A 72,089-nucleotide genomic window follows, 5' to 3' on the forward strand; every position below is an offset into this window, starting at 1 on the left:
GTGAGAAGGCAGCCCCCGTTTTCAGAATCAAACCCAAAGTCCTTTCCATGACCTCAAGGCATCCTGAACTTCAGGCACACATCCCCCATCTTTCATCTGTTTTTACAAGGGCCAGAATTCAATAGATGCACATATATGCCTAAAGAACAAATAAGAATTAATCAACAATTTAATTATATCTATATATCCAAATGGTCTTGGTTGCTTGCTTGAATCAAGTTAACAAGAGGAGTGTCGATTGCACTGTTTGGAAAACAACCTAAACTAACATATCATGCTGTATTTACCCGGCACCTTATGTAACAAGAACATTAAAAGAATAACAAGACCCAGGAGAAAATGCAAGACGGAAGATATTTATCCAGATTCTCTGAGAATGCCCAGAAAAAAAGGCAGCTTTAAAAACACATTTGGTCAGTAATAAAGGAGATTCAAGGATGGCTGAATTTTTTTCCACCAACTTACGTGATTTTAATTTAGATCTTTAATGGAAGAATTCAACATAGGTTCCCAGTATGGATCGGAGAGAAGAAAATATTGGAGTTTTAAAAAAAATTGAAAATCATGTATTACTTTCTTTCCAGACGGTAATTTCTGTGTAGTAATTATTTACAAAATCGGATGTGAATTTGCTTGTGTCCATCCACTCTTGATGCTGGTTAGTGGACCAAGTTATGCTGCAGTCAGTAATAAGCAACACCAAAATCTCAGGGGTTTTACATGAGTTTATTTCTTGTTCCTGCAAAGCTCGAAGTCTGGGCAGCTTTCTGGGGAAGCTGCCCTCCAGGTGGTAGCTACTTCCATGGCATTTCCACTTCAATAGATGCTTCTCTGTGAAGGGAGAAAGAACATGGAGAATCACACACTGACTCTTAAATGCTTTCACCCAGGAGTGTCAGATGACCCTTCTACCCTCAACCCATTGGCCAGAACTAGTCACATGGCTTTATCAACCATGGAAGGCTGGGAAATGTAGTCTTTTCTCTGTCCGGGAAGAGGGGAAGGATGGGAAGTAGTGATTATCACAGTGGGATACTCCCAAGAGGGGGAAAAAAGGCAACAGAATTCTTGCAAACCAATGAGGAGGAAGCAGAGAGGAATAGGGATGCAGATGAGTGGAAAGGAGACACACTCAGGTGCAACACAGTCCAGTTGTTCTCAAAATGCACTTGTGTACCAAGGCCTGCTCGTGACACTGTTCACTGAACTGTGGTAAAAGAGGAAAAACAAAGAACATGTCATTATAAAGCTGAATTGACAACACGATCCCTCATTATTGCTAAGATTGACGATAATAAATGGCCTTCCTACATTTTTTTTTTTGTTTTAAAATGTCATTTCTTTTATGACTTGATAGTAATCATAGTAATTGCTTATCTAATGTCCTAACTTGGCAAAATAAAAGGTTGGCAGCCGCCCGTAACTTTCCCCATTTTTTAAAGTTACTGTGTCAGTCTGTAAAATGAAATTCTGGGAGCCACTGACCTAGTTAATGGCTTTGCCTAGAGCCTGCTTTAGCTGTGTAAGGAAATTTACTTTTTTGAGCACCCACTCTGCACTGTTTAGCACGTTTCAAAAGAAGGTATCATTATCCCAAATTTATAGATAAGGCAAAAGAGACTCAGAATAAGTGGTTCCTGGTTATAATTTCTCAGTTCTTCCAGTTTTCAGCCCTCTAGTAAGTCCCTCCTTCCATATTACTCCTTGTGGTTCTGCTTCTCCAACTTCTCCCCCATGATATATAGGGGAATCCTCAGCTCAGGTTCTATTCCTGGTGAATCCGACTTAAGACAAATTGTTTAATAAATGATGCACCATGTGACTTACCAAGGCCACACTGTTAATTAAAGCAAGGCTGGACCTCAGTCCAGATGTACATGACTGAAGTCCATGTTCCTTCCCCAGAGCCCACTGCCACTTTAGATACTGAGCTACCCCAAAGCAGCGAATTGAGAGGAACTTCTGGGTCACGTTCACCAAGTGCATGTTGGCAGAAATTCCTCCAGATATAGAATAATGATATTTAATGCTAAGTCCATTAATGAAGCACACGTCGCCTGCACACTGGCACCAAGAAGGAATTACGATTGTGGAGAATCACACGGTAGGGTATCTGAGAGCAAAAACTGACTAATTCTCAGCACAGGTGCTCTTGTGGAATATTGATAGCTCTTCTGAAGACAAAATAGAGTATCTTTGGCTCTTTCTACACCAGCAGGTGTTTCTCACTCCCGGAGCCCAAAATGTATGTGCCTTCTAAGACTGTAAAAATAGGCACCTCTCACATTTCTCTATAGGAACACTTAGAAACAAACAACATTTGGAAAACTGCATACATCTTATATGAATTCGTTTCCACTTTTACAAGGGGCTTGCTAAGTCTGATATATGAGCATAGATATTGGTGCTAATGCACTTAAAATTCACTGTTCCTGAGAAAGGCAGAAAGAGGCAGAAGAACTGTGAATAAGCATTGCTTTTCTTTCGAGATTTCTTCACTAAACCGATTTGTAAATATCTAAAGTGCTTTTTTTTGTTCTTAAAACCCTAAATCTTATGAATTCAGATTAAAATATCAAACTTTAATTTGGATATTGGGAAAGCCTCAAATAAAACTTAATTTTTCTGATTGAATAAATATTACTAACAAAATGAGGCCATTTTTATACCAAATATTTTCCATCGATATAAATTTCTTTTTTTTTTTTAGAGAGGGAGGGAGAGAGAGTCCATCTATATAAATTTCTAATAATCTCTCTTATATCTATACTTTCTTCTCAGTAGATGAAAGTAAGTAGTTGTATAGATCATGAATTGTTTTAAAGCTACTTTTATACCAGGACTTCAAAAAACACACAGAATGTACTTTCTTTTAAGTGCTCTGCAACTAGGACCTAAAATACATTGTCATAAACTATCACAGATCTTATTATCCATCAGAAATATTTAGGTGGAATAGTTAATTAAATGAGGCAAAGATTTGGTTCCTTAAAATTATGGTTCACATTTGAGGCTATAAAAAGGTACTAAAGCATAAGGAAAGAGAACATTACCCAAGACTTGGAGGAAATACAGAACTTAACAATGATCTTCTAAAAGAAACAAACAAAATTTTTAAAAAATACTCACTGGTAAATAGCAACTAATTTTTATCAATTGATAGACAGATAGATAAACAAATAGGAAGAAAATGAAGATTCCTCTATGAAACACAAGTAGGAAGCCACAAGAGTTGAAGGCAAAAATGTGTTAAAAAAAAAAAAAAAAAGCCAAATAAAATTTTAAAAGAATTCAAGGAAATCTAACCCTAATAGGATAATTAAAATCCACATTGGAGACAGTTGGAGATAGTTTAAAACAGAAAGAATATTGTAGAAAATTGTGTTATAGAGAACTTGGAAAACCCTCAAGAATATAGAGAAGGGGGAAAAAAGCAATGAAAATCAATTTTTTGAAAGATAGAAGTACAAAATCAGTAACCATAAGACAAAATATCAGATATAAGACTAAACATGCCAATATACACAATGGAATATTACTTCGCCATTAAAAAGGATGAACTATTGCCATGTGTGACAATATGGATGGACCTAGAGGGTATTATGCTAAGTGAAGTAAGTCAGAGAAAGACAAATACCATATGATTTCACTTACATGTAGAATCTAAAAACAAATGAAAAAACAAACAAACAAAAAGGAGAATCAGACCTGTAAATACAGAAAGCAAACTGATGGTTGCCAGAGGGAAGGGGGGTTGGAGGATAGGCAAAATTGGTGAAGGGGAGTTGGAGGCTTCCAATTATGGCATGAGTAATTCATGGGAATGAAAGGTATAGCATAGGAAATATAGTCAACGGTATTGTAATAGTATTGAATGGTAATAGATGGTAACTACACTTGTGGTGACCATAGCATACTGTATAAACTTGTTGAATCACTATGTTGTACACTGAAAACTAATGTAACGCTGTATTCACAGTACTCAAATTAAAAAAAAAAAAAAAAAAAAAGACCAGACATGCTGATTGTGCCAATAAATATGAATGGGTTACATTTCCCTGTCAAATGGTTAGGAATTTCAAATAAGGTCTTAAAAAATAAATCTCTATTTTGATTAAGATATATATACCAAAAAGCAAGCTTAAAATAATAGAGGAAGATCTATCAGACAAATGCAAATCAAAAACGAAGCATGAATGAGAGGTAAAGTAGGTGAAAATTCAGTGTATACGCACATATGCATGGATAGGGTGTGCAGGAGGCATCTTTTACTGGCTCACACAGCTGATTGTACACATCTCTTCCCACCTCAACATTTGGCAACATCACAGTGCTTATTTTGCAGAGAATTGGTTTACCAGCACACCACTGTATGTACTTCTTTCCTTCACTCCACTTCTCAGTGTTTCCCAGCATTATGGATATGATTTGTCATCGTAGATCTTGGTTATCATCATTAAAGTACTTTTTTAAATTATTATTATTAACATATAATATATTATTTGTTTCAGGGGTACAGGTCTGTGATTCATCAGTGTTATACAACACACAGTGCTTAGCACAACACATAACCTCCCCAATGTCCATCAGCACTCACCACAGCACATAACCTCCCCAATGTCCATCACCCAGCCACCCCATCCCTCCCACCGCCCTCCACTCCAGCAACCCTCTGTTTGTTTCCTGAGATTGAGTCTCTTATGGTTTGTCTACCTCTCTGGTTTCATCTTGTTTCATTTTTTCCTCTTTTCCCCTATGATCCTCTGCCTTGTTTTTGCTGTGACGGTTAACTTTATGTGTCAACTTCATAGGGCCATGAGGTACCCAGATATTTGGTCAAACATTATTGTGGGTGTTTCTGCAAGGGTGACTTTGGACAAGATTAACATCTTAATCAATAGAGTAAAACAGATTGTCTTCCATAATGTCAGGGGGACTAATCCAATCAATTGAAGGCTTAAATAGAAGCCTTCAATAGAAAAAGAATGACCTTCCCATGAGTAAGAGAAAAGTCTCCAACAGACTGCCTTTGGACCTCATCTACATTATCGACTCTACTTGATCTCTAGGCTGCCAGCCTTTGGACTGAAATTGTACGATAGGCTTTCCTCCATCTTTCTTGGATCTATAAACATACACACATGCACACACACACGCATGCACACACCTTATTGGTTTCATTTCTCTAGAGATCCCTGATTAATATATTTATACATTACATGCTTCTCTTTATTTTTTTTAAAGATTTTATTTATCTATTTGACAGAGAGAGACACAGTGAAGAGGGAACACAAGCAGGGGGAGTGGGAGAGGGAGAAGCAGGCTTCCCACTGAGCAGAGAGCCCGATGCCGGACTCTATCCCAGGACCCTGGGATCATGACCTGAGCTGAAGGCAGACACTTAACAACTGAGCCACCCAGGCACCCCACATGCTTCTCTTGAAAGATTTTTAAAAATATTTGCTTTGCTTTATAGCTATATTAGCAAGATTAATTTAGATTTAGTGCAAGCAGTTATTTTATACCATGAATTCCACATTCTTAATTTCCATAATTTGATTCATTTCTTAGTTGTCTGGAGTATGATGGCAAATACTTTCAGGAAGAGTATGTTAAAGTATACTTCTTGATCGTGTCTGAGATTGTCTCTTGCATTTCCACATGAACAAGAGAGGAGCCATATCATTGTCTTTGATCACTGGTTTTGCAGATAAGAAAAATCTTAGCTGTATTTTTTTTTCTTAGTAAGTAGTCTTTTTTTCCTGTCTGAATGCCCATCATATTCTTTTTCTTCTCCTCAAAATTCAAACATTTCATCAGAGAAGTCTGTTTGATTTGAAGATGAACTTTTTAGCACATGGTTCTGCCTTTTGGAATTGGGGTACACCTTACAGTCACTGACCATATGGTGGTACTGTTGTGATTCTACAAACTCCTTCTACTGATACCTCTGAAAAAATCAAGCATAAAACCCTCTTAGCCTTGATGCTGTGTGGGTTATACTCTTCGCTAGTCTATTTTCATGAGTTTGTTTTGGTCTGTGCTCAGTAAACCATAAATTTAGCATGTAAGTCCTTACTTATTCAGCTAAAAAAAAAAAGGCATCTCTATTATTCATTTGAATTATTCCTTCTCTATATGCTGTTTGTTCTTTCTGAAATTCTTCTCATTCTTCTCCCTCTGTTTTACATTTCTTTTATCTTTCCCTTAAGTCCGTGTTCAAGTCTTTGTCCTCTTCCTTTGAGTTTTGGGAGACATTTTTAAGCATGTCTCCCATGGCACTGGTTGCATTTTCTGCAATAAACAACCCATAAATAGACAATTGGGTCCATTGCAGATTTTAATTTACCCATTGTGTTATTTTCTCTCCATACAATCCTTTGGATCTCCACCTATTTCCTCTGTAAGACCACCCACAAATGTAATGTTTCCAAATGTAATGCTCCGAAGAATTGTTACAATATAATTTAGAAAAATTCTAAAATTTGAGTATTTTCCCATCTCTTGCAACACCTCTAGTTCACAAGGTGATTTTTGTTCTGATTGCTGAGTTTGATCCCACTCTTTTTAAATCAGCTACACTTTCATATGTCACTTGGTTTCTTGTGTGCTCGCACATCTGCAGTGATGAGCAGTGACATCAAAGCCATTGTGTCTGGGTCCTAGTGGTGTGTCTGTCAGGCTCAGAGCTTGAGTTAAAACATGATTCACTCCCCTCCTCATTCAATTTTGGGCAGGCTTTCTCCCACTTTTTTCCTCTCCTCACCCTGAAAGGGAAACTCCTCCCAAAGAATTAAACTGTTTAATCTTGCTCTATTAGAGAGGAAACCAGTTCCTTTACTGGCTTTGTCTACTCTGTCCCTAACATGTATCATCTCTCTTCCTCCTGCAATGCATGTTTCCCCTCTCTCCTCCAACCAGCTACTTTGCCAGAGTCCAATCAACCGATCTGATTCAGCTGTGTTTCTTTTTAAAGAATCTGTTACACGGATACACGCCTATTCCTTAGACCTTCATCAGTCATTATTCCTACCAAGACAAAATATACCCCAGGGGGATGTTTTGTTTTTCCTGAAATGATGTGAGATAATTAAGATGCTATTAACTAGTCTTGAATCATTTTGGAGTCTTTTAAATTCATTATCTAACAAGATTAGGAACTCGCTCTGATGTTATGGGAAGGTAATTTATTTCTTTCATCAAAATAAACAAGCAATTGCTCACATCCCAAAAAGATGGTAAACACCATCTATATTTGTGGAGTTATGTTCGAGAATAGCACATGAAAAGATGACAAAGCCTATATGATCTATTACTGATTCCATCAAGGTGGAAATCTGTACTTATGCAAGTCAATTGGAACAAAAATAATAAAGCATACTAATTGTTACATGCACACAAATCATGATTAAGTTTTTGCAGTTATATTCACACATACTCTATGTGCTACATATTGGCAAAGCACGAACTCATTGATCTATATGTTATATAGATCAATACAATACACACACATACATAAAATCTAAAATGCATCCGTATTTTAACTGGGTTGAATCTATACATTTATTCTTCAGTTCTTTCCCTTGGATTTATTGCTAACTCAGAATAAATTCACCCAAAAAGTTAATATTCAATTTCCATTTATTTCATTACAGTCTTCTTTCTTTGGGACCATAGTAATTTCCTGGGGAAAGAAATGAAAGTTTCATCCAAATATATTTTCTTTATTTAATTTTAATAATATAATTTAATATGTAACTGGTGTTTGAAATAAAATGTGTGGTGAATAAAAAGTTTGGGAGAGAAATGTGTATTTTATCAGAGTGCTGACAATTTGATTTAAAATACAGTTCTTTAAAGCTGTAGCTCACCCTCAAAAAATTATCTACACACTGTCTTTTGGACATCTATGGTTACCAAATTGCTCTGCTCTTGCAGACATCCACTTCATTCAGAAATATCCTTCCCCTAATATTTGCTGAGCTCTGACTATGTGTCGGGTAACTCAGCTAATACTCAAAACATTTCCACGATTTACCTTTCATTTCTGTACTCTCGTTTTACAAGTGAAAAGTCTGAGGCTCAAGAAACTTGCCTACAGCCATAAAGTTGGTAAGATGCAGAAGTAAGGACTCCAAGGCATGGCTCTCTGGTTTTAGAGCCCATGCTTTTGCCAGTGAAACTCTTTGGAATGGAACTTCTCTGGGCTACGGTGTTTACACCCCATAGACGCACATCCATGGACTTTCAAAAAGTGCTGCTAGCTAATTAACTAAAATAACTGTGGAAATCAAGAATGGATTAATACTAGGAAATCTAAAATTCAACGTATTTCTTCAATAGATCAAAGGGAAAAAATCATGATCATATCAACAGATGCTGAAAAATATTTGATAAAATCTAACATCCATTCCAGATTTGAAATGAACCCCTAAGAAGGAGAAATGATATGTATGAAAACTGCCCCCAGACCAGCAGAAGCATATTAAAGTGGAAATGATCAGTTCCACCAGAGCCAGAGGAAAGGCATGACCAGTATTAGACTTTCTTCTGCAGCAACCTCCCAGCCAAGTCCCAGAGCTCTGGAAGCCAGACTTTGTGTCCCCGGGTAGAACACTGGTGGATTCTTCTCCCAAGAAACAAACGTGACCAAGAGAAAATATCTAGAGAACATGAAGCATGGAGGTCCCTCGATGAAGCCAGTTAGTCTCCCAGCCCCGCCCGTGCACACTGATAGCCAAGAAACCAATGCGGGGCTCGGCCAACCATCAAATATGTCCATTCCAATTGCACCTGGCTAGCCCCAGGAAGAAGTGGCACTCTTCAGTTGAAAGCAAGTCTTAGAGGCTAGGACAAGAACTGTTTTCCCTCAAAGTTTCCAGCAGACGGGGGAATTAATGTTTCCATTTTGAATGGAATGTGGGCCGCAGGGCTCTATCTGGGTGGCACAGCATAGCATCCACTACACTGACGGACCTTCACATTCTTCGATGAAACTCATGGTTTAAAAAAAAAAAAATCAAGGATTCATCGGAAAGTGGCACAGGAGAGGAAAAGAAGAAAGAATGCTATTTACTTTCTTTTTTCCAGATTGAGTAAAGAACCAACCTTGTGATGTATTTGTCTTAAAGAGTAATTCCCATGAATAAGCTATTTCACAACCTTTCTTCCACTGAAATGATAGGTAAACTATCAAACTATTTCCTCCTTCTGTCGTTCCAAGCACTTGTCTTGACTTCGAAACATAATTCCTGACTCTAAATGTCAATGCTGTATAACCTATCTCCCTGTGCAGGTAAAACCGGGCAATGATTAGATCTACATTAAATAATAATAAATTCCACTTTTGAAATAAATCAACTTTGAATTTCCTGAAACTTTTTTTTTTTTTTAACTGAGAAAGCACCTTCACCCCAAGGCATTTCTTAGGAAAATATAAAAAGCAAACTCCAAATTAAGAAGAGGTCAGGACATGTATCATATGATCTCACTGATATGAGGAATTCTTAGTCTCAGGAAACAAACTGAGGGTTGCTGGAGTGGTGGGGGGTGGGAGGGATGGGGTGCCTGGGTGATAGACATTGGGGAGGGTATGTGCTATGGTGAGTGCTGTGAATTGTGTAAGACTGTTGAATCACAGACCTGTACCTCTGAAACAAATAATACATTGTATGTTAAAAAGAAAAGAAGAAGAAGAAGATAGTAGGAAGGGAAAAATGAAGGGGGGGAAATCGGAGGGGGAGACGAACCATGAGAGACTATGGACTCTGAGAAACAAACTGAGGGTTCTAGAGGGGAGGGGGGCGGGGGGATAGGTTAGCCTGGTGATGGGCATTAAGGAGGGCACGTATTGAATGGAGCACTGGGTGTTATACGCAAACAATGAATCATGGAACACTACATCAAAAACTAATGATGTAATGTATGGTGATTAACATAACATAATAAAATAAAATTAAAAAAAAAAAGAAGAGGTCAGGAAAAGACCAGGCTATGAAAAAATATTTTGATAGGTTATAATTTAATTTCATTTATTTAATGAATTAATGCTCTTATCCCCAAAATGCAGCACAATGTATATTTGATGTCTTATTTTTTATTGAATTCAATTTTTATTAATGTTAATTTTATTTAACTTTTAATACATTTTTGAACCAAGGTGTTCAAAATAACAAATATAAGATAAACAATGAACAACATCTCCCTCTCCTCCTTGTTCCCATCTGTCTAATTTCCTCCAATAAAAAAACCAACAGTCTTAGCTTCTTATATATCTTGCCAGATTTTCTTTATGTATATTCAAGCATAAATATATATTGACAAAAATATCTTACACATCATTCTGTACTTTGCTTTTTTTCACTTAACAAAATCAATTGCTTTTGATTAATGAGAAACCATAGGGCTTTGGGGGACAGATTGCAACAAAATATTAGGATTTTTTGGTAATCATAATATTCTTGCATGTATGCTTGGGATGATAACTAGCTATTACTTATAATTTGTAGATTTAATTCTGTATACATGCTCCACCCCAATGACAAGTTCCTACAGGAAAATGACATGGTTTATTTCTTTTTAAGATTGTCATAGGTCACTACAAGCAATGTGATCCAAAAATCAGACCCAAATTTATTGTCTTCCACCTGTTTCTTCCTCTGACTGCTTCTATGAGACTAGGTAGAACCATATTTGGAGAAAACACCAAAAGTCTATGTGTAAGTCTCCTTGTGACAAGATGCCAGGGAAATGCACCCGCCCCCCATCACTACCCCTACTTTCCCTTCCTCACAAGAAACACTAACTCCAAATCAAGCAAATGGATTACAACAGTGTCAGCAGTGTCTAGTGACAAAGACAAACGGCTCTTTTTTTTTTTAAGATTTTATTTATTTATTTGAGAGAGAGAAAGAGTGAGAACATAAGCAGGGGGAGGGGCAGAGGGAGAAGCAGACTCCCCGCTGATCAGGGAGCCGGATGCGGAACTCGATCCCAGGACCAGGGATCATGACCTGAGCTGAAGACAGATAATTAACTGACTGAGCCACCCAGGAACCCCATAAATGAACAGCTCTTAGAACCTTGTCATTCACAAGGTCAGAGCTCTTTGTCAAGGCTATCTTCAGGGCTTGTGTAGTCACTAGGATCCCATGCTCAGAAGGGCTCCAGGCTTGGCTGAATGTTCTGCTATTGCCATCTTGAAATTCCCATTACTTTTTTAACAGGATGCCCTGAATTTTCCTTTGCACTGGATCCCACAAATTATGTGGCTAGTCCTCTGTCCCTTGTCAGAATACATTCTGAGAGGGAGGATGCAGTAAGAGAAAAGGAATGTCTCTAAAAATAAGGAAAACACACACAGTTCACAAAGCTTGCCTGACTTAAGTATTTTTTTTCCCCAGGGGAGAGCCTCCTCTGGGCTCCTCGTAAATCCGTACAAAAGGTTAATTGCCTAATCCATAAGAACCACTATCATTTTCAGATGTCCTTGCAAAGAGGGGCAGGTAATTGGTTTTCACGTTCAGATTCATTCTTACTTTTTTTTTCCTTTTCCTTTAATGATGAATGGTTTGTCAAACAGTAAAAATATTTTTATTTTAATTACACAGTCATCAAAAGACCTTATTTCCAAGAGGAGAGATTAGTTTAATGATTAAATTCCCTCTGCCTCTATGAGTAATAATTAGTTAACCAAATACAAGTCTTCTCTCAGTGGACTTATGATACAGTATTAGTACACAGGTGACTTCATTTTCAGAGAATTAATGTAAGTGATCCACACCAGTGGGTCTCCCATGGACCTCAGATCCCCAGCAAAATTCTACAAGTATTGCAACGGCTTCCTCCATCCTGTGTGTACCATCCCTTGCCTTCAGACAGAATCATAACAGACCTCTCAAGGTCATACACTAAAAATTTTCAAATGCTTCTAGATACTGTCGGGATTAATAAACTACAAATCTATTTGAAACTGTTGCTGAATTCATAGTAGCTTTTTAAAAGTATTGTTGCAACCAACAGACACAAAACTCCTGCTGTCATCATGAGGGATTGATCCAAGAGCGTTTTGAGTTTATGTTAAAGGGATGCATATGCATGGAAAGGATGGGGACCATATGAGCCACATGTTCAAGTCTAAATGACTCAGGATGGCATTCATGGGCTGCCAGGGGCAGGCATCTAAGGAGGCAGTTGGGGGAGGGGTATCCACAGGTTTAGAAGTCAGGTAGACTGTGCTCCTTGCTCCAACTTAGTTGGGGGCCTTGGACAAGCTACTTACCCTCTCTATGTCTTATTCTCTTCACTGGCCAAGGAAGGAAAATAATAGTACCTACCTTATTATGTTAGTGGACACCACCTCATAATGCCCCAGGACACCTTGATCTCCAAGGAGGATCATGGCGGTAGAGGGAGCCCCCATCCCCGTATAGGGGGAGGAAAGAGTTGAACAGAGCAAGCTAGAGCCAGGACAGTGGTTAGCAATGTGCCCTGCAGATGCATGGAAAAATCTAGCCGTAGTGTCTGCACATTGCAAACCTATGATAGATACGCCTTGGGTATCGTTACCATGGTTAGGTCACTTGCCCATCTGTCTCTAGCTGAGTGGTTTTCCTAACCCACATGATCATTAAAAGCACAATCCAGCTCAGCGTTTCTCAGTCATTTTGTTCATTACCTTTTAAGACATTATTTCCTCTAATTCTTCCTAATTGCCTTCCTCATGAAATTTTAATACAGCAGATGTATTGCAATTCTGTGTGTTATGATTAATTTCATGTGTCAACTTGGCTGGGCCATGAGTAGCAAACCCCACCCTCGGGTACAGACTTGGAAAGGAGCTGTAGGCTCCTTATGGGGGGTTCTTGGCCAAGCAAGACTGTGACATGTGGCCTCGGGGGACCCATTCTCTCAGTTCTGCCCTTCCAGAACGTGGGCTGGACACCTTCCCTGAGAGCCAGTCCCAGGACTTTGGGCCCCACCTAGAAACCTCCTTGCTTGTTCTTCACTCCTAACACCCCCATCTTCCTTCAAGTTCTTGACCTGCACCCTCTTTATCCCTCCATGTAAAACTTCTGAAATTCTCTTTTCCTTTCATAATCATCTTTAACCATTTTAAAACTGGACCCCAAAAGTTAGCAACTACGGATTACTTTCCCCTTATCAGAGGGCAGGGGTGATCCAGGCATCAAACGCTCCTTGGCATTAAGAGGGAATGTTTGGTGTTAATCCTTAGGGGTACATGTACTTCAGGTCCTAGGATGGGTTGGATTGTTTTAAAAGAGTTGTCATGAAGTTTCTAAATTAAAATTGGTTGAATACTGGGGCGCCTGGGTGGCTCAGTCGGTTAAGCGTCTGCTTTCGGCTCAGGTCATGATCCCAGGGACCTGGGATTGAGCCCCGCATCGGGCTCCCTGCTTCCTCCTCTCCCACTCCCCCTGCTTGTGTTCCCTCTCTCTCTCTCTCTGTCAAATAAATAAATAAAATCTTTAAAAATAATAATAAAAGAAAAATAAAAATAAAAAAACAAAAAAATAAAATTGGTTGAATATTCATGTCCTGCTATATTCTTCATCTCAATTAATCTCTCTAACAATCACATGAGGTAGGTCCTATTACCAGCCCTATGTTTTTTAAAGATCTATTCGTTTGTGAGAGAGAGAGTGAGAGAGCAAGAGAGAGCGGGGCTCCATCTCACAACCCCGAGATCATGACCAAGCCAAAACCATGAGTCAGTCGCTCAACTGACTTCACCCCCCAAGCACCCCTATCAGCCCCATTTTAAAGATGAGGCAACTCAGGCACAGAGAGGTTAAGTAACTTGCATGAGGTCACACAGCTAGTAGGTACCTAAGCTCAGTTTCCAACCTTTAAACCACCACAAGCTAACTCTGAGAGACTCAAAGGTATTCTGGCCCTAGGACAGGAGTTAAGCCCAGGAAGCGTTCGCTCTTTACCCATCTTCTGTATTTAGTAGGCATTCCACATAGGTATGTGAAAGACTGAGGTTGCTAAGAGAAATTGCAGGACAAGTCAAGCTAAAGGTTAACCAAGGCATGCTGGGTTCTATCTCGAGTCAGAGGAGAAAATGATGCTTGATCTCATTCACAGCCCAATGCCAAAGGCCAAAGGCCAACCACCTGCCCTGTGTTCTCGTGGGCAAAAAACTGAAACTTACAAAGTGACCTAGAGGGGAGGTGGCTGTGGGGATCAGAACCATCTAGAAAATAAGGAAAGTTTTGCAGAATTATTATGACAGAGGCACAGGAAAAGAGGAAGAAGAAGAAGAAGAATCCCATCACCTTAAGTTGAAAACTTTTTCCAGGGAAAAAACTAAAATGTCGAGACAGAATCTGTGAGAATTTCTAAGTCCATGTCCCCAGAAACCAAATTTTGGCATTAAGCGTTGCCCACCACACACATATTAAATCTAGAATTCACAAGTTAATAATTGTTAGTGCTGATGAAGTATTTATATAGCACCTGGGAATTGGTATTGGTTTTGGTTTTATTATAAAAGCAATATAAGCTCATGGTAAGAAAAACCAACAGAATAGCAAGGAATAAAATAAAATATAAAGGTCTTACTCTGAGGCCAATCACTCATTTCAACTCCCCAGAAGCAACTGCTTTTGTTAAGAGATTCAGTTCCAGAGCTCTCCCATGACTGCATGGGAAAGTATTGTTTGTTTGCTAATGTTTTTAGACAAAGGGGACTGTGCTCTATATTAATGTCGTGTAACTGCTTTCTTCAGTATATAATCACATGTATTGGGTAGCTTGCCACATGATATCCCACTTATTAGAGATGCATGCATGCTTTAATTAGTCTCCTACTATTGGACATGTAGCTGAAATATCTGAGAAATAATGATAGTCCCCAAAATGATTTGACATATAAACATCTTTGTACAGAAGCTCCCGCTAGAATATAAGTTCTATGGTGACGAAGATGTCGCCTGCTTGGTTCACTGATGAACCCCTAGCATTGGGTACATTGCCTGACATACGGCAGGTGCCCTATAAATGTTTGAGTGAATACATCTTCGTGTGTATATCTATACAGGTAATTACATTTTACATATATGTTGACCAATCACCCTCCACAATTACTGCTTCCCTATATACTCCCATCTAAGTTCTCTTCTGTTTGGTTTTGGTCTCCTGGGGACATCTTAAAGCTCAGTGTAGTAGAAATAATGAATGATTGTCTATGTTTCCCATTGTTGCTGTACCTAGTTAACATGAATTTAGTGGCTTAAAATGACACCAGTTCATTATCTTGCAGTTCTGGGGGTCAGAAGTCCAAAGTGGGTTGTCGAGGCTGCGTGTTCCTTCTGAAGCTTTTAGGGTAGAATTCATTTTCTTGCCTTTTAAGGTTTGCGTTCCTTGGCTCTTGGTCCCTCCTACATCACTCCAACCTCTGCTTCCATTGCCACATCTCTTTCTCTGATTCTGACCCTCCTGTCTCCGTCCTTCCTTTATATGGACCCTTGTAATTGACACGGGGCCCACCTGGATGACCCAAGATAATCTCCCCATCTTGAAATCACATCTGCAAAGTCCCATTTGCCACTGAAGATAACATATTCACAGGTCCCAGGGATTACGACATGGATATCTTTGGGGAGCCATTATTCTGCCTACCACAGCTTGGGAATCAGGTTTCAACTTCATTGTCACTTCAACACGCACACCCTAAAGTTGTGTTGTGTTCCCACTTACCACGTCCCGAGCTAAACCTAAGCAATATACCAACTCGCTCAGTGGCCTTGCCCAAGTTATATAACCTCCCTGAGGCTCCATTCTCCCACTCTCAGAATTGGAGAGATTAATACTTGTTTCCTAGGAAATGCTGCATGTAGAATATTGCAGGCAAACCTTTCCATTCAACCAGCATTCAGGAATTATTGCATGCTGTTTTAATCTCGACAAAATGTAAGTAAAATCCTGGTTAAGCAGAAACGGCATAGATCTTCTTGCAAACTGCTGATGCGAATGTAAATTGGTACAGGCTTTCTAGAGGGTAACGTAGCACTGCGAATGTAATGAAAAGCCTTATGTTTGTTCTCTTTATCCCACTAATTACCCATTCTAAGTGTATCTTAGGGGCATGGTTGAATTTACGTACTAAAATATTCGGTGAAAATTATTTATAATGGGGTGGAGGGCTGGAAACAAACTAAATGTCCACAAATAAGGGCTTAGATGAATAAGCGTGGTACCTCCTCATGACAGAAATCTCATCAGCTGTGTGAAAGGATTTTGTAGAATACTAAATACCATGTTCGGAGGTTTGTCAAATGTTAGTGACAAAGTTGGAACCCTGCCTTATTTATGGCCTCAAATCAATAGAAGAACTGTGTGGTGAGAGAGTGTACATATAAAGAAAACAAAAAAAGATTGAAGGTATCCAGCTCATGATGTTACAGTGGCTATTTCTAGGTCACGGAATAACGAGTGATTTTCATTTTCTAACAAGGAAGGCTGGGGGGCAAAGGGATTTTCCACACAGAACAATTCTTCTGGTTGGGTTATCAGACGGTCCTTGTATAGAACAAAAACTTCCGAAGGTGTCCCTCTAGTGGAAGAAAGGATGCGGCTGCTGCGGGGACACCTGGCTGCGACTTTTTATTCAAGACCTTTCGAGAGAAACAAGAGCCTGAAAGTAGTAAACTATTCTGGATATTCCCCAAAAAAAATGTTAACAGGGAGGCAGAGGCCAATTGCAAAAGGAAGAATCAAACCTCACCGTAGGAAACAGGGGCTATTAATTCTCGGCGCGCTTGGAAGACTGACAATTAGCATTTTCATTGCCAAGGTCGGGGAACTACGCTCCTTGGGTTTAGTTCTCCTCTCCTTGCTTTTGGGTAGCTTTGGGTGCTCGTTGTAGATCCAGGCCGCCCAACTCTCAGACCGAAGGGACAAAGCAAGGGGGGTTCACTAAAGCCTCGGGGCTGGAGCCTGAGGCTTGGAGATGACACCTGTCAGGAGCGCTGGCACCTCCTCCGGACTCTGCGAATCTTCGGCCCCACTCGGCTCCTCTTCGGCTAAGTTCGGCCGGCGCTCCTCCCGGCTGCAACTCTCCTCTTTGGGCTGAACTCCGCGGGCTCTCACCCTGTCGGGCGCGGCTCCCTTCGGCTTCCTTCGACCGAAGCTCGTCTGGGGCTCGGCTCTCCTCGGCGGAGCTCGGCCCAGGCTCGCCTCCGGCTCGGCTCTCCTCGGCTGAGCGCGGCCTACGCTCGGCTCGCGCTCGGCTCTTTACGGCTTCCTTCGACCGACGCTCGTCTGGGGCTCGGCTCTCTTCGGCCGAGCTCGGCCGCGGCCCCGGAAGGGCGCTCATGGAGCCGGGACTGCCGGCTCGGCGGACAGCTATGGCGCCGCTGCTGGAGTATGAGCGGCAGCTGGTGCTGGAACTACTGGACGCGGACGGGCTGGTAGTGTGCGCCCGCGGGCTGGGCGCGGACCGGCTCCTCTACCACTTCCTCCGGCTGCACTGCCACCCGGCGTGCCTGGTGCTGGTGCTCAACACTCAGCCGGCCGAGGAGGTGCGGCCGGCCGCGCGGGGGGCAGAGGGGACCCCGAGAGCGTTGGGGGCCTCCTGAACGGATGCAGGCCCTGGCGCTTCTGAGAGCGGAGACGGCCCCTGGCGCCGGGGGGAGGGCGTTGAACGGGGGTCTCTGAGGCAGATGCGGGTCCGTGCCACAGCTCGAGGACACAGAGGGTAGGCAGGGTCCCGAGGAGGCTGGAGGTTCCTGACACGGACGGGAGGGCTTTGAATAAGGGTCTGCGTAAGGCAGTTGCAGGTGTCTGCCACGGGTGCAAGGACACTGAGACGGATGGAGGGGCTCTGAGAGGAGCAGGGGAGTCATTTGAGGAGAATGGGGGCGGAGAGAAGGATTGGAGGTCCCTGAAGAGGACAGGGATGTCTAGAGAAGGATACAGACAGGAACGGTGAGGGAGTCCCCAAGCTGGGTATCACGGGGCTTGTTGGGGTCGGAGGAGTGGGATCAGTGATGGGGATGGAGGAATCTCACAGGGTAATTGCGGGGTGTGAAAGGAGATGCTGGGGCTGGGGAGAGCCCTGTAGGGAAGGGGAGGACTGGGGGGGTTCACCGGAGCTGGGGGGAGAGGGGCATTGGGTCAGAAGGGACGGGAGCTGGAAGCTGACGATGTTGGGGAAGGGCACCTGCGGTTAAGGAATGGAGGACACTGAAGACCGAAGGGGGATACACCTCTGCTAAGACAGGGGGCTCGGTATTGAGAGGTGGCACAATCTGTTCCGACGAGTCTGATGAGCCCCTTGCTAGAGCAGGTGGCCAGGAGGAAGATGTCCGCAGAGAATGAGCACAGACTCCTTGAGGGTGGAGATCTGTCTGATTTGTCTAGGTATCCCCAGTACCCCACATAGAGCCTAGCACAAGGCAGGGCCCCCAGCAGAGGAAGTGTTCAACTGAAGATACAAAGGGCCAAGTTGCCGTTGACATGAAATCCCCTCTGGGGTGGATCGGGACAGAAGTAGCAGTCTAAAATACCACCCGGGAAAAGGATTCCTTGTGATGTCCTCACATAGTTCGCTTGCCTGCAAACCTGGCTTTGGCGGGACGTATTTTGTAGCTAGCAGAAGTCTTTTAACCGAGGGTTTAAAGCTCCTTTTTTGTTGTTAAAATGCTAATAACAACTCAAGTGCAATGATTCCTTAGTGCAAACCCCAAAACAAAACAAAAATAAAAGCCTGGTTAAATATAGATGATCGGTGGATCAACGTAAAGTAGTAACTTGGTTTGTACATTCCTCAAGTGTATTGTCTCTCGTTTTAAATTCAAAGACCTGCAACCTAATAAAAACTGCCCTGTATTCAACAGCCTACTAATCAAATTTGGTTTGATTTAGGAGTACTTTATCAATCAGCTGAAGATTGAAGGAGTCGAACACCTCCCTCGCCGGGTAACAAATGAAATCACAAGTAACAGTCGCTATGAGGTCTACACACAAGGAGGTGTGATATTTGCAACAAGTCGAATACTTGTGGTCGACTTCTTGACTGATAGAATACCTTCAGATTTAATTACCGGTAAGAATTTGAAACCTTATGATTTGTATATAAATTGGCACTCTTTTGTGTCTGTCCCCTCTGCTAAACTGAACTAGAACCTCCTTGTGAGCAGCACTGGATGTTTTTGCTCTACATTGTGCTTCCAGTTGTTAGCACAATACCAGACACATTTTAGATGCTTAAAAAATATTTGTGGCCCGAATAAGTAACTAAATTAGTAAGTAAAGTAAGAATGACTCTTCCTTGTTTCCTAAACTCATATCTGGTAAATACTTGGTAGTTGGCTGGCCTTTTAGAACCTAATCAGACTCGAAATGTTTACAAATATTCTTTGTATATTTCCTAAAATATTTGGTTTTCTCTCTAAAGAGTTTTTTCCCCCCATGATTTGAAATTAAACCAAGCAGTTGCTTAATTATTTTGAGAAGTATGGTTTAGTTTTAGTTAGAATTAATATAGAAAAGGAATTATTTTTCATTATTATTCGTCCTTTTGGAAACCTTTTCTGATTTTTCCCAAAGGTAACCTGAGGGCCCTAACTCGCTGCTCTCAGATTACCCTTTGCTTCTCCCCAGTCATAGCAGTAAAGAACACTACATTATCTTTGCCTGTTTGTTTGTCTGTCTCACTCATGAGATAACAAGCTTCATCAGTATAAGGGACAACTTGTTCATCCCAGGCTAAGTAACTAGTACAGATATTTGTTGGATAAAATGATGCATGAATATGCTGTGACCTTCAGTGAACTTCTGGAGGGCAGAGAGACTGTGATATTCATAATCATACTTCCCATTATGGCCCTGAATATAGAAGACCCTCAAGAAATATTTAATGAATAAATGTATGAACGAATGCTTTTTGTGGTTCATGGTAAACTAATTGAAGAACAGTGTTGTTATAGTTTTGTAACATTTATAATTGTCATCAGACAGGCCCAGGCGGTGAGGTCTGACTCACCTGGCTTTGAATGATGATGCCACCACTTACAAGCAAGTTACTTAATTTTAATAAGGCTCAAGTCTTCTTTTCTTTTTCTCATTTCTTTAAATTGAGAAAATAGCACTTCCCAGAGTTATCATAAGGATTAAATGAGTGAAAATAAATTGTTCAAGATAGTGCCTGGGACATACTAAACAGTAAATAATAGCAAAAAAAAAAAAAAAAAAAGTATTGGCTTTTCATCACCAGAAATTCTGATACATCATAAAGTCTTTTACTGGTTGCTGCTTTCTTCTCAGCTTGGTTTTATATTTATTTAAGTGGATAAAATGGGGAGGGAAATGTACTGGAACCACCACTAGATGTCAGTATTGCTCTGACTTTTAGTAGCCGTTTAACCCAATTAGGCAGAGAGCAATAATGAATCAAAGAAACATCCAGATTATAGCTTATAGGTAATTAGGTAGCTCCTAATTAAAAGCACAAAATTCTGTATCCATTTCTGATCATGTCCCAACCAGTAATGAAGCCGGAGCTGCTGCTGCCGCTTGGCTGAATGGAATGCAGATGAATGCCAGAAGAGAATCCCTTCAGATTCTGCACCCTGGAGGGATTGGCCCCCAGAGGCTCCCCATGGCACTTTCACCACGGCTCTCACAGACCAAACAGCAGTCCTTGAAGCATGTAACCCTCCAGAAGGTTCTGAATGCCCTCTGCCCTAATTTTTGCCCCCTCTCACTACCTATGAAATTCACTACCACACCCCACGCAAGGGTCCTCGCCAACCACAACTCCTCAGCAGTGAGAGAAGTGTGTACATAGTTACCCTGATGGTACTTTCAAAAGACAGGACAGGAGGCTTTCATTGCTAAAACAGCTCTGACACCTCCAAATAGAACTGAGGACACACTTCCCATGACAAACTTAAAAAAAAGAAAAAAGTTACATGTTAGATTTGTGCACACAGTGCTATAATTCAGTTTTATGTTCATTCAACAAACATTAAATTTACTAAGGGTCCCTTGTTTGGCAGGAATGTGGTAGGTGCTGATGGTAGAAAGATCAATGAGACTGTGTGGTGAGCTCCTGAGTTAAGCTGCTCCTAGGTTTGAGCCCACCTCACCGCGCGCCAAAGGTGTGATCTTGGGCAAATTGCTTAATTTGTATGACTCAGTTTGCTCATCTGTAAATGGAAGCCTGTAACAGTGCCTTCCTCCTGGGATAGTGTGAGGGTGAAATGAGATCATGTATGTAAAATTCTCCACATTGTGCTCAGTACATGGTAAAGCATTCTCTGATTACTGCTTGTTGTTGTGATGTCCCTGTCTTCAAGCAGTTTAGTGGAGGAGACAGAAAGAAGTAATCACAGTACAGTATGAGATACAAATTGTCATGGGAGCATAAAAATGAAATGTAACTAGGCTTTTGTGAGACTGCAGTTGCCCCCAGAAATACAGCCTGCTTGTGTTTTCTTTTTTTTTCTTAAGATTTTATTTATTTATTTGAGAGAGAGAGAGGGAGAGAGAGCATGAGTGGGAGGGAGGCGCAGAGGGAGAGGGAGAAGCAGGCTCCCCGCTGAGCAGGGTGCCTGATGCAGAACTCCATCCCAGGACCCCAAGATCATGACCTGAGCTGAAGGCAGATGCTTAACCGACTGAGCTACCCATGCACCCCTGCTTATGTCATCATGTTGCTAGTTTTTAAAATGGTGGGGGGGGGGGGGAGGGAGTCCTCAGGTGGTGTCACTTAGGAAGAACCAGGCTTTGTCCTCAGACCCCCCTGATTTGGAACCTTTAGTCTCCCATTGTTTGTTGGATGACCTTGATCAACTTATTTCCCTCTCCTGGTCTCATAATAATACCTACCTCATAAAATTCTCATGAGGATTAAATGAATAACAATCCAGTAAAGTACCTAACCCCTGCACCTGGGATAGAATAGTTCTCTTCCTCCTCCTCCTGGGTTTTCTAAAGAATGACAGTCTTTTGGAACACAACATTTCCTTAAATTGAGGTTCATCTTTCCTTTGGAAGTCCCCTTTTATTACTTTAACCTTATGTGATATTTCAGTCTAGGCCAGCAAGTGTAGCCCAGGAAAGTACTTGGAAAAGTCCAACGACTAGGTCCAGAATCCTTGCTCAGTAGTAAGTTTGTTACGTGTATGTATTGCAGTTGTTGAAAATCCTTTGTCTACAAATTCCTAAATAACACTATTAATTTCTACTGTATCTGAAAAACAATTTGCTTAGCTAGAATAAATGGTAGCTCCATCCACCTCAATCCAAAATTTAAGCACCAAAACAGTAGAATCTGAATTGGGCTCACTGAACTAGTAGAAGAAGGGGTCACAAATCACTCCCAGACCCTAGGAGTGATGTGAATTGGTACAAAAACATGTAAGCACATTTATGACAAATTTATATATAAGCTAATGGCTTGATGTAGGTCTAAGAGACTGAGACTCATCATAGAATAATTGAGTTTTTGATTCAGAAATGACATGTGCAGTCTTGTGTCATCTGTGTTCCTAATTCATCACTAATCGCACTGCATCAAAATGGCACATGTACGTATAATGTCATGTGGATTTATTATATATACATATGAAAGATCATCTGGTCCAGTATTCTCATTTTATAAATAAGGAAATGCAATAATTGTCCTTGTTTTTGTGATCTCAGAGGTGTCAATCACACCACCCCAAAACACGGAGGTAGTAAATACATTCATTAAAGGTTTTTATTTTAATGGACTAATTTACCTCTCAGTTGAATATACTCTGATTCCAAAAATTGAATTACTCTAATAGGTGATGCAGATGTGGCCCAGACTTCTGAATTACTGCTTTTATGTAGACCACATCTGGTTCACCTATAAAAAGAGAATCCGTGAGCCACTTCGCTTTCAGAGATTCTTCCACCATGCCAGACACGCCCCACGCCAAGGCCTTTGCTCTTACTGTCCCTCAGCCGGAACTCTCCTGGCGCACGTGGTGACAAGGCTCACCTCCTCATTTCCGTCTAGCCGTGGCTCAGGTAGGTTCTCAGTGAGGCCACCCTACCTAAAGTTGCCAACCACCACCCCTTGCACATGCTCCCTCTCCTCCCCTGATTCATTTTTTTTCCTGCCTAGCACTTATTACTCTATAGCCTACTAAACAGTGCACGTGTTTATATTGTGTATCATAAGGACCATGAGGACAGGGATTTACGTATTGTGTGTTCACTGCCGCAGCCCCCACCGAGAGCAGTGCCTGCCCATGCCCAAGTAGGTACTCAGGAGAGACATGGTGAATAAGCAAATGAAAATGAGCGTGAATGTCTATGACTATTCTGCCATCTAAATTATAAAATTTCCTCTCAGGCATCTTGGTGTACAGAGCTCACAGGATAATCGAGTCTTGTCAAGAAGCCTTCATCTTGCGTCTGTTTCGCCAGAAAAACAAGCGTGGCTTTATTAAAGCTTTCACAGACAACGCTGTCGCCTTTGATACTGGTTTTTGTCACGTGGAAAGAGTGATGAGGAATCTTTTTGTAGGGAAGCTCTATCTGTGGCCAAGGTAAACAGCACTACGCGACAAATTTCTGTGAGAGAATCTGCCATAACTTAAGTGTGCACATTAACATGACATAAAATGTACTGTAATTGCACCTGATACGTGATTACCAGGTTCATAACAAGTGCGTCAAATAGAAATAGATGGTCTCCACACCCGTGGTTCTTTTACAAGGAGAGAGATTTGATGGTTATTTTTCTGGTAGCCCATCAAATCCGTCCAAGGGCAGCCACTTTATTCCTTCTTGTGTGTTTAGCGAGACCCCCAGGGAATCTAGAGACTCACATGTACAACAGCTTTAGGTGAACTGTAGATTTATTGGCTAAGACTCCCACTTCACTTTGAAAATCACCCGTCGGGGAATAAAGCACAAAGATTTTTGAAGAATTGATGTAAATGTCTAGGAAAAACCATAAGGTTCCAGTGTTCCAACACCTTGCACCTAGGCTAATATGTATTTTGGTTTCTTGATTATACCTTATTGAAGGGATCGGCATACTTTTTCTGTGAAGGGCCAGATGGTAACTATTTTGGGCTTTGCAGGCCACGCGATCCGACACGATGATCCAGCTCAGCTGTTAGAGCAGCAAAGCAGCCGTAGATGGTCCGTACACAGTGGGCGTGGCTGTGTTCCCCTAAAACTCCTGCTGAAACCAGGCACTGGGTTCAGCCCAGACAATAGTTTTGCTGACCCCTGCCTTATTTGAATGATAACGTCCATGCGTTGAGGTTAAAAGTATTCCTGAAAGCATTGTTTTTGCTTTCTATTTTGTGTCTTAATTGCATTTACAAAACCAAACCAAAACAAACAAACAAAAAAAACAACTACAAGAGTATTAAACTGAGACCAGAAATACACAGCTCTTGAAATTCGAGAAAATCTTTGGAAACTATTTGTCTCTATAGGTTCCACGCGGCAGTGAACTCGTTTTTAGAGCAGCACAAACCTGAAGTTGTGGAAATTCACGTTTCTATGACGCCCGCCATGCTTGCTATACAAACCGCCATACTGGACATTTTAAATGCTTGTCTGAAGGAGCTCAAGTGCCATAACCCGTCCCTTGAAGTGGAAGATTTGTCTTTAGAAAATGCTATTGGGAAACCCTTTGACAAGGTACTCCGTCTCTTTTCCTTTTAAGCACAGTTTGTGATGTTATAATTTTAAAGACTCCAAGTTATTTTAGTAATTGCAGTGTCCTTAATAGGAATTTGCTGTTATTTTAGAATTAACTTGGAGCTGATTTAAGGATAGCTTCTTTGGTTTTCTGGAAAGTAATCATTTGTAGTAAAATACATGGACCAACATATAAGCACACCTCTGATTTTTGCAGTTATGCAGTGATTATCTCGTATTTTAAGTATAATTAAGAGAAGGATTAAATAACCTTTTTTGCTCTGAAATGACAGCATTTGGATATCTACAGGTAGAAGAGTTTTTACATAAGAATGCTTCATGATTTATGAGCTTTTGTTTGGAATAAAAATAATTGGGATGAGTTTTCATTACTGAGGAATGTGAACCTTGCTCTCTTAAAATTACATTTTGAATTGAGAAAATGGTAAGACTAGGACTTTAGTTCAAGGAACTTTTATTCTAACTGATTTTGTTTGTTTTTTTGCAGTGAAAGAACATGTGCACATGCGTGAGGAGGGGGAGGGACATAGGGAGAGGGAGAGAGAGAATCTCAAGCACACTCCACGCTGAGTGTGGAGCACAATGCAGGACTCAATCTCATGACCCTGAGATCATGACCTGAGCTGAAATCAAGAGTGGGGCACTTGGGGCGCCTGGGTGGCTCAGTCGTTAAGTGTCTGCCTTCGGCTCAGGTCATGATCCCAGTGTCCTGGGATCAAGCCCCACATCGGGCTCCCTGCTCAGCGGGAAGCCTGCTTCTCCCTCTCCCACTCCCCCTGCTTGCATTCCTGCTCTTATTGTCTCTCTCTCTGTCAAATAAATAAATAAAATCTTTAAAAAAAAAGAGTCAGACGCTTAACTGAGCCACCCAGGCACCCCTCTAACTGATTTATTTTTATCGTAGATGAGTATTAATACAGGTCCATAAATGTTGAAGATTGAATTGTAGATCCAGAAAATGCTGACTTTTAAAAATTTCTGGACAGCTTTTTTTTTTTTTTTTTTCATATTTTGGTGGAACAAATTCCTGTCTTAAACTCTGAATCAATCTGTCACTGGAAATAATGCATAGTGATTATCAAGAAAGAAAAATTTAACTCCTCATTTCTCTGATTCTTCGAAAAAGTCATTTTATTGTGAAATAATTATACATGAAACTAATTTCATGTGTTTTGTTCCTCTGTTCTTAATGTTTGGTACATGATCAAACAACAACAACAACAACAAAAAACCATCAAAAATAAACCTTCACTTTCTTTTAATAGAATGTATATGTCATTAGAAAAAAACAAAATATAGCCTAATATGTTTTGTACTAAGTTTCTGTTTATCATTCCCTGGCTAGTAAAAGTCAAAGTATTATTTTGGATATTCTTTTAGCAACCAAAGGTAAATGCAGACATAACTTTGCATCTTGTTAGAAAATTTAACTTTTGTAGGTGATTTTACCAAACAGGTATGCAGTTATATGTTCCAGTTTGTCTAGGACAGTTACAGTATCTACCTGTTGTCCTGGAATAATTATTAATAATATAATTTCATTTTCACAAGAGTCCCAGTTTGGACAATAAATTATACGGCCATCCAAATAATTATTCCTGCTGAGTATTAATTTTCTTAGATAAGATGCCACGTAGTGATACTGCTTCCATATCAAGCTATAAGTATTACCCTTTTTAGTTACAAAATCAGTTTGTAAAGGATGTGTGTGTGTGTATAATATAGCTGTGGGTATGTAGATACCTATATAGTATATACAAAAAGCTATTCTGTGCTTTAAGCAACTTTTTTTTTTTTAAGATTTTACTTATTTTATTTGAGAGAGAGAGAGAGCAGGGGAAGGAGCAGTGGGGAAGGGAGAGGGAGAGAATCTCCAACAGACTCTGCACTGAGCGCAGAGCCCAATACGGGTCTTGATCTCATGACCCTGAGATCATGACCTGAGCCAAAACCAAGAATTGGATGCTTAACTGACTGAGCCACCCAGGTGCTCCTACTTTTTAGGGTCTTAAAAAAATTCAAATTTAGTCCATTGATAATTTAACAAGTATTTTCCCATCCATGAATCACATTAAAAAACAAAACAAAAAACCCTAAGTAAATCTTTTACACCACCAAATTAAGAGACATTGTTATTTAATTTGATACCATGTAGTTTCCCTGATATATGCCCTCTGTTCCCTGTCCAACTGGATCCCACATTTTTATCTATCTAGGATAGGGTCACAGCCAAACTTGGCAGAAATTGGTATGTCTAAGCTACGTGCTTTGATCCTTCATAAAAACAAATGATTGGGGGGCACCTGAGTTGCTCAATCGTTAAGTGTCTGCTTTCGGCTCAGGTCATGATCCCAGGGTCCTGGGATCGAGTCCCACATCAGGCTTCCCTGCTCATCGGTAAGCCTGTTCTCCCTCTCCCACTCCCCCTGCTTGTGTTCCCTCTCTGGCTGTGTCTCTCTCTGTCAAATAAATAAATAAAATCTTAAAAAAAAAAAAAAAGACTGGTTATCTGATGTTTATCAGGCCTTTTCTCCTAATAATGTAAATATGGATAAATATAAATTGACTCTCTGTTCACAAAGATTCTAGGGATAAGACACTGCTTTATATTTGAAAATTTAAACATTGTTATTAGAATCTTATGAACTGAAATTTTCTATCCGCTTTCTTGGGAGATGATGTTGGGGGTTTTTTTGTGTGTGTATGGTAAAATATATATAACATAAAATTTACCACCCTAACCATTTTTAGGTATACGGGGATAATGTTCATTGAAAGTATAATTTGTATTAATAATAGCTTTATTGAACATATTTTTAGGAATACTAAATTTTATTCTTGTTTTAGACAATCCGCCATTATCTGGATCCTTTGTGGCACCAGCTTGGAGCCAAGACTAAGTCCTTGGTTCAGGACTTGAAGATATTACGAACTTTGCTGCAATATCTCTCTCAGTATGATTGTATCACATTCCTTAATCTTCTGGAATCTCTGAGAGCAACAGAGAAGGCTTTTGGTCAGAATTCAGGTGGGAGATAAAAATACTAATATTATTATGGGAGCTGATTTGAATAAAGTGTTGGATTTTGTTGGGGAATCAGATGTAGGGAGTGCTATATTCAACTATGTGGTATACTAAGATTTCAAATTACATTTTATGTTCATAGCACAAGGATATAGGTTTTATTGATAGCTAATGTTTCCGCCTACTTAACTTCTGTTCTGTATAATAATAAATATTCATATCCATTCCAGGCGATTTTATTTCTAGAAAAGACTCTGTATATTACAGGCAGTCCCCAACTTAGAAATAGGTTGTGTTCTGGAAGTTTAGTTGTTAAGAACTTCAAATTCATTTTCTCCAAAGAAATGGCAAGGCAGTTTAGGGTTTCATCAGCCAGAGTGCTGAATACTGAGGAGGTTTGTAGGGAAACATACATATACAACTGGCCACCATCTTGTTTGTCTACCAACCACATCTGCCCCCACTATCGTGGCCTCTGTCACTGGCTAAACCACTGATTTTCAAAGTGTAGTCCATGGGCCCCTGAGGCCCAGATTTAATACAATTAATAATTTTTACCTCTTCCCCAGGGACATTCTTAAGTAATAAACTACAAATGCATGACAATGAAGAATACACTGACCGCTGGTACACTTTGGTTCCACTGCCTTGATTACACTCGGGTACCAGCACTGTTACCCAGCAATGCTTTTGCACCATCACTGGAAATGTCAACACAGTGGGGGGAAAATCAAATAATGAGTTAATATTCTTATGAGAATAGTTTTGAGGTCCAGACTCCCTGAAAACATCTCGGTGACCCCCAGACATCAGTAGGCCACACTTTGAAAACCACTGGTCTAACCAAACAGTGATGGAGGCCACAGTAAGGGGGAAGATGTGGTTCAGAGGAGAACAAGATGGTGGACAGTTGTCCTTATAGGGCATGTGACCATCAGAGACTCTTTAAAATTCATCCTAAATTGAAGGCTTTTTTTTTTTTTTTTTTTTAACTTTCCCTATTAGGTTGGCTGTTTCTTGACTCTAGCACCTCAATGTTTATAAATGCTCGAGCAAGGGTTTACCATCTTCCAGATGCCAAAATGAACAAAAAAGGCAAAATGTCTGAAAAAACGGAGATGAAAGAAGAGCAAGGTATCTTGTAGGCTTGATCTTTAACTGTGTCCTTTATTTAAGTATTTGGTGTGGAAATTCTTATCAAGTCTATATATTAATCCTAAATATCCTTCAGCCATGTGAAAAACATGTGCCTGTATGTTAAATATATGTTACATGCAATGCATGTTAAAAAGTATCCAGCTGGCAAGTCTTAGAATCCATTGTCAGGGGATTCCAAATAATAGGTGCCAAGTGTCAGTCAGGAGTATTATCACCGCTACATAAGAGCTACGGATTGATTTTTTTTTTTTTAACTTCAGAATAATAACTACTTTTGGCACCTTAAAGTCTTAACAGAATGTCTGACATTCCTTTTAGCTTTAAATATATATATACTAGAATGAGGCAAGTATGGATTTTATTCCAACCCTTATCTAGTAGATATAATAAATATCATTGGTTTTTTAAGGCATGGGATAGGGTTGATGCTGACCTCTGCCTAATTCAAAGGTCTAGTTCAGAACTTAAATATGTTAGTGATGTGTTTGAGTACTAACAGAAACATTTGATTGCTGTCTACTTGTATCCCATCTTCAGGATTGTGAAAGTCATGGGGATTTTAGAAATAATAAATACTATTACTCTGTACTGATTCTTACATTTTAAATAGCAGCTTATATCTAGCATCACAATTGACAACAACACAGACTCTTCTCTAATTCGTGACCGTGCATGTGACTTGTTCTCAGGGCACTGTGAAACCTCTATTAACATTGGTCTGGAGTGTGTTTCATTTAGACCTTAATAAATAGACCTTTTTCAAGAAAGAAGATTCTATCTGGCCTCCGGAAAGAGGCTCAAAGGAAGGGGCTTTTGGAATGATGCTTGTGTCATCTGTTGTTTTAAAAGGCTGTGAAATACTTTATGGATAAATGTTATCACGTAGAATGAGGTTATCCTTTTATTTCTGTACAGAAACAAAAAAGGAATTGGTCCTAGAAAGCAACCCAAAGTGGGAAGCATTAACCGAAGTACTGAAAGAAATTGAGGCAGAAAATAAAGAGAGCGAAGCCCTTGGTGGTCCAGGTAGGAGAAAAGAGATGGTGACATTTGCTTTCAAAGTGGAGCAAATGAGTCTTCTTTGTTCTTTAAAAATAACTTACTATGATTTTATTTATAAAATGTAAAAGAATAAATGCCAGAGGAACACTGAAATCCTAGTGGCAGCCTCCTTTTCTATTCATTCGATGTGATTTTCTCCAGGTTGAATCCTTGTATATTCATGAAAGCAGGTTTTTTTGCTGGTTGCCTTCTCAGGACTTCTATTTAAAGAGGCAGCTTATCTCCACCTACATGTTCACCAGGATTTCAATCTGGAATCCCCAAGGAGAAAGCTAATGGGCTTGCTTTATTCTCAGCAAGCATCTTTCCAGAAAAGTCTTCACTGTTGTATGGAGCAACATTGACCTAGCCCCCCACCACCACCAAAAAATTCCAGATTTCAGGGCTGCTGTCTTCAAACACGAGTATACTAGTAGATTAGCATGGTAGACCAAACCTGAACTACATTTAAAAAAATAAAACCCATTATAAAATAAAACTAGATTAAAAAAAAATCTATTGAGACTTTGAGCTCCTACAAATCAGTAAACGCAAGCGCATAATTCTTATCTTAGTAAATGTGCTGGTGATGTTATCCGAGAACCTACAGTACTGTGATTAAAGACCCAAAGTCATGCATGCTCACTTAGAAAAATTGAAAAGTATGAAGCAAAAAGAGAAGGGGAAAAAAATGTCCAGGAGTCACACTGGCATATTTGCTTCCAGGGTTTCTTTTATGTATTTTCTGTCTCACATTGTTAAGGTCACAGTGCAGATATAATTTCTGGATATATAATTAGCGAGTCAAATGATAATGTTCTTGAGACATTTGACTTGTACAAAATTTTTCTGAATTTTCACTTCTTTTAGCAGCGTAAAAGCTCGTCACTTTTGTTTTTTAGATTTATTTAATTTATTTATTAGAGAGATAGAGCAGGTGAGGGCAGGAGCAGAGGATGAGGGGGAGAGATCCCAAGCAGACTCCATGCTGAGTGCGGAGCCCAACATGAGGTCCTATCCCACGACCCTGAGACCATGACCTGAGCCGAAATCAAGAGTTGGACACAACCAGCTGAGCCACTCAGGCGCCCCAGAGCTCCTCTCTTTTTCACCTAGCTGACAATGACTGGAGATTCTATATATATTCGTTTGTATGTATACCTATATATGTGTAATGGTTTTATCAATTTGTTTGGAGAAAAATGTTACTCATTTGAAATTTGGTGCTAGGTAAGCTCACTGTTTTCTTAAATGTTTTTCCTCTTTTGTGAATTGTCTTTTTTTTCTTTGCCAATTTAGACTATGTCCACAGTTGGTATTGGCTTTTTATATATTAAAGATATCGTCATTTATGATAGTTGTTTTGTAAAGTGTTTTTTTGTCTTTAGCTTTCTTAATGCACAGTTTTTTAGATTATAGATACGAGTCTTCTCTGAGATTTCTTCCATTCCTTTTAAGCCTAGAAAATCATCTCCATCCAGAGAGATGGAGAATAGTCACCTTTTTTTTTATGATTTAATATTTAACGTTTGACTCTGTAATCCATTTGGAATTTATTTTGGCATATAAAATCCTCTGGAAAATTATTAATTAAAAAGAGCTTCCATAAAGCCTCCATTACACTGTGGCTACGCTTTCGTAAGACTAAATGTTTCTGGCTCCAACTTTACTCAAAAGATTTAACTAATCCTGTCAGAGAGGGAAAGCATTTGATAAGCATCTGAGACCCTTTAAACAAATTGTGAATACTGTACCCTTAGCGCTGGGGGTAAGATGTGTCTTCTTTGTGGAGGGGAAGAGGCGAGGGGGCAGGCAGAGAGCAGGGGGACACGTGAGGTCACAGTAACATAACGCTGTTTCATAATTTTAGGTCAAGTACTTATTTGTGCAAGCGATGACCGAACATGTTCCCAGCTGAGAGAGTACATCACTATGGGAGCGGAGGCCTTCTTGCTGAGGCTCTACAGGAAAACCTTTGAGAAGGATAGCAAAGCCGAAGAAGTGTGGATGAAATTTAGACGTGAGGACAGTCCAAAGAGAATCGCAAAATCTAACAAAAGGCCTAAAGGCCCCCCAAACAAACAAAGGGCTGCCACCAAAGAAAGGACTCTGAAAAAGAAAAAGCGAAGGTTAACCTTAACTCAGATGATGGGAAAGTCTGAAGAACCTGAAGAGGCAGGAGATGTCAAGGAAGGCTATCCTAGAGACACAGGCAGTAGCCCAGAAAGCTCCTTAGAAGAAATTAAGCACGAGGAATTTGACTTAAACTTGTCCTCTGATGCCGCATATGGAATCCTGAAAGACCCACTCACCATCCTCCATCCGCTCCTGGGCTGTAGTGACCCCTATGCTCTGACGAGGGTGCTCCATGAAGTGGAACCAAGATACGTGGTTCTGTACGATGCGGAACTGACGTTCGTTCGCCAGCTTGAAATTTACAGGGCGAGCAGGCCCGGGAAGCCTCTGAGGCAAGTTATAAAGAATATGAGCTGTTTCTTCTCTCTTTTTTTTTTTGTGGGTGTGTATATATCTACATATAGAGAGAGAGAGAGATTTTTTTTTTAGCTGAAGTACAGTTGACATACATTAAATTAGTTTCAGGTGTACAACGTCATGATTCAACCATTCTATACATTACAAAATGCTTACCATGATAAGTATATTACAATATTATTGATTATATTCCCTGTGTTGTTCTTTTCATCCCCGTGGCTTATTTATTTTTTTAAGTTGTACCTCTTAGTCCCTTTCACCCATTTTGCTCATTCTCCCTACTCCCACCCCCCTTTGACAACCATCCTTGTGTTCTCTATTTGAGTCTGTTTCTCTCTTGTTGTTGTTTTTTTGTTCATTTTGTTTTTTTTAGATTCCACATATAAGTGAAATCATATGGTATTTATTTGTCAATCTCCATCTGGCTTATCTCACTTAGCTTACTACCCTCTCAGTCCATCCATGTTGTGGCCAATGGCAAGATTTCACTCTTTTTTATGGCTCAGTAATACTCCATTGAGCTGCTTCTTTTAAATGCTTCAATTTCACAGTTCTTTAGGCTTTAACACAGACACTTTACCAGTTGCACATGGATTTTCTTTAACATTCTGTTGTTAATGATGTAGGTTAAATTTATGAATCCTTCTTTGGCATCCTGGTCAACCTGGGAAGTTTGCATAGGAAGGATGTCAGATGTTGTAGTAGAACAACAAATCTAGGGAACTATCTGTGTTCTGGTTATTTGCTGTTCTGTTGTTCTATACTGTATCCTTTCTGCATTGGTTGTAGCTTATGGGGTGCTATATCTGAACAAGTCTAGGAAATGTATAATATCCTAACTTGTACCAAAATGTACTATAACTATGACTCAGCTAAATGGCTTTGATCTTCTAAAATGTTGTTCTTATAAATTTCAAGAAGTGACTCTAAATTACATCCACATAAAATGAGAAGGTATTTGGGGAATTATTGTACCAAGTTTTCTTGAGTTTCAAGAAATAGCAGATAAAAAATCTACAGAAATATCAGATGAGAAAATGATGCCTCTCAAAGAATATAGTGTTCTGGGTCTCCAATTATCTGAGGGAAATAAACAGCAAAATTAATATCCTGAACTCAGTCTGAACCAAAAACAGAGCCAAAAGAAACCTTCCTAGCAGTTTAATGCAGCCTTCCAGAGCAGAGATGAATGGAGCAGGTGGGTCAGAAATAACACAGAATGAAGAGATTAAACGAAGCTGGTCAAAGAATTATAGGCTGGTAAATTTTTCAGACTTTGCTACTGATCAGCTTTGTAGATCACTTGTGTGCTCCCAAGTTCTTTGTTGCCTGAGAATGGAATAGTGTGATATTTGGAAACAAAATGTCAGAGCCAGAAGGGACCTTGGAGTTCAATTGCTCCCTGCGTTGGTGGGAAACTGGGTCCCAGTAATAACGAATGACTTGCCCTTGGCCACATAGCACTTGTGGGGGAGAGCTGAGGTCTCTGGATTCATTGTCCAATGGTTTTTTTTCTCGGTCCACACTTCAAAGAAATATATCCGCGGAGCATAAAGTCCAGAAGAAATGTCGAAGGCTAAAAAAGGAAAAACCTCTGATAGAAGGTGAGGAAGAGAGTCAGAGGAGGTGCTTAATTCAGGCTTTGAGCAACAAATAAGAAAGAAAAGCAGTTCTTCCTAGGAGAAAGTAATATACCAAATTATTTTCTCGAGCCCGATATCATCCATGTGTCTTCTGCATCTGTGTTTCTATAACATGTGTGATGACTTGGTTCTGTGAAGACACTGATAAAAAAGAGCCGAGAAAGAGATAAAGGTCATATAGATTTCATTTGTTTATTTCTCACTAACGTGAACTTTCACAAGCTGCGTTTTATAACTACTATCCAACTTTGCAAATGATTGTTTGGCAGAGGTGTAAAGAAAAAATTGAAAAAAGAGAAGCTGCTGAGATTTCGTGTTTTCTGATTTGTTTATAGTTATGAAGCAAGGATTATTCTGTCCCTCTAGTTATATTTCATTGTTTACCTAAACTCTGTTCCTCCTTTCGGTGAAGGGGAAAAACGTGATAATGAGACTTTTATCAGGTGGAGTTTAGGCAGCTTAATTTTAGGCACGTGATTAATGGAGCCTTTTATTCTTGGTCAAATATTTATTATTTGAGCAGTTTAGATTGCTGATTTCAAATGCTACGCTCTTCCTTTCAGGGATTAAAAATTACGTTTTTACAGCCTAAAAGAGTTCTGTTTTAACTGGCAGGGTCTACTTTCTTATATATGGAGGTTCAACCGAGGAACAGCGCTATCTCACTGCTTTGCGGAAAGAAAAGGAAGCTTTTGAGAAACTCATAAGGTAAAAGATAGAGGCCTTTTAAGATCTAGAGGCTTCTCTGGGTGGGGGCATATCTGATTGCCCTCAGGAAAGATGGAGGGGGGAAGAAGTTGGGAGCATCACCTCAAGATAAACCTGTGGTCTGATTCATCCCTGGGGTATGTGCACATTTCTTGTCTCCTCCCTCTCTTTTCCACCCATCTCCAGTTGCCTTTCAGTGGTTTAACAGAATATTGGAAACGTGGCGAGAGCTGCTTTTCTGCTTGTAAAGACATGTAACATAAAACACCAAAAATACAGCTCAACCACTGCTTTTCTAAGATACATGTTCTTAGATCTCCCCCCCAGCCCCCACCCCCACACACAAGCTTTCTCCCTTCCCTTGGAATTATGATTTATTTTCTTCTGGTGAAATTTCCATTGTCTGTGGGTGGGTGACCGCCTTACCATTTGCTGGGAAATGCTTTTACAACCGAGTCAGTTCAGATCACCAGCAGTAGAATCACTCTGGGAAAATATTTTTTTGAAGGTGTGATGTTTATCTGAACATACGTGTACTGTTTTGGATGAGTGTCTGGTAATGTTCCAAATCCAAATAGAAAATGCTTTCCAGTGTAACATCCGGAAAATGTTCTAAGTGATATGTGCACAGACTAGATGGCCACCTTTTACCCACCACAGGTGTTGGAGAAATCTGATAACCTTGTACCAGGGGTGTTGTCAAGGAGATGGCAGCTTGGTGAGGGAAGATGGGTCACATGATCTCTAAGGAGCCTCAAAAGACAGGGCAGGGGCTAGATGGGGCATCCTTGAGCTGAGCCAGAGAAAAGGGTAGACCAGAGGAGACCATGGCTTGGACTGACCAATCTTCCAAGCCACAGATATTGGTAATGCATCAGTGGCAATGAGAGGGCAGAAATCATTTTTAGTGGCTGTTAGCATGCCAGGGCTCTACACAGAATTTCAAAATGAACAACCTTCCTCCAACATGGACTATGGGCTCTCAGTGTACACCTAAAATCTCCCCGTACCCCGGTCCATCCAGGGCATGCATTCCCAGGTGCCTCCTGAATCAGGGCCACTGAGTCACTGTGGAACGGCTCAGCATGTTACATGGGCAGGACCCCCCCCCCCCCCCCCCCACCATATCCTTTGTGAGTACCACGTGCCTTGGCCACAGATTCTTCCAGCTTCTGGTCAGTCCTTTCAGCCTATGAAAATGTTTTCTGTTAACATGCTCTATGGGATGGTTTATATGGTATATGTGTGTATGTATGGGGTTTTCTTAATTTTAAGATTTTACTTATTTATTAGAGAGCATGAGCGGGGGGGCGGGGGTAGGGCAGGAGAGAGAGAAGCAGACTCCCCAGTGAGCAGGGAGCCCGATGTGGGGCTTGATCCCAGGACCTTGGGATCATGACCTGAACCAAAGGCAGACGCTTAACCAAACTGCTTAAAATAAATAAAATATTTCAGAAAATGTGATAACCAACCAGGTGTTAAACAGCTGGCCTCTTCTTGTCCAAAGCTTTTAGTGCTTCTCTGTGTCTTCTAGACCATCACTCCCCCAAGACTCAAAACAGTCAACAGATGTTTACTGGGCATCTCTGAGGCACCAAGCCCTGTGCTGATAGTAAAATGCTGTAGTCACAGTGGTGCTGGAGGTCCCTCCCCTCCTCGGGCTCATCCCCTAGTGGAAAAGACGAACATTAGGTGATGATGAATACTACACTAACTAGACATGTACAGAGTCTGGCTGCAAAGGTGAAGGAATTGGGTGCGCTAGCGCAGGTCAGACCTGGCCCGGGGCGGGGACCCGGGTGCCTTCACAGAAGAAGTGACAGGTAAGCAATGCATGAGGAGTGTGCTACGTCGACAGGGCGGGAAGGGGCTTCTGTGTGTGAAAGCCCCAGGGTACCAGAAGCCCTGCTGAGGATTCTAACGTGCCTTTAGAGACGGTGAGATAGCACTGAGGCGTTCTCAGTAGGAAGTCTATTTTTAGAGGCTCTCGCTGGCCTCCTAACGGAGGAATGGATGGAGCAGGGAAACGAGTCCGGAGAAAAGGTGGTAGCCAAGATTAGGTTGACAGGGAGAAGGGAACAGATTGAAGAAAGATGCAGGAGATGGAATCACAGAATTGGTGCTGGGGCACCTGGGTCGCTCAGTTGGTTAAGCATCTGCCTTCGGCTGGGGTCGTGATCCCAGGGTCCTGGAATCGGGTCCCGTGTCAGGCTCCCTGCTCAGTGGGGAGTCTGCTTCTCCCTCTCCCTCTGCCTGCCGCTCCCCCTGCTTGTGCTCTCTCTCTGTCAAATAAATAAATAAATTCTAAAAAAAAAAAAAAAAAAAAGAATTGGTGCTATAGGATGTGGGTCAGTATCTCCTAACCAGTCCTTCACTCTTTACAAAACATCCTCTGCCTGAGTCTTCATGAGTTAACCGTCCCCGAGTTACAGATGAGTACAGAGAGCCAAGATCATTCAGATTAGGTTACTGGTGTTCATGCTGAGGGTCCCTAAGACCACCTGCCAGCTCAGTGATTCACCAGAAGGGCCCACAGGAGCCAGAAAAACTGGTATCCTCACAGTTTGGGTATATGACAGCAAAAGGACACAGATTAAAATCAGAGAAGGATAAGAAGCCATGGAGCCAAGTCCAGGAAAGCCCAAGCATAAGCTCCCAGGTGTCCTCTCCCTGTGGAGTCACACGGTGTGCTTCATCCTCCCAGCCGCAGCGTGTGCAGCACATGGCGAGCGTTACCCACAGGGAAGCTTACCCAAGCCTTGGGGTCCAGCGTTTTTATTGGGGGTCAGTCACGTAGACACAAGAGTACCCACATGACAGACTCCATCCCCCCCAGAGCAAAAACAGGTATTCACCATAAATCAAGTTGTGCACATAAATCATCTCATCAGACTGGTGCCATGTGGCCTCAGGCCTCAGGCATAGAAAACCCTCTTATAAGGGAGGATATTACAAGGTCTCAGAGCTCATCTCCCTGAGGAGACTGGGCTTTTCCTGCAGGGTTGTAGCCAAGAGAGCCTGGTAAAATGTGGGGAAGAAGGCACCTGAGTAGGTGAGTTTTCATGCTCCAGGCTGCCTCTTCTTTAATGCATCAGGAACCTCATCTAGAAAAGAATACCTTTAGTAGATTGTGGCTAGTAGATTGTGGCAAGATACTGCAGACTCCGGGCCATTCCTGCTGTGTACAAGTGAGTCTCCACATCAGAGGGCTCGGTGACAAGGTGTGGATAAGCCTGGCCCATACTGGAATCCACCCAGCAGAATCTGGAATACAGACTGTCTACTGCGTTTCAGTCTACCTGATAATTTCCATATCACATTTTAATGTAATTTTATCTCTGGCTTGGTTTAATTTCCTAGCTCTTCAGTGGTGACCGTCTACTTATTTTAAGGTAGATCTTCCCGTATTACACAGCAATCAGATAGTTACACCATTTAGAATCTTAAGATATTTACTTTCCCAGAAAACTTGGGGAATTTGAGAAGTGTTTGTTTTGAAAAGGAAAATATATGTGAGGTGCGTTGCTGAAAGAGCATTTGCACCGAGCCTGTACTTGGAAATTTAATGTGAGAATAAGACAATGTGCTTTTGCCAGGACCTCCGTGGGTGATGTCGTAAGAATAAAAGCAGTGCTACTATTTAAAATAAACTGAAAGGAAGGAATCTGGCAAACTGGCGGTGGAAGGATAGCTTGTCTGCGCTAGATCAGTTGATTACAGATGTCAAGAGAGAAAAAAAAAAAAAAGGATACTCCTAAATATTGATAATAAAATGCTCCCTGGGTAGAAAAATTGGCAGTAATATTCTGAGTATACATAGTTTTAGAGAGGTCACTGCTTTTCAAAGGCAGGGGTAAGGTTCTTTGGAATTTTAGTCAGAAAATGTGATCGCCAGGGCCCCTGTCTGGCTCGGTCGGTGAAGCACACAGCTCTTGGTCTTGTGTTTTTGAGTTCAAGCCCCACGTTGGGTGTAGAGATTCCTTAAAAAATAAAAAAAGAAATATGTGATCCCAAAATGAGTTAGCATGTGGGCCAGAATACATGCCCATTGGAGGAAGACTTCTAGTTCAGCACCTCCTCCCTATATTATCATTGTTGTACAGGCTATTCAGATATCATTAAAGATCTTAAAGCAAAAATAAGAAACCTCTGTACTTTAGATTAAGTGGAAATGAGAATCTGCATTTGTAATTATCATTTTGTATCTGTCACACGGAGCGACTTGGGTAATTATGCTAAATGTTGAAAGCAAAGAACTGAATATTTATTATGATGGCAAGTTTCTGTTACATTAATTTGAGTTACCAGTTAGGGAGACTTATTATGTTCTTCACAATCCAGGCTTCATTTCAGGAGCTTATTATTTCTTGGATTCAATTTCCAGTTAAGTTATAACATTTCATAGTAAACTAGCTGTTTTTATATAACAATATTAATTGAAACCGTTGTGGAATCATCTGAAAGCAAATCTTTGGTTTTTCAGCATTATCATGGATAATTAGGGAATGAGGTTACCACATTATAAGAAAAGCACAGTTATAATAACAGCTAACATTTTATAATGCCTATTATGTGCCAGGCACTGTTCTGAGTACCTTCTACAGTGGATAATTCTCCTAACATGCCTCTTTTGAGGTAGGTTTTATTATTATGCCCATGTTACAGATGAAATTGAGGCACAGAGCCATTAAACTACTTGCCCAAGACCACACGGCCAGTCAGTGGTTTCAGATTCACGGAATAGGAATATTTTCTAACCCACTAGGCTATACAGCCACTCACAGACTACAGATTAATCAGAAAATGGGGATGCCCCCATGTGTGATATGTAGCTTAGCCAGTAAAGTAAGTGGAAATAAAGAGAAAAAAGATCCCCAGTATTAATCCCAAATGTTAAAGAAAAAGAAATTGAAGAGCAATAATTTTTCTGAATAGTTTGCCCTTTGTCCTCAACACAAGTCCAGCAGGTATCACGGAGCAGTAATGAGTGGCTTTCGGGGCCACAGCCATTGCAAAAACTATTCCAGGAGGCCACACTTGATGCTCGTATTGAGAATCGTGAGGAAGAACGGACCTGGAACTATGCCGGCCCCGTCGTGTGAACTGTTTACAAAATGCCGTACTAATAATAACTTTGTGTTTTTATATTGTTTCAAAGAGTATAGAATTTAAAGTTGTAATTTCTGTTCTTCAGTGGTATCTTGGAGTGGTACCCTGTTCTAAAACATCATTTATCCAGAGTGGTTGGAAAATTGGTCCATCCGGTTTTATTTCCTGTAATTGGAAAGTCTTTGCTGTTTTAGCCCTTACTGAAATGATTAGTGAGTACTGAGGACCCATCCGCCTTCTGCCTCACGGTACCCTGGGCTCTGTTCCTGCCGTTGGTCAGTCCCACCATTGTTTCGTGCCTGCTCATGCTCCCCGAACTCAGTTTCCCGCCCTACGAGGGCTGAGAGCCAGCCTCATACATCCCTTCTGTCCCTCCTAGACATGGCGCTTGCTGGTTCATGGATTGATGATAACGTACTTCCCTGGTTTTGAAAAATAAGACCATGGCAAGCCTGGCTCTTTGGTTATCGAGGATATTGTCATAATTGTCGTCCCTGATTACGAGTCTTAGCTGTGGTCGTACTGTCCTGTCAGTCTACCGGATGTGGGCTACCAAGCTACCTAGGAGACAGGAATCACTGCGTAACCATGTGTAGATCAGAGCACCTAACACGGCAGGTAGGAGCACTCCAGAAAGGTTTTTAAAACAAATGCATGAGCGAGGGAATTCATGCTGCGCTACTGCCAACTGGAGATGTTGATTTTTTGTTTAAATCTCTGTTGGGGCCTCCCACCTGGAGGTTTTTAAATCGAAGTTCCGTCATCTGTGCTTTGATTTTCTTAATCATTGATTTGTAACCATTCCTATTTATGATTTACTCTGAACGTATTAGAATATAAATTATTTAAATTATTCTTAATGTTGGGGCACCTGGGTGGCTCAGTCGGTTAAGCGGCTGCCTTCGGCTCAGGTCATGATCCCAGGGTCCTGGGATCGAGTCCCACGTCGGGCCCCTTCCTCAGCGGGGAGCCTGCTTCTCCCTCTCCCTCTGCTTGGCACTCCACCTGCTTGTGCTCTCCCTCTATCTCTATCAAATAAATAAATAAAATCTTTAAAAAAAAAAAAAAAATTATTCTTAATGCTCAATAACACGTTAGCATGTTTTTATAAAAAGTCTCAATCTCTTGGTGGCATTTTTTACCTGCTTATTTCATGTCCCAAAGTGCTTGAAGGACATAGAGAATGGAAAATAAACAGCAGCTCTTTTTCACTCTGGAAGATCGGAAGTAGCACCCAACCAAGAAATTCTTTCTCCTTCCTTTACCTGTCGCTCATTTGTGTATATTTACTGTACTTATTTATCTAACATATTTCTCATCTTGACACTCTTGTGGCCATTTTCTATGTTAGAATCTATAAAAGATTAAAATCTGGAATTTTGAAATTCGTTCAAAAAAGTGTTTAAACTATTTTCCGCCGCAGGGAGAAGGCCAGCATGGTGGTCCCTGAAGGAAGGGAAGGTAGGGACGAAGCAAATCCGGAGCTGGCCAGGGGCTCCGCGGCTGCAGGCGCTCCCGCCGACACCCGGAAAGCAGGTGAGACCCGCCCTGTGCCACGCATTCCCGGTGCCTGCCACGGAGGCCCTGGGGTTCTAGAGCATCTCTGCAGAGGTGGGGTTTTTCTCAACAAACTCGTCAAACTGGGTGCCGGTGCTGCCTTTCACGAACCACATGTCCCTCCCAGAGCGGTGGCTCCTCATCTGTAGAATAAGGGGGCTGTGTTGTAGGCACCCCAACCTCGAAATCAGTCACGGTCCAGCCTTGCTTGTAAATGCGGTTGGCTGGCTGAGATTCAGAATGTACTTTTGCAAAGAAACTTTGATAAGTGGCAGTTAGGTTCTTATTTTTACCCGAAGAAGCCGCTTTACCGCAGATAGACAGGAATTGTCTGGAGCACATCCCCACTTCTCTTCTTGCCTCCGTGTGTTGCTTCTTGGCACTTTTCCAGATCCCAGGTGCGTGGCTCCCTCCTTGCAGTGCAGTGTCTGAACCGTGGCATGCCAGCAAGACGTGCTGAATTCCAAGTGCAGCGTGACCCAGAAGTAACCCCCCCCCACCCCCGCTTCCCAAATCCCCGTCTCCCCGTGGCAGCAGCTGTGGTCAGCCAAGCGGCCTGAGGAGCGCAATACGATGGAGTTGACTTAGCCTCTGGTGGGGGCCCGGTTAAAGCCACGAGCCTCCCAAACCCAGTATGCTCGGGCAGAACCTCAGAGGCTTGTTAAAGCTCTGGAGCCACAGGCCTCACTCCATGGAGATTCTCATTCAGTGCATCGGAAACGGGCTCAGCACCTCAGGGCCTTCTGATGGGAGTGGTCCCTGGACTGAACTTTGGGAAACATGGCCTCAGAGCATCTAGGTCTTTTTTGAAGAAGATTCTTATTAACTCAGATAGGTTGGTGACATTTCATGCAGAATATAGAAGGCCAGGCCGAACGAAGGAAGCTAGATTTGAGCATGTAGGTGCCACGCAGAATGCTATTTACAGAAGTCTGTCCTTTGGAGTTCAGCCCTCCGGGCCCTTGTCATCATGCCCTGCGGCCGCTGTAACAACTGACCACAAACTCAGGGCCTTGAAACAGCGTATACGTTTCTTATCTTACACTTACTGTCTTAAAACTCCAAAGTCCAAACGGGTTTCACTGTGAGCCGGGCTGTGCTCCTCCTGGAGGCTCTAGGGAGGACTCCCATCTCCCTGCCTTTCCCAGTTTCTAGAGGCACCTGCGCTCTTTGGCTCCTGGCCCCATCCTCCACCTTCAGAGCCGGTGGCTCTGACTCTACCCTTCCTGCTTCCCTTTTTCACTTGTAAGGACCTTTGGGCCCACCTGGATAATCCAGAACAATCTCCTAAATTTAATCACATTTGCAGTGTCCCTTTTGCCATGTAAAGTAACATATTTACACATTCCAGGGATTAGGACATGGGAGTCTTCAAGGGACCGTTATTCTGCACGCGGCAGCCCCTAGTCCTCACAAGTGTTGTCCATAAGCCAGCAGCCTTAGCGTTACCTGGGATGTCGTTAGAAACGCAGAGTCTCAGGCCCCACCCCAGACCTACTGAATACAGAACCTCCTCTAACTCGCTTCCAGGCGGTTCTGGGCACATTCGAATGTGGGAAGTTCTGGTCCATCGGCTTCTTCCATTTTCCCATGTCCAGACTCACTGGTACAAGAACTGACGGCTCCAGAATTTTTCACGACAGCTTCTAAGGCAGTTGACTCAGCAAGCGTTTTTAGGCATCTAGTACATGCCCGACTCTGTCATAGGAATTAGGAATGCAATGGTCAGTAGAATGTGGGCAGTGAGACCATCAGGGACCGGACATCCAGGGAGCTGCAGAGGGAAGGCGACAGCAAATGCTGGTGTTCACGAATCATCATGACTTTCCTCGCAGCTCTATTTAGTTTAAGAGAAATCGCCTTTATGTACTCTGTAAACAAACCTTTCTGAAAACACAGAAAAATGAGGAATAACAACATGGGGCATTATGTTACCGTGCATCACAGGTTGACAACAGAAACACAGATTTGATTTGATTTTTTATTTTTTTAAAGATTTATTTATTTATTTAGAGAGAACGAGCAAGCAGGGGAAGGAGCAGAGGGAGAGAGAGGGAGAGAAGCAGGCTCCCCGCTGAGCATGGAGCCCAACGTGGGGCTCAATCTCACAACCCCGAGATCATGACCTGAGCCAAAATCAAGTCCAGCACTTAACCAACTGAGCCACCCAGGCGCCCCAGAAACACAGATTTTAACCTTCAGTTGTTCTCATCCATCTTTGAGAGCTCTTCCTCAGTGCCATCACCTAAGATGCTGCTTTCTGTTCCAGGTGGCCAGGAACAGAGCAGGCCGCAGCAGACTATAGTCGTGGATGTGCGTGAGTTTCGCAGTGAACTGCCGTCCCTGATCCACCGTCGGGGCATCGACATCGAACCCGTGACTCTGGAGGTTGGGGACTACATCCTGACCCCGGAAATGTGCGTGGAGCGCAAGAGCGTCAGCGACCTGATCGGCTCGTTAAGCAACGGCCGCCTGTACGGCCAGTGCGTGTCCATGTCCCGCTACTACAAGCGCCCGGTGCTGCTCATCGAGTTCGACCCCGGCCAGCCCTTCTCCCTGACGGCCCGCGGCGCGCTGCGCCAGGAGATCTCCGGCAACGACGTCAGCTCCAAACTCACGCTCCTCACGCTGCACTTCCCCAGGCTCCGGCTTCTCTGGTGCCCCTCGCCGCACGCCACCGCCGAGCTGTTCGAGGAGCTGAAGCAGAACAGGCCACAGCCCGATGCGGCCACGGCCATGGCCGTCACGGCGGACTCGGAAACGCTCCCGGAGTCGGAGAAGTACAGTCCCGGCCCCCAGGACTTCCTGTTAAAGATGCCGGGGGTGAACGCCAAGAACTGTCGCGCCCTGATGCAGCACGTGCGCAACATCGCGGAGCTCGCCAGCCTGTCGCAGGACAAGCTGGCCGGTCTTCTGGGCAACGCGGGCAACGCCAAGCAGCTCTATGACTTCATTCACACCTCTTACGCGGAGGTCGCGTCCAAGGGGAAGCTGAGAAAATGAGCGGTGACGGCTGTCTTCCTGTGCCGAGACCGTGCTTCCCAGCCGCTCTCTGCCGGCATTCCTGGGTCCCCACTTATCATTAGTTCCCGACCGCCTCGTCTTCCAGCACCTAACAGCCGAGCTGTCCGCTTCCTGGCTCTGCGCGCCAAAGCCAAGACGCCCCTCGGAAGTCTGGGTTCAGGCCCCGTTCTCACGGTCGCGCGCCTGCTCTGCTCCCTCCCCTCGCTGCCCAGGCCAGGGTCCGCGTGCTCCGTTCTTAAGTGAGGTGGGTCCGGAGCCGCGGAGGTGTCCGCAGGTGTTTCTAGAAGGCCATTCTTGAAACGGGCAGCAATTTATGTTTCTGACACAAACCGGTAAAACACATAATCACGTTCTTACCCTCTTCAGAGGCGCCCCGGAACCCAGAGAAGGAAACCCCTCTGCCATCCTTCACCAGTTCTCCCACATTGTCCTCAAACACGTTCTTCCATCTTTCTGCCTCTAAGAGAAATTCCTGGGGACTCCCTGGTGCCCGCCCGTGTAAGACAGCCTCCTCAAAACCTCGCTGGTTCGTTTCCTAATCCCCCGAGCATATGCGACATGTACTATGACTCGATTGTGCAAAGCCAGTAGTTTTTAGACACGAAATGAATTCCCTCTTTCCAGAAATTGATGGTGCAAGTGAAGGAGTCCTTGGAACGCTCACTTTTTCAAACATTTACCCTCCAAACTCAGATCTCTAAGCCCGAATGGCGAGTTAGAGTCTCTTAAGACTTCCTCATCCCTGGGCCTCTCTTCCCACGCCCTGAGACCACCAGCACCAGAGCTTCTCCCTGCAGCATAAGCTCACCCTCTGGTCCCCCTTCTTCCTGTCCCTCTGCGGAGTGCCTCCTTGCATCTCTGTGAGGGTTCCCACACAAGCAATTGAGTGGCCCACCAAGTCTTTAAGATTTGGTTTTCCTTCCTGGAGTCGAGATAAAGGACTTAAAAAGTAAATGGAAGATCAATGCATAGAATATCTAAGAATTCCAGAGAAATATAGACATACTTAAAAACTCACAAGTCCATCTCCTTCTCAAACCTTCCGGCTGGGTTAGATTAGCTTTTTACTGAAGTGTACATATGGGACATTCATAGCATCTTTGTGCCGTTTTTAAACTTTTATATTTCACCATTATTAAGTTAGGTCTTACTCTCCTATCTAGTAATGAGTAGTAAATTTTCTACCTCAAGAGCTGATGTGGGTATAGACATCAGTCTCACTAGCCATACCACACAGTTACACGTTTCCTCCGTGTCGGCCGTGTTTTTGTTCGTCACAGTGTTTGAGCTCAGAATAGACACTGGACCACGTAACACATAATGGTCTTCACCTTCACAGAAGTTCTTTCAACAGACCTCTCCAAGTTGAACCTTCCATGCCGACTTCTTGTTCTCTTGGTAGGTTAACCTACATTGGTACTGCTAAAGTAGATTTGGATTTCAAACTTGATACAAGGTACCACAAGAATGAATTAAGGGGTATCAGGGAACCGTGTTGTTATATGGAATTCTGTATAGTGATCTGAGGAACAGAGAAGAGGACAGGAAACAAAAGTTAGTTTAAGATAGAATAAAGGGTTGGGCGCCTGGGTGGCTCAGTTGGTTAAGCGACTGCCTTCGGCTCAGGTCATGATCCTGGAGTCCCGGGATCGAGTCCCGCATCGGGCTCCCTGCTCAGCAGGGAGTCTGCTTCTCCCTCTGACCCTCCTCCCTCTCATGCTCTCTCTCTCTCTCATTCTCTCTCTCAAATAAATAAATAAAATCTTTAAAAAAAAAAAAAAAAAAGATAGAATAAAGGGTTGGGCTACTAAATGTTGTCCGAGGGTTAAAAAGCTACCTTGGAGATTAGAAAACAAGATGTCAGGTACGTGTGTTAATTTTCACTTCTTTATGTATTTAAGAGTCCAGTCAGAGTGAAAAGTACATTAAAATCGACATAGCGCCTCAAAAGGAGATGGTTATTACGATTTTTCTTCACCCTAGTCTGGCGCTTCTGCTTATGGTATATAGTTTCTGGTTTTTCTTGTAGAATTCCACCTGCCTTATATTGTTCTTTAATTACATAAAAGGCAGATCAGAACTTAGCACATCTTTTGATATGCGTTTCACTCCAATTTAAGCTTTCAGAAATCAGCTCTGTACTTAAAGCCGCCATTTTGAACAGCCCTTGTCATCTAGTACAACATGGAAAACAGCCTTAGTTGTATTTAGACAGCCGGTGTCTCTGGCTCTCAGATGCTGTTATTTGCTGTTGTACGTGCTGGACATTTGAAGACGTACACTGTCTCGTGTATCTGAATTAGGACTGGTAGTTTCTAATGAACTCGAAAATGCTCATTATAGATGCAAGGCTCTCACTCCCACTTCCCCTTCCAACTGAATAAATATATTTTAATGTGTCTCCAGTTATGGAAAGCCTTTAGTACAACCATCGTGTATTGACTTTTATCACATTCTTTTACAAATTTTTACAGTCTAAGAATCTTTGGCAAGGGAACTAATGCATGAATTTGCAAAATTAATGTATCACTTTATTATCTAGCATCATACTGTTACCTTGGCCTTTTTTCCTTCAGAATAGTAAATATCCCTTTTACTTATGAACTCATGCTTAGCTTTTTAAAAACCTTTTTTTAAAAACCTGAGATCAGCATTATTCTATTTTACCAAGGTTTTGCATAAAAATCAGAGCGTGTGGAAGATGAGAGAAATCGTTTCCAACTTTGTTTAAATCATAGTGCCTCTTGATATTTTTTTAAAGTTATACAACAAGAAATCATTTTATATAGTAATAGTGGCCATAAATAATGTCCTTTTGGCAAGAAGTTGCCACTTCTTCAGTCTGGGGCTCAGGAGACCCTATGTCTCTGTATATTTGAGTACATCCAGAATGCAGTTTCCCAGCTCACGAGGGACTGAAAATAATTGTCCCATTCATCAACCCATCGGGACACAGAGGGTTAAGTCTAGATTTGGTTGTGTTGAGATAACAGAATATAGAATTAATAACTGGCCTTCAGCAGGGAAGTCTACACTGAAGCAAATGCAAAGAAGTGCGTGGGGGGAGAGAGACATCATTAGTCTTTGCTTTTGTTTTTCAAGCATAATTTGATTTTCCTTTGGCTTAGAAAACTTTAGGGAAATTCTCTTTCCTTTGTGTTCAGTTTAGCCTAGAAACATCCTTTTAAAAATCAACAGTTTAGGAAAGTTCTTTTCTCAGTCTTGAATATATTAAAACATATCCAGGCTTCAATGTGCATTGTCATTTTTCTTCATTATTTTGCTTTCTATTTTGGTTTATTGCTACTTCCTGTCCAATTTCAAACTCCAGTACTTAACCGTCTTTATCCACAGGTTTTTGGTAAGCCATGCCACTGCTGCTTTTTGATTTAAGGGTATGTAAGCCAAAATTTGGATGGGAGGGAGACATAACTGATTTATATCAATTTGTAACAAGAGTTGTATGTGAGTGTGTTTTTAATAAAATGTGTATTTATTCCGTATTTTCCTCAGCATTTTGTGGGCAAAGTAAAAATAACAATGTATAGTGAAAGGACATGTATTCCCAGCGCATCGTATTTCCAACACGTTGGTAAATATAATTTAAAATGAAGAGAATATTTAATGTGTTTTTTGTTGTGCAGAATAAATGATTAAAGCCGAACTGCTCTTCCAACCCCCTGCTTTTGCGTTTGACATGCGTGATAAACCCACTTTCTGAGGCCTTAGCATGATTTTCTTTGGGTTATTTTTCCCTTACTGCTTTTTATTTTGTACATGTGTCCTTAAGGAGGGGGAGAAAAAAAGACTATTCTCCTTCTGAAAACACTCATTTGTTGACATGTAATGAATATGTGGTAAGCACAATGCTTGGAACATCTTAACTCAACAGAGATTAATTTCCTGCTGCCCCTGACTCATACCATCTTCTTTTTTCTTTTTTTTTTTTTTTTATTCCTTCAGCGTCAAAGTTGAAAGTAAATTATCCTTTTGACACATCTAGAATTTACTGTAATCTCTTAGGTTTAATTATTTAATTAGTTTACTAATTGGCTCACTTTGATGATTTTGTTATTTTGGTTTCTGCTTGAAAACGTAGAACCAATCCCTTTTTTTAACAAGGCGTAAGACGGGTTATTTTTCAAAATGTTTTGATGTCAGAATAAAGACTCTGGTAGAATAATTAACCCTTTCTTAGGAGTAGTGCTATAACTCACATTTACTGAGCTCTTGTGCCTTATCCCCTTTAATCTTCATGACAAAGACCTAAAGGTAATATCACGGAAAAGCCTCTCGCTGTGGTTGAAACTGAGTGACAGAGAGGTTAAGTCATTGGCCCAGGGTCACCCAGTAGTAGATGACGGAACGATATTTGAACGCAAGCAGTCTGACCCCAGAGCCCATGATGAAACACTGCTGACCAGTGGTGGGGGGAGAGGGGTTTACGTCCACTTTCAAATACCTAATTACAGATATGTCGCAGAAAAAGCAAATTGGTTTGTTTTCACACCTCTCTTAGTTAACAATGGCAAAAGCAAGTATGCACAATTTAGAACTCGGCCAAAGAGAATACCCGAGTACCCTGGGTGGCTCAGTGAGTAGAGTGTGCAACTCTTGATCTCAGGGTCGTGAGTTCAAGCCCCACACTGGGCGCAGAGATTACTCGTCAAATAAAGAGCTGGATGTCATCTAGTAGCATATGCCACCTTGGGGGTCATCTGATTTCCAGGGCTCCTGACCTCTTACTATTTTGCAACTTTATGAGAATAGAGGTTAACGTGTAGAAACCCTGACAGCAATACAAATGATTCTTGTTCAGTAGCATTGCAAGGTATTACCTAGCGACACATGAACCAGTCATGCATTTATTAGCAAATTTATTTCTGCATTCATTTGACCAGCTACAAATCTCTGGGTCTTTCATTTTCTTTTAAATCAGTCCTAACATCTTACTGGTTTCCTCACTAATTGAGTCTAACAAAATCTTTGACTAATGGTTTTTGGTTTTGTTTTGTTTTGTTTGTTTTCTATTTGTGTGAGAGTCATGTTTCTAACTTTCTGAAGAAATTATGTTTTGCAAGTGGTGTTGCCAACATGAGCTCCCATATGATGAAAAAACTGTATTTCCAGCCTCATTCAACCTAAAATTAAACCTCGTAAACTAGAAGATGGATACTATACATAGGCATATATATACATATATATTTAAGAACTGTACTTTGATACTAAGATGTTAATATTACAAACTATCAATTGATCAAATATTTAAGAACGATAGACTCATTTTAAGATGCTGGCTCAGTGGACCCCTGTTTCTCTGTTTGCAAAAATGCAACTGAATATTTAATCCCAGGTCTGATTCTGTGTAGCCACTGACTATGAGTGTTAAGGAGACTGATCCAAGAATGAGGAAGAAGAGGAATTTTAGATATTCCCAAGGATCCACTTGCCTGACGAAAATATTTCTACATCAGAAGGACACTGACTGCTCCCCAGGGGCCTGGGAGTCAGGTAAACAAAATCAACCTGTGATTTCAACCAAGAGTTTCCCAGGATTCATGAAAATAGTAAATAGACCATGTCTAATGAAGATAATGATATTTGGGGACCCTTTTCCAACAGAATTTGGTGTCGGTGCAAGCATGCCTTTCACTGAGAGATTTGCTTTTCTGTGCAGCTTTGTTTCTGGGAAGGGTGACGCCCAGCAGAAGCTTAGGGAAGCAGATAGTTTAATAGACTAAGGGAAACATGACTGGGCAGGTTTGTTTTCGGCATAAGGCATTTACTGCAGAGGGCAGAGGGCTGTCTCTGTGCTTGATGCTGCAAAAGCCCATGCCATCAAGGGACATTCAGCTTTATGGTGAAGAGAAGCCAAAGAACATGAGCAAGTAAAATAATTAAAATGCCACAAGAGAGGTAGAAGTGTTCCGGAGGTCAGAGGAAGACCTCACATCCAGCTGTAGGGATCCAGAATGGCCTCAGAGAGGAGGTAGAGCTCAAGATGAGTCTTGCAGCACAGCTACAATTTCATCAGACAGATGCGGGTGGTGTGCACAAATCCACGTCCAGAGCATTAGCAAAGAAACCGGGAGGAAAATGGTGGTGTTTAAAGAAGGAGTCGACAACAGCAGATTTGGGGCAATTCGCTGGGGCCATATCTTAGGGATCTCTTCCACGCTAGGCTTGAGGAGTTTGTTCACATTTCAGCAGGAAAATGAATGAGTAAGGGAAGGGCGTGATCAAGAAGTCTGTTTTACAACTGTGGTCTGGCAGTAGTGAGTTTGAAATGGAAATATTAGTTGAGCGCTTACAATGTACTGGATATTTTATGTACCTTACCCTATTATGTCCTCATACCCTGAAGTAGGGCTCTTCCCTGCTTTGCTGATGAGGCAGCTAAGACTGAAAGAGTAAAAAATTAAAGTCACAATGGGGGCAAATGGCAGAGATGGGACTGAAACTCCAAAGCCGACTGATTTTCTGCAGCACCTCGCTACCTAGAAGGAAGGACTGGAGATGGAAAGACCATTCTGGAATCTGTGGCAACAACCCAAGCTTTAGAGAATGATAGCCAGAACTAAGATCAGAGTTTTGGAAATGGAAAGAAGGCCAGATATTGAAGAGGAATGTGGCAAAGAACATCACTGCCAAGGCGGAGTCTAAATTATTATTTAGGGTTTCAGCCGAGGCTCAGAAAATGATGATGCTGCGAACAGAAAGGCCCTGATCATTTTGTAGGGAAAGTTTTGAACAAGCTGATTTTGAAAAAACCAATAGTGGGGCAGACACTCTCGATTCAAGGTGTAGCTGGCGTCTGCACTGAAGTGAGAACCAGTGGGGTCCCTGGGTGGCTGTCGGTTAATCGTCCAACTCATGATTTCCGCTTAGGTCTTGAGATCAAGCCCCATGCCAGGCTTTGCACTTGGCGGGAAGTCTGCTTGAGATTCTCTCTCTCTCTCTCCCTCTGCCCATTCCCACCCCCCACTCATGCTCTCTCTCTCGAAAATAAATCAATCTTAAAAAAAAAAAGTGAGAACCGAGGACGTCAGATAAATGATTAACAGAAAAAATATGAAACAGAACATCAGAAAATGCCCAAATCTAGGAGGTGAGAACAAAGAGGACGCAGACTCTGAGGAGATCCTGAATCTCTCACAGCCACCAGAATCAAAGGCGGCCAGGAATTTCCCAGGAGTGGCCCACAGGGTTAGGAGCTGAGCCTGGGCCATGTCGGTAGGCTCGGACTGGGACAGGGATGACAACACAGAGCGCCCTGGTGGTGCTGGGTGGCACTTCCAGGGAACCTGCGGGCACACACCAGGCGGGGGGTGGGAGGAGGCCGGGGCACGGTGGGGCTGGAGAAGAAGAACAGGCGAGCAGCACTCCGAAGGTGATCTTGCATGTGGGTGATCAGAAGGAAGGAGCAGAGCCAAAGAAGATGCTAGAGAGAGCAGATCATTAATGGAACCAAAACCCACTGTTGGGGGTCCCGGGGGTGGAGGAAGGGAGACAAGAGTGATTTTGCTTTTCTTCCTTTCACACCCACAGAAAAACCCATTTTTGTACCATTTTTGTATTGATTTGCCTCTTCCTAAAAACCAACATTTATAGCACCGTTGTACCCCCCGCTTGGAAGGGACCGGCAAGCCACAAGTAGTAACAATAAGCCGTTTTCTGAAACGTTCTATTTTAACAACACAGTACTGCTGTTTGGCAGTGAGGTCGTCTGGTGTTTAAGCTGGCAGGGGGCGTGGCCTAGAACCCCCTCCATCTGTAACCTGGCTGTAGACTTGTATTATTATTTAAAGCATCCTTTGCACAGATTTATGAACCCCAAGTATGTGCCTGCACATGTGGTCTGAAAACACAGTCGGCGATCGGCAGCCCTCACCAGCCAACGCGGAGACTTGGTAAGGATTTTTATTTTGGTCGCACTGAGCTTACTGTAACTGGGGCGGCCGAGTTGCTATGGTGATTTCTTCCCCAAACAGAGCACTTTGCCGCAATACATTGAGACAGCAGATAAATCTACTTTATGTTGACTCGATCATGACATGAATTCACATCGAAACATGCCCCATGCGCCCATCAGGACTTGGGTGTAGGAATCTTCAGTCGGGGCCAAGGAGGTATTGACTACAAGAACCGAAACTTGGGCCCTTTGAACCGGGGGCCTTCACAACGCAGGCCTATGGAAGCGGGCTGGCTGGCTCCAGGCCCAGACTCCGACCTCGGGGGCGGACTGCAGCTGGGAGAAGGTTCATCACTGAAGCAATTCCCTGTTTAAGTACTCTAGTGTGGGCATAGGCTGAAAGTTGTGACTCACGCCCAGCTCTGTCACTAATTGGGGGTGCAGGTTGGTCGGGTGGGGGGGAGATGTTGGGCAGGATGCACAGAAAACTCAGCGGTTTCTTCCCATCCCTCTTGCAAATCTACAAGCTGCTAAGATCTGGCCTTGGAGTGTGGGAAATAAGGCAGGCCCCTTCCACTCCGGGCGGGGGCGCTCCTGGTCTCCACCAGCAGGGGTCCCCATTGAGTCACAGGTCCTAAACAGAGCTCCGCGGGAGTCGCTGGACACTTTAAGGATGACTGCACTTTGAATGGGGGTGTATCTGCCTCTGATTCTTGCCTAACCATGACATGAGAGGGAAGAAAAGTAGCTGCCTGTTTCCAGCATGACTCATTATAAACAAACGGAGGACAGATTGACTGCCTCTTATCAGAGCCCGAGTATGTGCCCCAGGACTGAGGGTGAGTCAGACTGGAAGTCGCAAGTCTTTTGTTGGTCGAAGGGATTTTTGTTCCTTGCGGAAGAAGTGGATTGGGGGGTGGGGTGTGGATGGCGGGCAGGGAGTGCTATTGATTTCTTAGATACAATCAGTGACCCCACACAGTGAGCCCTGGGCTTCTAGGTGAGGTCAAATCCCCCACTCCCCCCAACCAAAAAAGGCTTCCAAATTGAAAATTAAAACTGGCCAGGACCACGTGGAAACCCATTTAGGGTTGAATCTTGCTGTGACAGTTTCACAACATTCACATATGCCAATAATCATCAAAGTGTACGCTTTAAGTATGTGCGGTTTGTTGTATGTGAATTACCCCTCAAAGAATTTTAAGAAGAAATACAATTTCTTGGGGGAATTTAGTGGCGGGGGGGGGAACCCTGGCCAACCCATTTGTATTGTGATTTATCATGAAGCCATCTGGACACCCCCTCACTTCCCTATCCACCCCCTTCTGTTGTTCTGCATTTGGGTGCAAACACAGGCAAAGCGCACGCACCTGAAGGGAGCATGAGGTCATATCATCAGCTCATGCTGAGATGCTGAGCCTGGATCCCAACTCTGAGAGTGTGTGTTGGGAGGCAGGTTATAATTTATGCCTCCTGAAGGAAGGCAGGCGGGACAGGTAAAGCATAGGCCGGCAGCAAATTTGGAGCGCAGGCAGATGTTGGGTAGCAAAGGAAATACAGCATCCCCCCCCCCCCCGCCGAGGTCCCCACCCCTCCCTGGCAGCCATAGGCCGCAGCAGGCTGTTTATGCCCCAGGTGCCTTCATATTTCAGCGAATGCAAGTCAGGGCAGGCCGGCGGCGGGACTGCTGTCAGGAGCTCAGCGGGGATGGGCTGGGCCGACAGATCCCGCGCACGTGAATGACTTAACACTTGGACACCAGCGAGCGAGTGAATTTAGCGGGGAGTGAACACACGTGTGCTTTAAATGCTGACCAAGAACCGAGTGAGCCGGGCAGGTGGAGTGAGGCAAAGAACAGCAATGAGCAGAGGGCTGGCCCAGATTTGAATGCGAACGACCTCAATTAGGAAAATAGGGACAAGTGTGTGTCCGTGGACTTGGTGATGAGCTGCTTCTGAAACGCACGTGACCTTTTTCTCCTTTCGGAGAATGTACGCTCGGTGGGTAGGAAGAGCGATTCTTCCTCTTGCAAATACCTGCTTCTTACCTGTTTCTTTCATGTTTCCGTGTGTCTGCTCCCACTGCTGTCTTTTGGTGAGTAAGTTCAGTGTTGCACATCAGAGTGAGGGGATTTGACTGTCACCTTTAACAAAAGGGTCATTAATGTAGGAGGGCTTTGTCTCAATTCCCTGATCTCTCAGCCAGTCACCCTCACTAAATGTGTATGTGTGTGTGTGTGCACGTCCGAGTGTGTAGGGGATGGAATATTTGAGTGTGTGTGGGCGTGTGGGTGGTGTGTGTGTGTGTGTGTGTATTTCCTGCCTCCCTGGATTCCGAGTCTCCTTGGAAGCTATGTCCTTACCACAGTGGCTGATCTCACATATAATGGCTACATGTGTCCTTAATCTCCGAAGACGGAACCAAATTTCAACTCTTGTTTTGACGTACCCCCGTAAACACAGCCATACCTTTGTAGATCACTCTTCGATATATAAATACAATCTGTCAGAAGAATGTTTCACTCAACACGTGTTTCTCTTATGATCCAGGGTCGTCCACATTATTATTTGGAAAACAAGGCCAGTTTACTCAGCACACATTCGTGAAGTGCCTACTGTGGGCCCAAAAGGTAGAACAGGGCCCATAGGCCGGAGTTTCGGGCTGTTTGTTCCCAGTCTAAAGGAGTCCGAAAAGCAGAGCCAGGTTTTGTATTTCTAATAATGGAATTACAGTCAAGAGTTACTTATATTTGGGAAAAAACCCCAAAAACTACAAAAAAGACAAAACAAAACCAAAACAAAACAAAAAAACGTGCACTCATTACCTGGAAATGACCAAAGCTTCCAAGTGCTGTGCTATGCATTTCGGAGTCCTGGTGGGGGGGGGGGGGGGGGGGCTGTGAGCACAGGTTACAGAAGTGGTAAGAGTATACGTCGTGGCGAGCTGCCAGGCAAGGCCTTATTTCACATTTAATGCCTTGTAGGAATGAGATAGCGCGTGATCCGAGGCTTTCGAGCAGACCAGAGTTTGGTTGTCTTAAAAAGCTATGGCCCCCACGTCCTAGTTGTTCGGGATCTTCAGGCTAGTCACTGGGTCTCTGGTGCCACAGGGTACCTTTGAAATGGGAGAGAATTTTTATAAAAGGAAAGACGTTCTCTGGGTAGGTCTGTTTAAAGTACGCCTTAGGGCCCTTTAGGAGAATGTGGCTTTCAGTGGGTGCTCCAAACCTTGGTCCTGGGTCCCTTTCGATGGCCTCTTCAATCTGTCGTCCAAATTCAAGCTTTCGAGCATTCCTCTAATTAATATTCTTGTTTCTCTTACCACATTCTAACTTCTGTTTAACGGAAGGTTGTGTTTTGTTTTGTTTTGTTTTGTTTTTTTAACTGGACCGCCAGTACACAGACTGGGAGAAATCATCATCTTGGTTTATCAAACACACTCCCCACTGATCCATGCACGACCTGCTTTGATTTAGTTTGTTCGTTTTAATAATGCAGAAAGTACTCCTGAAGTTGGCACCCTCCGCAAAAAAAAGCTAGAGTTTTGACCCTAAGATTATAACCTACATCTAAGCCTAGGGGTCCACCCTCTCAACCCTATTACCCTGCTCCTCTCAAGCCAAAATGAACCCTCATCCTGATTTATGTGTTCAGTATTCCCTTGCTTTTAGTTTTATTGCTTCTTATAGATATTATATATATTCCCAAAAGGGTGTATGTGCGTGTATGTATATATATATGTGTCATTCTTAACTTTGTAAGAAAGATATCGTGTCATATGTAAACTATATTGGTAAGATCCATCCTATTGTTGTGGGCTGCTGTCATTCACTTATTCTGGCTCCTCTGTAATATTCCATTCGATGAATATACCACACTCTACCCGCCAATCCTCATTCCTTGGCATTTGGATTGTGCACAGATTCATGATTTTGTAAATGGTTCTTTCATGAACATTCTCGTACTTGGCCTTATACATGTGCAAACATTTCTCTTGGGTACACACTTAGGAGTGAAATTGCTGAGTTCGATAGTAGATGTGTGTCCCACGTTAGGGCATAATGCCAAACTGTGTCCTGCAGTAGGGGTCCTTACCTATACTTGCATCAGCAATGTGTATGGATCCATCCAAACCCTCCATGACACTTGGAATGATCAGACCTTTTTTTTTTATGTTATGTTAATCACCATACATTACATCATTAGTTTTTTTTTTAATTTTTTTTATTGTTATGTTAATCCCCATACATTACATCATTAGTTTTAGATATAGTGTTCCATGATTTATTGTTTGTGCATAACACCCAGTGCTCCATGCAGAACGTGCCCTCCTCAATACCCATCACCAGGCTAACCCATCCTCCCACCCCCCTCCCCTCTAGAACCCTCAGTTTGTTTTTCAGAGTCCATCGTCTCTCATGGTTCTTCTCCCCCTCCGATTTCCCCCCCTTCATTCTTCCCCTCCTGCTATCTTCTTCTCCTTCTTCTTCTTCTTCTTTTTCTTCTTCTTCTTCTTCTTCTTCTAACATATAATGTATTATTTGTTTCAGAGATACAGGTCTATGATTCATCAGTCTTACACAATTCACAGCACTCACCATAGCACATACCCTCCCCAATGTCTATCACCCAGCCACCCCAGACCTTCTTCATGTTCGCTGATGGATTTGTGTATAACATAGGACCTCGTTATGGTCCTGATTTGCATTTTTACTTGTTATGCTGAGCACCTCTTTGTATGTGATTGGCCAAATATGTCTCTTATCGCCTGAGAAATATCTATGGTTTTGCTCATTTTTCTACAACTGTTTGTGCTCTTTTTTTTTTTTTTTTTTAAGATTTTTATTTATTTAGGGGCACCTGGGTGGCTCAGCCATTAAGCGTCTGCCTTCGGCTCAGGTCAAGATCCCAGGGTCCTGGGATTGAGCCCAGCATCAGGCTCCCTGCTCCGTGGGAAGCCTGCTTCTCCCTCTCCCACTCCCCCTGCTTATGTTTCCTCTCTTGCTGTGTTTCTCTCTGTCAAATAGATAAATAAAATCTTTAAAAAAAAAAAAAAAGATTTTTATTTATTTATTTGAGAGAAAGAGAGAGCATGACAGAGAGAAAGATCACAAGCGGTGGGGAGGGTCAGAGGGAGAAGCAGACTCCCTGCTGAGCAGGGAGCCCAACACAGGACTCGATCCCAGGACCCTGGGATCATGACCTGAGCCGAAAGCAGATGCTTAACCAACTACATTCTCATACCGATCCTTTGCACTTCTTTTCATTTTCTTTAAGGTATCTCTTGATAAATAAAAGTTCTTAGTAGAGTAAAATGTATCAATCTTTTATAATTAATGCTTTTTATTTAAGAAATCTTTTAAGAAATCGTTTAATAAAATCTTCTACTGTAGTATCTATCTAAAAGCTATTTCTCTGTATTTTATACTAAAAGTGCAAAGGCTCTCTCTCCCAGCAGAAGAAGCTGAAAATACAGGTGGGAAGCTAGGAAGCAGCAGAACCCCAAGCACAGTGACCTACGGCAGGGGGATGGGTGAGATATCAGGGTGATAGGGCCAGGCCCTGGGGGATTTATACCCATGATTGGCTCTTACAATATTTATTAGTTGTATTGTTTTTTTTCCTCCAGTTATATCGGTGTTTCCTCCATGATCTCACCGATTTTAGACCATGGGAAAGAAAAAGACCATAATCCCATCACTGGGGGATTTTACCATACATTTTCACATGCAACTCTCTTGATACACACCTCTCATTCTCCTCTTTATCTTGACATCAGTACCCCGACCCTAGCCATGGACACTTTCTAGACATTACCTTCCTTGACCTAGGAGTAACTTCTACCAGTGTTGACCATTACCTTAAAAAAAAAAAATACAATGAACTTCTGCAAAAGAAATTATACTTAGGGGCGCCTGGGTGGCTCAGTCAGTTAGGTGTCCAACTCTTGATTTTGGCTCAGGTCATGATCTCAGAGTTGTGAGATCAAGCCCCGAATCGGGTTCCATGCTGAGCATGGAGCCTGTTTAAGATTCTCTCTCCCTCTCCCTCTTCCCCTCCCCACCACTCTCTCTCTCTCATGAAGAGAGAATGGAAGGAAGGAGGGAAGGAAGGAAGGAAGGAAGGAAGGAAGGAAGGAAGGAAGGAAGGAAGGAAGGAAGGAGGGAAAGAAAAGAAAGGGAAAGAAATTATACTTAGAATCTTGTGCAGTTATTGGAAAATAAGGGTAGGCAAAATAATGTCTCATTTTACTAGCCAGAGTTATGATTTCTAACATTTTGACATGTATTCTAGACTTTTTTCTATCTTTCCTTACATATGTATTATATTCCATTTAAAATGGAATTTTCCTGGGCGCCTGGGTGGCTCAGTCATTAAGTGTCTGCCTTCGGCTCAGGTCATGATCCCAGGGTCCTGGGATCGAGCCCCACATCGGGCTCCCTGCTCCATGGGAAGCCTGCTTCTCCCTCTCCCACTCCCCTTGCTTGTGTTCCCTCTCTCGCTGTGTCTCTCTCTGTCAAATAAATAAATAAAATCTTTAAACAAAAATAAATAAATAAAATAAAATGGAATTTTCCTACATATACTATTTGGTAAGGTTGGTTGTTGTTTTTTTTTTTTTCCTAACATTGTATCCTGCTTTTCCAGTGTAAGAAACATTTTTCTACACCATGATCTGAGGGGTACAGAATATCTCCTTGTGTGGGTAAAATCTAGAATATTCCCCAAGCATGCCTCACAGCCACCAACCAATCCAAACGGATGCTTTCTAGTGCTCTCATACCCTCAGTTAGCTTTGGGCTTTATTAAACCAATCCATACTGTTGACCTTACATTTCCAATTGCTCCCTATTAGAAGCAATGAAGAAATGAGCATCTTGTACTCTAAAGCTTTGTGCACATCCATGATCACATTCTCAGCATAACTTGTGGTAAGTGGGAATTCCTCATCAAAGAGTAAGAAGATGTTTTAACTTTTTGATAGATGCAGCTGAATTGCTCTCCAAAAAAAGGTTTTATCCATTTGTATTCACATTGGCAGAATATAAGAGAGGCTATTCTCCCACACCCTCACTAAGAACAGTGTTGTTGTCCCTTTTACCATTGGTACGCTAAGTTCAAAGACTGGGTTTCCTAGTTTGTATTTCTTCAGTCACTGTGAGGTTCAGTTTTTTCATATGTTTTCTGGACACCTGTTCTTGAGTGTGTGTTCTCCCTCTCTCTCCCTTTCCCTCTCTCTCTTTCACTCTCTCTTTCTCTCTCTCTCTCTCTCTCTGTGTGTGAATTGCCTATTGGTGTCAATTCCCCCTTTTACCCATCAAACGTTCTTTCTCTTATTTATTTTTGCAAATTATATCTGGGGAGGGTTTTAGGAAGTTCCATAAACATTGCAAATATCCTTCTAAATGTGTGTTTTGTCTCTTTGTGCTTTTGCTTTTCAGGTTTTCAAAATTGTATATGTTGTCAAAGCTTTCAGTGTTTTCAAAACTCCTTTTTCATTTGAGAATACATAAAATCCACCTAAATTTTCTTCTGGGATTCTTGTTTCTCGTTTTTTTACATGTAAATCTCTGTTCCATTGAAAACGTATGTCGGGGGCGCCTGAGAGGCTCAGTTGGTTAACCGTCTGCCTTGGGCTCAGGTCATGATCCTGGAGTCCCGGGATCGAGCTCCACATCTGGCTCCCTGCTTAGTGGGGGAGTCTGCTTCTCCCTCTTCCTCTGTCCCTCCCCCTCCTCCTTCTCTCTCTCTCTCTCACTCTCTCAAATAAATAAATAAAAATCTTTAAAAAAAAAAAAATGTATGTTGGTTTGCGATGGAGCTCACGTTTTTCAAAATGGTTAGCTAGTTGCCCAGCACCATTTGTCGAAGAATATTTTCTTTACTAGCTGATGTGAATTAGTACCTTTGTCTTAATGCTATATTTGTGTTTATACTTCAATATGTCTCTGGGCTTCCAATTCTGTTTCTGTTATGTGGATTGTTCCTCTATCATATGAGTTTAATTATCACTTTATAATAAATTTTGATATTTTTTGGACAGATGCCTCCCTATTTTTATGCTCTTTGAAATTTTTATTGGCTAGCTGGCTATCCTTAAGCATTTATTCTTCCAGATGAATATTTAAGACTCTTTTGGTCAGGTTTCCAACAAACATTATATTTTGATTTTTATTGGAATCACATTATATTTATGCTCTTTTGGTGATAACGGACACCCTTACAATATTAGGGAAATGACATGTTTTACTTTACTTGTGTTGAAGTCGTTTTTCTGGTTCTTTGGTACGATTTTCTGTTTGAGTCATATAAATCCTTGGCTCATCTCTTGTTGAGTTAATTCAAAGTTTTTTGTTGCTATTGCGGATTGTGACTATACTCCCTTTCCTCCCCCAGCCCCTCATTATTCTGCTATATTAATTTTTATGGATTTTATAACTATCACACAGAACTCTTATTCATTTTAATGGTCTTTCAGTTGATTCTTTTGGAGAGTACAGGTAGGCCATCCCTTCATTCAAAAATAATAATGATGCTTTTGTCCCCTTTTCAATATTTATACCTCTTTCTTGATTTCTTATCTTACAGCATGGGTTGGAGAATTCAGATGCCCGCGGGCCCAGGCAAGTAACATAAATGAGTGAATTGGGACAGATGAGGTCTTTGGCAAACAGGAGAAGACAGGTCTTGTCTGAAGGGGGATTTCCATACTTAATTCCAGCCAATTTCTGCTGTTTGGGGAATAGGCCTCATGTTGACAGATGGTCAGATTAAAAACAAAAACAAAAAAGGTATACCAAAGATCATTTTTTAATAAGATACTTAGTTAAGTATCTTAAACATTGAAAATGAATTCAAATTTTTTAAACATCAGGCAATTCAAATATAGACTGACAGGTTCAGCCCAGGCTCACAATATGCCCCACTTTGGCTGGAACTTCTAGAATTTAAGAATGTATTGAGTTGGCTCAGTTGGTTGAGCATCCAACTCTTGGTTTCGGCTCAGGTCATGATCTCAGGGTCATAAGATCAAGCCCCGACTCGGGCTCTGTACTCAGCATGGAGTCTGCTTGAGATCCTTTCCCTCTCCCTCTCCCCCTTCCCCACTCTCTGTCTCAAATAAATAAATAAAATATTTTTTTAAAAAAAGAATGTATTGAGTTGGAAAACTAGGCATTCTTGCCTTATCCTTTACTAAATTAGTAAAAATGCCCCCAATTATTTGACCAATTAGCTATTTTGTAATCTCTTGGTTTATTATTTTTCATATTTAGCCTCTGCCTCTCTCCAATTTAACAGGAGTATTGCCGGAAGAGAGAAATTTGAATTCTGTTAGCTGGTACAGTTTTCTTCTGTGCCCTGTGTGATGAATCCATAAATTTTCTATTATCAAACCATCCTTGCATTTATAATTGGTAAAATTAAACTATACTCAGTCATGTTATAGTATTCTTTCAAATATACAGTTGTATTCCATTTTCTATTTTATGTAATGATTATGAAATAGGAGGAAATAAGTTTTGGGTTTTTGGGGGTTTTTTTTTTAGAGAGAGCGGGCAAACAAGCAGGGGAGGGGCAAAGGGAGAGGGAGAGAGAGAATATTAAGCAGACTCCATGCTTAGTGCAAAGCCTCACATGGGGCTCAATCTCACAACCCTGAGATCATGACCTGAGCCAAAATTGAAAGTTGGACACTTAACCAACTGAGCCACCCAGGCGCCCCTGGTTTGAGGTATTTTTAGCAGAAAAATTCACCTATTGCCTCTCTGTCTCATACCACCACTATCTCCTACTTGTTTTCCCCGGTAAAGAGTGTAACATGACGCTTTGAGGGAAAGGAGGGGTCGTAAGACTTCATCACATCCCCTCAGATATGCTTGTGCATTGGGGGATGACAATGTGGCTTTTGTTTTGCTGGGGGAGCAAGGTTAAAGCTAGATTGTTCTCAATAAAGAAATCTTGTTTTTATAGAGGCTTCTCGAGGGTGGGAAGACTTTGAACAACAGGACGGAGATGTGTAAGAGTGTCTACCGTGTGGTTTGTAATGTGGTTCATTTCTCTGATGTCCCACAAAATTATCAAGGAAGTATCCATCTGTCTTCAGTGTGCTATAGAGCTGGATCTTTCTCTGCAGTGTAACAAACTGCTATCCAGCAGCTGGTTAGACCCAGGCAAGGGCAGCTTTATAGGGCCCTGCTCAGTCCCTCTTTTGGCCCCACTCCTCCCCAACAGGTGAAGAGACCACAAGACCCAGGAGACAGGCCCTGTAAGTAAGTGCAGGCCTGTTTGGGTTGGGAATTCTGGGGGCCTGCGTACCAGGGCCCTGTGCCCTCTGCCTTCAATACCCAGGACACCAGAATTTTCTACCTAAATGATGTTAGCCTGTACCCAGGGTTGGTGCAGGCCTCCTTCCTGGTCCGTCCTCCCAAGGGAGAACCACACTACAGGTGTGTGCACTCCTGGGCCTGATAGGGACCCAAGAACAACAGACTGTGTGGAATATAGGCAAAGCCTGGACATGTGGACCAGAGTGTTCACTCTATTCCCACAAGGCCCATTATGATGTAGGAAGGAGCTGGGAGCCATAAGGACATTCAGCTGTCTTTATACCCAACAATAATATCTCAGACTACTGAGGAGCCTGGGAGAATTATAAATCCAAGCTTGGCTTCAGAAGTGGTTAAGTATATTCATCAACAGAGAAGTAGAACAATTCTTAAACACGTTGGTCAGCTTGACATAGAGCTTTAAATATTTGAGCCATATGGCATATGGACGTCCTTTTATACTGTTGCTCCTGGCCCCACAATTATTTGGAGAAAACCCAGTTGCTGAGTTTACCCTTCGAGGCCACCTGGGGGGAGACCCGCAATAGGAAGCAACGCTGGGACTTTTGTATTTCTTTGCCTCCCACATGGCAAATTCCCATATAGTCTCTTCCCTTACAAATGGACTGAAATCACAAAAGAAATAGAAAAATACTTGCATCCCTATCTATATTGGTCTCTTAGGGTTGCCCTAACAAAATCCCACAAATTGAGTTGCAAGTTTATACTTTCACAGCTCTCCATAGTTTGAAGGCCACAAGTCCAAAATCTGGCCATGCACCCACCAGAAACTCTAGGGAAGAATCTTCTTTGCTTCTTTCGGCTTCTGGTGGCTCCCAGAAATGCTCAGCATTCCTGACATGAGGCTGCGTTGCCCTAATCTCTGCCTTGGTGTTCATATGGCCTCTTCCTTCTGTCTCCATATGTCCTCTCCTCTTCTTGGAAGGACACCAGTCCCTGGGTTTGGGACCACCCTAATCCAGTACGATCTCGTCTAAATAATGACATCGGCAAAGACCCTATTTCCAAATAAGGTCACATTCTCAGGTTCCAGGTGGATGTGGATTTGGGGGGAGACACCATTCAGTCCAGTACGCTATCCCTAAATAAGTTTGGTCTATGATGTATTGTTCTCTCCCTGTGCATTTCTGTCTCTCTTCTCAGTATTTGCTTCTCAGGGTTGGATTAGATTTGTAGAATTAATTAGGACACTTTGAACCTTCCTTAGACCCTGGAAACAATTAAATTAGATAGAAATTATGTCTTACCTTAAGGGTTGAGAGAATTTGTCCCCCCACCCTGCAAATCATCGGGGCCCAAACATTTCATCACAGTGGCCAAGAATGCCTTATCAGTCTCATCCATGACTTTTTGTCTAGTCGGATTTTTTTCTGCCTGGTCTTGAGTGAATTATGTTGTCTTATTCGGGCTAATATTTTATCAGCATAAATTTAAACACAGCATGCTCTTAGCTTTAATCTCCTTCCATGTCTTCGTTTCTAGTCCTTTTTATACTCTAGTGCTATTTATTTGGTTTTGTTTTGTTTTTTTCGTCATGCAACCTTGCCAGAAGTTCATCTCTTTTATTGGTCTTTTTTTTTTTTAAAGGTGGGATTGTTTTATACTTCCCCCTGTTTTTTTTTTTTTTAAGATTTTATTTATTTATTTGAGAGAGAGAGAATGAGAGATAGAGAGCACGAGAGGGAAGAGGGTCAGAGGGAGAAGCAGACTCCCCGCTGAGCAGGGAGCCCGATGTGGGACTCGATCCCAGGACTCCAGGATCATGACCTGAGCCAAAGGCAGTTGCTTAACCAACTGAGCCACCCAGGCGCCCTCTTTTATTGGTCTTTTAAAAGAACTAGCTTTTGGTTTATTTATTTGTTTGTTTGTTTGTTTGTTTCAGGAGTAGAATTCAGTATTTCATCACTTACATAGAACACCCAATGCTCATCACAAGTGCCCTCCTTAATGCCCATCCCCCATCTAGCCCATCCCCCACCCACCTCCCTCCATCAACCCTCAGTTTGTTCTCTATCTTTAAGAGTCTCTTATGGTTTGCTTCCCTCTCTTTTTTCCCCCTTCCCCTATGTTCATCAGTTTTGTCTCTTAAATTCCACATATGAATGAAATATATTATCAACCCTAACATTTTTCTGTTTTCTCATTTGCTTACATCTGCTTTTTTTTTAATCTTTCCTTCTTTCCTTCTGCCATCCATAGATTTATTAGTTTTTATCTCAGTGGTTGAGTTAATTGCTCATTTCTTAAAATTTTTTTATTTGATCATAAAACCATTCAAGCTTTCTCTTTTCTCCAAGGAGTAGCCAGAGAGATGGAGGCAGTGTGAGAATGTTGTAGGTAGGAGAGAGGGCCTGGAATAGAAAAGATCGAACACACATTTCTCTCCTGGGGACCTGGCTATGCATCCAAAAAGCCAGTTGGGCAGATAATGCTGCTATATGCATTAGTGCTTGTCTACCGGTGCTTCCTGCCAAATGCTAACTAGAGGGCCAAGGTGCGGGCACCTGGGTGGCTCAGCGGTTAAGTGTCTGCCTTCAGCTCAGGTCATGATCCCAGGGTCCTGAGATCAAACCCTGCATCGGGCTCCCTACTCAGCGGGAAGCCTGCTTCTCCCTCTCCCACTCCCCCTGCTTGTGTTCCCTCTCTCATTGTGTCTCTCTCTGTCAAATAAATAAATAAAATCTTTAAAAAAAAAAATAGAGGGCCAAGGTGGTCTCTAAATTGCTGAAGACTGAATGTTTGGATCCCCTTAAAACTCACAGTTTGAAACCTACTCCCCAGTGTGATGGTATTTGGAGATGGGAATCTTTGGGAGGAGTTTTGGTCATAAAGGCGGAATCCTCATGAATGGGGTTAGTGCCCTTCGAAAAGGGACCCCAGAGGCCTCTCTCACCCCTTCTTCCGTGGGAGAATCCTGAGAAGATGACCATATATAAACCAGGAAGTAGGCCCTCCCCTGACACCAAATCTGCCAGCATCTTGACCTTGGACTTCTAGCCTCCAGAACTCTGAGCAATAAATTCCCATTGTTTATAAACCACTGGTCTGTGATATTCTGTTGTAACAGCCTGAACAGACTAAGATTCTAGTCACGGGATGGACTTCATCTTTCCAGAAGTCGATACTGTAATGGTGACCCTTCAAACTTTATCCCCTGGGGTTCAAGGCCTCTCTGAATCAGTTTTGTCTTATCTGGGGAGTCCCGGGGCCTTAGTGATAATTGTTTGGAGTCGCACCAACCAGCCTGAAAATGCTATGGCCATCCGTGACAGACAGCTGCATGTACTGGGCATGTTTCTCACACCCTAGTATAAGAGCCTTCTCCGACCCCAACCCCAACTTCCCTAATACTCTCTCCTCTCCTCCTGGCTCGTGAAGGAGCAGTAAGATCAAGACAAAAGGGAGCCTGAGATGAGGGTTGATTGAAAATATGAATTGTCAATGTCAGCAGAAGTTTGGGGATAGGGGCAGAGCAGGGAATGAAACACACTTTCCAGCCAGACCAGGTTACACCTGCTTCTAAGGTGCAGTGGCCGGGCATCCTGGAACCTCAGGAGAGGACAGCAATGGTCTGGGGCTGGGACACCTGACCCTGAGCCCTGGTCCCTAAGTGGAACTTGGTGCAGGACCTTGTAAATATCCTCGGGCTTTTGCAGGTGGTGGTCAGCATAAAGGAAATGCGAAGTCTGGGATGTGGAAGAATGGGGGTCTCTGCCAAGCCCCAACTGCCAAACCTCCCTTCTTTTTTTTTTTTTAAGATTTTATTTATTTGTGAGAGAGAGAACACAAGCAGGGGGAGCAGAGGCAGAGGAAGAAGCAGGCTCCCCGCTGAGCAAGGAGCCCAAAGCGGGACTCGATCACAGGACCCTGGGATCATGACCCGAGCCAAAGGCAGACACTTAACTGACTGAGCCACCCAGGCTTCCCCCAAACCTCCCTTCTTCACTGGATATAGATCTTCACTCCTCATCAGTTCATTGCAGAGTCTCAGTCCTAGAATTTCATTCCTAAAATGATGAATAATAACAAATGTCTATTGAGCTCTCCCTATGGGCCAGATAGCGTGCTTAGTTTGTTTGGTTTTTTTTTTAACTGCTTCATTGGGATAGAATTTATATACCATAAGATTGACCCATTGTGAGTGTACAATTCAAGATTCTCAGAAAATTTATAGAGTTGTACAGTCATTATCACAATCGGGTTCTGGAACATTCCCTCACTTCCCAATATTACCTCAAACCTGTTTGCAGTCAATCCTCATTCTCGCTCTCAGCCCCAGGAAACCACTAAACTGCTTTCTGTCTCTACAAAATTGTCTTTTCTGCACATTTCATAAAAACTGAATCATTCAATCTATGATCTTGCATCTGGCTTGTTTCACTAAGTGTGTTTTTGAGGTTTGTCTACGTGGTAGCCTGTATCAGCATTTTGTTCGCTTTTTATTGCTGAGTGGTGTGCCGTTGTGTGGACAGACCACATGTTGTGTGTCTATGTGCCAGATGATGGACTTTTGGATTGCTCCAACTCTGTAGCTATCGTGAATAACGCCGCTGTGAGCACTCACACCTACAAGTCTGGGTGTGGACATATCTTTCCATTTCTTTCGGGCAGATACTTTCAGTGAATTGCTGGGTTGTGAAGGGAGCTTGTGTTTAACTTCTTAAGAAACTGTCAAACTGTTTTCCAAAGTGGCTGCACAATTTTACGTTCCCGCCAGCAATCTGGGAGGGACCTGGTTTCTCCATATGTTGCTAGCACTTGCCATTGTCTGTCTCCTTGATTACAGCCATTCTTGTGGGTACATAGCAGTAGTTGTGCTTTGTTTCTTTTTTTTTTTTATGTATCTAATCCTCCCTCCCACCAACACCGTATTAGTCAGGTTAGGGTAGGTGATGTTGCAGTAAGAAACAACACCCAAACCTCACTGGATTAAAACAGCAAAGGCTTATATCTCACTCATGCAATGTGTCCAGTGATGAATAGAGCCAGGTAGGAGGGGTGGTGCTCATCAAAGATGCTCAGGGACCCAGGCTACTAGGAACTCCTGACGTTAAAAAAGCAAACTGCGCACCAACTCCTAAAACTTCCCCCTGGTGGTGGGAAATCACTCTCACTCTTATTTTGCTGGCCAGCAAGTCCCGTGGGCGTAGTTAATGTCAAAGTGGATGAAAAGTATCATAGTCATTTTATCATGTACCTAAAGAGGAAGGAGAATTAGAATATTTGTGAAAAGACTAATGACTTTTCACAAATACTAAGAGGAAGATATTACTGTCACCATTTACCAAACTAAAAGCTCAGAGCTTAAGTGCCTTGGTGGAGGATACGTAGCTAATAAATGAAAGCCTGCACTGGGAAGCCTCCCAAGCCTGCATTCACAACTACTACTTTAGATTCCATTGAGATACTGTTAATTATGGATAGATTTTTCGAGACATCCCCATTGGGAGAGTAGGTGAAAAACTTTGGCACAGGCTTTGCTTGATCTCATAGTAGGATAGGTCACAGGTCTAGAGAGATCCATATCATGGTCACCAACTTCTACTGGATATTGGTTTCTGCCTTAGACGGGGGTCCATGTAATCCCATCTCAAAAGGTAGGGAAGACCCATATCCTGTCACTACCTTCATAACCACAGATCGTATCCCTCGGGTTCTGGAACATTCCCTCACTTCCCAATATTACCTCAAACCTGTTTGCAGTCAATCCTCATTCTCGCTCTCAGCCCACCCGCCCCCTCAGCAAGAACCGAAAAACTCTCAAAAAACTCAAGACCCAAGAGCCCTGTGTGATTGGATCCAATCACATAAACTTCTTGGAAACCAATCGGAAACCAACAAAAACGCTGATGGAGGGTCCATTTTAGTGAGTAAGGCATAGCAGCAGTAAGTCCCTGGTGCCCCAAGGGAAGGGGGTCTGTGGAGTTCTAGGTACTATGTGCCAAGAGCCCTGTGCTGGTGAGGGGTGCATGCTCCAGGCTCAGACCTGGTTTGGAAACCTGGCTCTGCTGGCTGGCCATGAAACCTTGTGCAAGATCCTCCCAGCCTCAGTTCCCTCCTGTGAAAATAGAAATAATATACGGGAGGATCCTTTCCACGGGGTTGCTAGGATTTAATCAGAAAACATGTGAAAAGCACTTAGCATGGCGCCTGGAACTTACTGAGGTTCAGTGGTCATGTTAATAATACCAACAGCATCATGGTTGTCATCAAAGCATTGAGGTAGATGGAGACAGGAAATTCTCCAGATTTGGTGCTCAGGGCTTTGCTGGCCTTTGATTCATGTTCTTGACTGAAGTCATCCTTGGATAACCTTACCCACCTCTGATCATGCCCTGCTTCTGTCAACGTTGGTCCAGGGCCATGTATAATACACTGAGGTAAAGGAAGGGAATTCGAGAAGAATAAGATAAGAACAGACCAGGGCGCCTGGGTGGCTCAGTTGGTTAAGCAACTGCCTTCGGCTCAGGTCATGATCCTGGAGTCCCTGGATCGAGTCCCGCATCGGGCTCCCTGCTCAGCAAGGAGCCTGCTTCTCCCTCTGACCCTCTCCCCTCTCATGTGCTCGCTCTCTCTCATTCTCTCTGTCTCAAATAAATAAATAAAATCTTTAAAAAAAAAAAAAAAAAAAAAAACCAGTTAGGAGCAGGAGAGATAGTAATTTCCTGGAGGGTAGAAACAACATAGCAATATGGTTAAGAACACAGTTCTGCCTTTTTATGAGCTCTGTGACCCTGCGCAGGTCACTTACCCTGTCTGTCCATCTGTCTAGGAGAACTCATAGAGCAAGGTCATCAAGACAACTCTACTTTTGTCCCCTCTTATCTCCTTAAAATTTCGGGGAGGTATGTCCTTGTCTTGGCACAAGATGGAAACTTCAGGCAGGCAACATGACCTTCCCTTTCACGCCTCATTTTTACCAAAAAAAAAAAAAGTCATATGATTTCTAAGTCATAGATGAGTCTCATTTCCAAAATCAGAATGTCCTGTCCAATATATTAATCTATACTTCAAACTTTAAAGATAAGCCTATCTTCCTCTTCCTCCATCTGTGGCCCACCATCATGGCAGCTTGCCTTTGGGAAGAGGGAAATAGACATGATCTTCCCCTGAGACACACACACGAGGGATTGGAAAAGAGAAAATGCAGGGCAAAGAAGAGTGGGTGGGTGGGTGGGTGGGTGTGGAGTCCCTACTTGACTATTAGAACCAAAAGATGGTGTTGACCCCTCTCGGTATGCTCAAGTCCCACATGGGGTCATGGGCGGGTACTGGAGAGTCCCCAGCACCAGGACGGTATGACTCAGACCACGAGCCCCCTCACTCCCCGAGGTGTCTGATGATCTGCCTCCAGCCTCTGTCTGATGAGGGCTTGTGGCCCTTCTAGGCCGCCCTGTGAGATAGTATCTAAGAGGATCCAACAGCCAGCTCGCTCATGTGAGGTTGCAGGGAAACACATGTGCTCTTGGCCAGAATGAGCGTTGCATTTGCAAACTTCCTGGCCACATCTCCCACCCTCTGGACTTCTCCGAAGTGAGTCAGACAGAGCTCCCTGTGTCTCCATCTCCAGCTACAGGGACGGCTCATCAGACTCTGCATAGAGTCTCAAAGAAGCTGCTCTGACCAAACTTGAGAGGCAGGCATAAGTTAAACACCCCACCTCGTGTGTGTGTGTGTGTGTCTGGTGGTAGATGACAGCATGGTATTTGAAAAAAAAAAAAACTTGGTAAAATCCTCTCTTAATACCTATTGAGTCTTTTATATCCTCTTTGTGGCTTAGGGATTTGTGAATGAGGGATTAAAATTTAAAACTAGGTGTAAAGTCTTTGCTGGGAAAATCTACATCTTCATCTGGTCACTGGCTTTGCAATTTCTGTTCAAATCTCAGTGTCTTGGCCGAACCTCCCAATTTACCATCCTGTTACATGTAACGTGGGGGATCTTATTCGTACTTGCCCTGTGGGGTTTTTTAGGAGATGCCTCGATATAATTGCTGGCACTAAGCAGAGCGCCTGACACTTAGAAAGAGCTCAGATACACGCTGATATGATAGTCTTGGCTCTGAGCCCCTCCCCCACCCCCCACACCGAGCGGAGGATGTGCGTTCAGTGAATGTTAATGACTGACTTGTAAATGGCTATTCCAAGGCAGAATAAGGTAAGCGCTAAATAGGTGCAAGCGCAAGTTCCATATGGTAGCCACCAAGCGAAGCCGTAGGTAGTTCTGCTGGGTGCAGTGAAGGAAGCTTCAGCAGAGTGCTTGGGATTTCAGTAAACAGAGAATGGAGCCATTGTGCGAGTGCATGGGAGCAAGCTGCTGGTACGTGTTTCTGGAAGATTCCAACAGGGCAAGAAAAGGGAGTGCAGGATGAACTCTCGCTTATAGGTGGGGCTGGGCTGTTAGCGTGGCCAAATTCTGCTGTATTCTGGGCCAGCCAGGCTCAGCTGGGGATCTGTCGGCTGCATGTGATAGGAAATCAACTTCAAGCGGCTTAAACTTAGAGGGAACATCCTGGCTCCTGAAAGTGCAAAGCTCAAGGGGCAGTGCAGCTTCAGGTGCAGCTGGACTCAGGAACTGGTCTTGCTCAGTGCTGATTTCACTCTCAGCCAGGCTCCCCGCCAGAGGGGCCAGAGGGCTGTGGCACTTCCCGAGGTGCCTGCCTCCAGTGCCACTCCGGAGGGAAATTCAGTTTGTCTTCATCCCAGCATCCCCAGAGGGAGTCCTGAGATTCACGGTCACCGGCCTGACCTGGATCCCGTGCTGATGGGGAGTCCCGGGCTTGGGCGGCCCCAGCCCCTAAAACCCGATGGATGGGTACGCCGTCCTTCAGGAGGCTGCTCTTGAGTTCAACCGCCTGCCTCCCAGTCCCGACTCACCAGCCCTGTGACCCCGAGCAAGGTCACACTCTCTTGGTGCCTGAGTTTCTTCATCTGTAAAACAGAGAGTGGAATGGTCCCTACCTCGTAGGGGTTTTTAGAAAGATGAGGCTTTTACCAAGTGCTTCGACCGGCGCCTGGAATGAGCTGGCCAAGTGCTGATTTGGTGACAGCTTCTAGCTACTCCAATGACTGGACTTTGTTGCTCCATCACTTGATATGTGTCCCCAGTTATTCCAGGTCTTTCTACCCCAACTTGTCTATCGCGGTGATGTGATCACAGCACCTCTCAAGTGTACTGCTCAGTGGGGCGTCAGAGCAAAGTCATGGCCGGCTGGGACCCCAGGCCCCCTTGCTCCCCACGGGAAGGGTCCCCATGCTAGAGGGGAGTCCTTTTAATTCGGGGCTCAGTGTTGGCAGTGGAAACCCCAGCCATCCCCGTGCTTGGCCCCATAGGAGCGACCAAGAGGGAATACTACCATTTGGTCCCTTCCCTTAGGGAGTTTGCAAT

At 42.7% G+C, this 72,089-nt stretch overlaps 1 protein-coding gene across 1 annotated transcript; it reads left to right on the forward strand.

Annotated features, from left to right (window-relative positions):
* The first annotated feature begins 17,318 nt into the window (after window positions 1-17,318).
* Window positions 17,319-46,062, forward strand: ERCC4 (ERCC excision repair 4, endonuclease catalytic subunit). The gene is made up of 11 exons (XM_032392225.1): window positions 17,319-17,546; window positions 18,892-19,072; window positions 23,357-23,552; window positions 24,456-24,663; window positions 27,532-27,712; window positions 28,715-28,843; window positions 29,783-29,893; window positions 31,779-32,376; window positions 34,660-34,752; window positions 41,285-41,397; window positions 43,688-46,062. Exons 1-11 carry the CDS (start codon window positions 17,340-17,342, stop codon window positions 44,419-44,421), a joined length of 2,751 nt encoding a protein of 916 aa, XP_032248116.1. The 5' UTR covers window positions 17,319-17,339; the 3' UTR covers window positions 44,422-46,062.
* The last annotated feature ends 26,027 nt before the right edge of the window (window positions 46,063-72,089 follow it).

This window comes from Phoca vitulina, unplaced genomic scaffold (assembly GCF_004348235.1).
Source record: "Phoca vitulina isolate PV1807 unplaced genomic scaffold, GSC_HSeal_1.0 scaffold66, whole genome shotgun sequence".
Lineage (NCBI taxonomy): Eukaryota > Metazoa > Chordata > Mammalia > Carnivora > Phocidae > Phoca > Phoca vitulina.

What these genes read in the sequence shown, in the direction of transcription:
- ERCC4 (XM_032392225.1), top strand. Translation starts at nt 17,340, where the DNA reads ATGGAGCCGGGACTGCCGGCTCGGCGGACAGCTATGGCGCCGCTGCTG. An exon ending in CGAAGCCCTTGGTGGTCCAG is followed by an intron (nt 29,894 to 31,778) that starts GTAGGAGAAAAG and finishes TCATAATTTTAG; the next exon opens with GTCAAGTACTTATTTGTGCA. An exon ending in AGGCCCGGGAAGCCTCTGAG is followed by an intron (nt 32,377 to 34,659) that starts GCAAGTTATAAA and finishes TTTAACTGGCAG; the next exon opens with GGTCTACTTTCTTATATATG.